The sequence below is a fragment of the Geotrypetes seraphini genome, chromosome 5, assembly GCF_902459505.1.
Source record: "Geotrypetes seraphini chromosome 5, aGeoSer1.1, whole genome shotgun sequence".
NCBI lineage: Eukaryota > Metazoa > Chordata > Amphibia > Gymnophiona > Dermophiidae > Geotrypetes > Geotrypetes seraphini.
Window position 1 is genome coordinate 36,049,208 of NC_047088.1, and position 72,089 is coordinate 36,121,296.

At 41.8% G+C, this 72,089-nt stretch overlaps 1 protein-coding gene across 2 annotated transcripts; it reads right to left on the reverse strand.

Moving 5' to 3' along the window:
• Window positions 1-20,491: 20,491 nt before the first annotated feature.
• SLITRK2 (SLIT and NTRK like family member 2) lies at window positions 20,492-44,635 on the reverse strand. 2 transcript variants are annotated; one of them, XM_033944089.1, is made up of 2 exons: window positions 44,467-44,635; window positions 20,492-25,681 (listed from the first exon to the last, which is right to left on the reverse strand). In XM_033944089.1, exon 2 carries the CDS (start codon window positions 25,636-25,638, stop codon window positions 23,089-23,091), a length of 2,550 nt encoding a protein of 849 aa, XP_033799980.1. In that variant the 5' UTR covers window positions 25,639-25,681; window positions 44,467-44,635; the 3' UTR covers window positions 20,492-23,088. The 2 variants fall into 2 exon arrangements, with proteins under 2 accessions (XP_033799980.1, XP_033799981.1); XM_033944090.1 differs by lacking the exon at window positions 44,467-44,635 and adding an exon at window positions 44,002-44,047.
• Window positions 44,636-72,089: the final 27,454 nt, after the last annotated feature.

The window sequence follows — 72,089 nt, forward strand, 5'->3', positions numbered from 1 at the left end:
CTGGAGCGGTGAGCGGTGGCTACTCTAACGATCCCCGCCTGCGTTTATTGCTCTTGATGTCACCGTGATGTAGAGACCCGCAACTAGGACTGCGCATGCACCTACAGTATTCTCTCCGCTCTCTCTCTTCCTCCCCCCCCCGAGTCAGATGTTGGCTGCGGCGGCTGTCGGCGGCTGCAGGCCGCGGCAGCCAACCCGGAAAGCATTTTAACATAAGTAGGAAGGAAGGTATGAGGAATGTATGGGGGGGAGGAAAATACTGCACAGGGAAGTGGGGTGGGAGGGAAATGCGGCAACACACGAAAATGGAGGGGCAGAAAAGGGGTTGATGGACAGGGGAAGAGGTGCTGATGAACAGGGAGGGGGGGCAGAAAAATGAAGAAAGGCCTACTGCTGGACAGATGATGGACAGGGGGAGGTAAAACAAAGGGAGAAGGGCTTCTGCTGGATAAGGTGAGCAGTGATGGGATGGTGGAGGACACAGGGGAGGTAAAAGGAAGGGAGAATGTACAGGGGGAGCAGGCAAGGGGTGGAAGTGGACAGCCAAGGAAAAAAAAAAAAAGACAGACAGAAATACAGAAAGCGGCTAAGGAGAGAGAAAAAAAAATAAAGACAGACACACACACATTCTAGCACCCGTTAATGTAACGGGCTATAAGACTAGTATATATATATAAATATGAAGCTGGCTGAAGGATAGATGAATCCTAGGGCAGTATGTCCTAAGTGAATATGCCGCTACCCCCTCTTGCTGACAGAGGTGAAATCAATAACATGTAATGCCTAAGCCATCGTTCTTGCTAGTGAAAATTATTTATGAAGTATGATTAACCAGAAACCATGTGACTTGAATAAAACTAAACTAAACTAAACCTTAGGTTTGTATACCGCACCATCTCCACAAGCGTAGAGCTCGGCACGGTTTACAGAATTAGGACAGAAAGGAACTCCAATGAAGGGTTATAGGATAGGAACTAAGAGGGTATAGAGGGGTCAGGGTACCAGAGAGGGGGAGGTGTTACATCTTTGAAAAAAGCCAAGTTTTCAGGTGTTTGCGGAAAAGTTGGAGGGAGCTTGACTTTCTGAGCGGGGATGTAAGATTGTTCCACAGTTCTGTGGTTCTAAAGTGGAGGGATGTTCCTAGTTTTCCTGCACGGAATATACCTTTTGTAGAAGGGAATGATAGTTTTAATTTTTGGGAGGATCTGGCGGAATTAGGGTTTGAGGAATTCCAAAAGAGTGGAATAACGGGAGGAAGGATGCCGTGTAGGATCTTGAAAGCTAAGCAGGCACATTTAAAGAGGACCCTGGAGGGTACTGGAAGCCAGTGAAGCTTGTACAGGAGTGGTGAGACATGGTCGAATTTGCTTTTTGCGAAAATTAGTTTAGCTGTGGCAATAGAACTAATAGAATATTGCTGAAGAGTTTGTAATTGGAAGATGTACCAACTACGTATGTTTAATAATGAATTAATTGATGATGGCATTATCCCAATAAAATGGCCAGTCACTTGTATTTTGGTGAGCCTTTCTGGATGCTGTCCTACCTGTTGAAGGATGACAGAAACACTCCCAAGGCCTTGAATATTTAAACTACACTTTTGTGTCTTGTAGTATTTTTCCATGAACTCCTCTAGAGATAGAATAAGAGCCGGGGGGTATGAAACCTGTTCAAGTAGTTATTTAGATCAAACACATACATTGATAATGTGACTGACCCATAGGCAGCAGAACACTTTTTTGTTTTTTGGTGGAGAGGGCAAAAACTCCACCCTAGCCCCAGCCCCAGCAGGATCCTGCAGCACAACTCCTCCACCTACTTTCCCCAGTCACTGCAATTTTTAAAATTTTCAGTCAGCTGCCACATAGCACCAAAGAGCAGGCCTGCCCCGGAGGTCTTCATTCTACACAGACTCTGCATGGCAGCTGCCTGTAGATTTAAAATTACAGCGACCAGGAGGAGGTGGGTAGGGGAGTAGAGCCATAAATGACTCTTCTGACTGCCAATTTATGGGAAGGCCATGATCCCTGTGGTCTCCCCTATTTTGGTGCCTATGGACTGGCTAATCAAACACCCATTATTATAAATCAGACTCTCACAGAATCAGTTATAGTAATTCCAATATTATTATAATTACAATTACAATGGACCTTCAGAGATGATAGAAGTTTAGAAATTCCTTTTCAATTTATCCTCATAATTTCCACCTAGGTTGTCATTAGGACATTCCATATAATAATGATATCCTTCTGTGATGCAAAAAGTATCAAAAACTCAAATTCAACAATCCTCATTAGATTGTACTTATATTTTATAGTGAGCCAAAAATATATGCTCGGATACTTTTACTCCCCGACATGAATTCATGTTTTGCCTCAAGTTGTGCCCAGAAAAGATCTTCTGTAAAAGTAAAAAATAAAAATTCAAAACTTCAGCCCCTTTAATCAAATACAGAATACCTTCAATTATTCACAAATCTTTATGTGCAAACATTATCCCTGGGGTATGGGGTATGTGCTTGGAGGAGTGAGGGATGTGATCAAGTCTGGGGGATGTGTTTGACGGTAGAGCGGAGGGATCAAGTGAGTGAGAGGATGTGTTTGGGGTGATGTGGTTACATTTGAGAGAGAGAATAGCACTGATCCTTTAGGCCAGGGGTAGGGAACTCCGGTCCTTGAGAGCCTTATTCCAGTCGGGTTTTCAGGATTTCCCCAATGAAAATACATTGAAAGCAGTGCATGCAAATATATCTCATGCATATTCATTGGGGAAATCCTGAAAACCCAACTGGAATACGGCTCTCAAGGACTGGAGTTCCCTACCCCTGCTTTAGGCTCTAGTCTAGGAGCATCAGACTGTCGAATGCACTCAGCACGGTAAAATAATCCCAATTTTTGGCTGGAATTATTTTACCATTATTTTGTGCCTATACAGCATGACTTGTAATTTGCACCTGGTACACACCGCAAATTGTGTTCTTGTTTTTACTTAGTAATGAACCACTGCATATGCATTTGAATATTTGCATATGATTACTGTGTAACCTGTGGTGACCTAGATATCACCACGGTAGGGTAGATTGTACTTATATTTTATAGTCAGTGAAAAATTTATGCTCAAAGACTTTTACTCCCTGACATGAATTCGTTTCGCTTCACGTTGTGTCCAGAAAAGGTCTCCTGAAAAAGTATAAAAATAAAAATTCAAAACTTCACACAAAAAATATGAAAATGTGGAAGCGTTTTGAAGAACCCACGTACATTCCCTTCTGGTGGTCAATACAGTAATGATGCATTGCAGAGCACATTGCACTGACTTAAAAACAGGTATTACACTTATAATATGGTGCCACTGTGATAATTCTCTTATTACCTACAAAAAAATATTTGCGAGTTGACATGCATGATAAGTTGGTTCAGTTCCCACATTTGGCTTCCACTCAAGCTGACTGGAAATGCTACCTAACAACATTCCCAGCCCCTCCAGAGATTTGGGCAAAGGGCAAGAATTAAGAACATAAGAGTTGTCATGCTAGGACAGACTGAAGGTCCATCAAGCGCAGCATCCTGTTTCCAAAAGTGGCCAACCTAGGTCACAAGTACCTGGCAACAGTGGCGTAGTAAGAGTGAGCGGTGCCAGAGGCATTGGTGACATTCTCCACCCTCTTCCCTGCCCCCCTGCCGCGCGCATGTCCTCTTAAGGTTTCAAGGTTCAAGGTTTATTAAAAATTTGTTATACCGCTTAATCCAAAATCCAAAGCAGTGTACAATGAAATAATTTAGTCAGCACACAATAATACAAAACAAAAGATTAAAAACAAAATATTTCACATTACTGGGGATTAATTAGTAAAAACTAAAAACACATACATCGGACGTACAAAAGTAAAAACAAGAGAAAAAAAAAAGGGAAGAACTAGAATTTATAAAGGAAAGAACAAATAAGGAAAAAACAATGGGGAGGAGGGTTTACTGAAAACAAAATAAAAAATTTGCCCTTTTTACATCACTTCCTAGGCATAGGTCCCGGAAGTGACATCAGAGAGACCGATGATGCAGGCAGCAACCTCGCACTGAGGAAGCAAAAAAGGTATGGGGGAAGGCAAGATGTGCACACGGCAAGGAGAGGGGTGGGGGCAGAGAGGAGGAGGAGGGGTGCTGCATCCTTAGCAAGATGGCGCCCGGGACAGACCACCCCCCACCCTCTCTTACTATGCCACTGCCTGGCAAGACCTCAAGGCGTAAAACAGATTTTGTGCTGCTAGGAATAAGCAACACATTTTCCCAAATCCATCTTAATGATGGCTTATGGACTTGTTTTTTTTATCCTGCTAAGCCTAACTTCTTTCACCACATTCTGCGGCAATAAATTCCAGAGTTTAATTACACATTGACCCTCTTTTACTAAGGTGTGCTAAACAATTTGCTCATGCTAAACGCTAATGCATGCATGTTAGGCTACAGATGCGTTAGCGTTTAGCGCATGCTAATTCAATTAGCACACGCTAATCGGTTAGCGCACCTTAGTAAAAGAGGGGGTTTGAGTGAGGAAATAATTTCTCTGTTTTATTTTAATATTACTTAGTAGCTTCATCGCATGCTCCCTAGTCCTAGTTGTTCTGTAATGTTTAATACTTTGTGAGCAAAATCAAATGCACACATCAAAATCCAGAGACTGCTGCAAACTGTGAAATCTGGTAAAGTAGATGTGTGTAGAGGATGATAAAAATAATGGAGAAAAACAGCCGTATGTTTTATCCTGTGTTAAATGCTAATGAAACCAGTGCAGGGACTCAAGAACATTAAGTGAGCCAGGGCTGTAAAAATCCTGCGTTAACTGCTTAGCATTAAAAGGGGGAAAGTAGGCATAACATGAGCGGGTCATTGAAGACAACTAGTGCCTGGATCTGGACCTGTGTGAGCTGTCACAACCATCCATAGTGCTACTGCAAATGCCACCTCCAGATGAGGCAGTAGATTCAGTAGAGTTATCGGCAATCTGATAGCGCTGCTCCTCCTCCGTTCAGCCTTCCCATTTATTCCACCCACCAATGATCAGGTTCACCAGAACTCCACCCCCCCTCCCGACATTCCAACCCCTCTTCTAAGCTCCTTCAAATAAAGATGTCCTCTCCTGAGATTCCAGTGCAATCTCCTCTGGTACTCCATTCCCTAACCCACTCAGTTTTTCAATGAAAGGCGCTACTTTCTCATTTGTTGCGTCTACCAAGATTCTTGGAGTAGTGCTTGACATTGATAACTCCTTATCTTTCCACCCTCATATCTCAAACGTGGTCTCCTCTTCTTTCCTTCCTCGCTGTGTCCATTCACTTTTTCATATAGGCTTCCCTCCGCGTTTTGTTACATTCTTTGCTTTCCTCTAAACTTGATTATTGTAGTTCCATTCTTATTGGTCTTCACAATTATCAGCTCCACCAAATACAGTTAGTACAAAATGCCACGGTAAAAACTCCTTTACCACCACTCGAAATCTGATCACGTAACCCCCACTCTTGAAAACTGAACATATTCTCCCAGTTGCTTATTTCATTCCTTTCAGATTCAGTCATCTGGTCTCCCTTCTTTCTTGTTTAGTCTTTTGGTTCAATGTTCCCCATAGAGATCCTTGCATTCCTCCTAGCAGCATCTGTTAATTGTTCCTTCCTTCCAATTGTTATTTCTTGACCTTCACAGAAATTCATCCTTCTCAGTTTTGGCCCTGACCTTATGGAACTCTTTCCCTTTATATCTCCATCCTGAAAGTTCTTTTTCAAGATTCAAAGCCTATTATTTTGCACTAGCTTTTAACGACTAGTTGTTTTTTGCCCCGATGGAATACCTACTACCACGATGGAACCTTCAAAGTTATGTAATTGACCCATATTAGTTTGCTTCCCAAGCATTTCTGTTAGTCTTGTATCAGTTTTGTCTTTGCAATTTTTGTTTGTTTGTGCCCCCTCAAGCTTTTATTAAAATTTGATTCAGTTGCTTATCCAATTTCTAAGCGAAATACTAAATTAAAATATAATAGGGGAACCACATAGATTTAAAATTGCATTTTTATATTTGCAGTATATCAAATAAACTGGAATGAATGGCAATGAAATATGATCCCCATTCATCTAGCAAGACCCTCCACCCAGGCAGACTCTCCCAATTAAAATCCGTCACCCTAGCCAACCCTATCTCAACTCCTGATCCCCCTGCCCCCCTTCCCCCCCTCCACCCAGAGAAGTCCCAGGAACCTCCCAGGCATGCTGTTCATGGTGGGCTAGTGGCTCAAGCAAGAGTGGACCCCTCTACTCCCACCCAGCTTGGTTTCAGCTACAAAATAGCACCGTTGCTTCACAATTCTATAACATGAACATTTATTGGCTGCCCATTCTTACCCCCACTTTTACTAAGGTGTGCTATGCTTTTTAGCAAGTGATAAATATTAGCGTGCGCTAATCACGCACTAAGAGGGCCTTAGTATCTCTAGCCTATTTTACAATAGTGACAAAAATTGATTACCTCAGAATTATATAATTGCACATACCAATATCTATTCTTTTCTAAAAATATGACCAATAGTTTGAATTATTATTTTGCAATTTACTGTACAGTAAGAGAGGAGCTGGAGAAGCAACAGAAGGGATCAAAACAAGATAGGAACACTTTAAGGGATAGTTCTCCCAGGAGAGAACATGCAATTCCAGAGATGCAGTGATTCAGCAGTTGTTAGGGGGGATGAGTGCAGAAACTATGGCAGGTGAGCGTCCCTGGAAGCAAAAACAGTATAAATTAGAGCCCAGAAGCATAACAGAGGAACAGGATTTCCCTTCTGCTACTGGCTAAACCTGAAGGATCTAGAAGAGGCTTTGGAAGTAGAACTTAGGTGACCTGCCCCAAGACAAGTGAGATGAAGAGACTATTCTTAAAACAAGATACTGAAAAAAAAAGCTCTTCAATAGGCAAACCTGGAACAAATTCTGAAATAGATGGAGTAGGTGGAGGCTGATACAAACAACAAGAGTTGCTAATATTTTTGTGAGTTTGGTTTCTTAGGGCATCTCATGAGCACATGACAAATTGATAATTTTTTTTTTTTGTGGTTTTATATTTCTGGTTTTGAGAAGTACACGCTAATGGCAACATGCACATATAATAATTAATAACAAAAAAAGCCATTTTTACAGCTGCAGTAAAAGTGGACTTAGCGCATGGGAAAAACCCAAGTAAGAGTACGCTAAGGCCATTTTTTTTACCCTTATATTCTCTAAACCAGTGAGGAAATAATTCAGGCTGATAAAATATTCCTTTCTTTTTTTTATACAGTCAGCCTGCAGGCATTACATGAATTTCCAGTGGTTTTGAGCTATTCTTGATTTTCACAATACTCTGACACTTCTTTGTAAGTCCAGAGGGTATATGTTTTCCCAAAGCAGATTTATTACAGATTACAGTGCATTACTAATGTTTTCAAGAATAATAATGAAGTTTCTTGTCAAAAGTCCTCTGTCCTTAAGAGGAATGAAATGGTGCTAAATCAGGTTCAATTACTTTACAGGTTCAACAGTTCAATAAAAAATTTAATGGGATAAATAAGGAGCTGTCTGACTTCAGTATGAAGAGGAGAGGGCACATTCTGAGAGGAACTCAAACACCCAGCAACAAGGCTAAATCACTAGAGTCAGGACCCAACCATGCACCTTGGCACCCACTCAGATTGCTGAATGCGGGGACACAAGAAAGGTTGGGTGGTAGCTATTTCTGGTTCCCAGTTTTGCAACAGAATGTTTCCCATCCTGCCAATATCTGATGAATTAACTCCAAAGGGGCAGGTAAGGGCCGGGATCATGGCAGCTATTCACCTAGCAACTGAGTCCTTGCATCTACATTCTTATTGACTTTTTCCCCAACTCAGCACCACAATGGTTGCCTTTGGTCCACGAGAATGGATGATTAGAGTTGACCTTAGTCACAGCTTGGTAAAACATGGTTGGCAATGTCAAGATCACAGTGCATGCAATGTTTTCAGTCATATTGAATAAGGACAACAAGAAAATAGCCTTCCTGCCCCCCACTGAAAAAAAGACAATGTATGGAATGAATCGAGGCAAAATGATGGGCAAGTTTTAGCTCTTATGGCTCAGGAAAAGTCTACTTTCCACAAGTTAACTCTTGTGCAAGAGATGTACACACTTGCTTTTTACAGACCAGAGTGGTAACTCCCAAATAAATTACACTTCATGGAAACCAAAGAGCAATTTGCACTGCCAACAGTAAAAGGAGGCAGCTTTTATGACCTACTGCAGGATATTTTTCCTTCATTAGAGATAAACCATAGTAATTTCAAAATTTCCTTGTGTATTTAATTTATACTACAGTCATGAATCATCCATTTATAACAAATAATCTCTTAAGAACATTGTATGTGTTTAGTTCTTGGACTAAGGAGGAGCGAAGGAGTCTGGAGAGGATGGAAGATCATCCAAGAGGAAAACAGTGATGGAATTCAAAACAATGTGGGATAAACTTACAGGATCTCTAATTAGAAAACAAAGGATGTACACATCAAAGAACTAAAGCTGGTACTGGACAGACTTGCACGGTCTGTTCCCATATGTAGTGATCTGGTGTAGGATGGGCTGGGGGACATCAATGGGAACTCCACTAAGTTGGAACATGAGGATGTTACTGGCCAGACTTTATGGTAGATATCCTGCAAACAATGGGATGGTTAGATAGGCTGGAGTGAGCTTGGACGGCAACTTCAGCATTTGGAACCTAGGACAATACCAGGTGGACTTTACAGTCTATGACCCAGAAATATCAAAGAGACAAGTTAATTTAATCATGCTCTTTTTCATTTCCCCTTCAGTAAAGGGATGTAAGTTTAAAAGATATCACGAACGTCTTACCAGGCCGCCCATTTAGAAGGCATTTGAAGACTTATTTGTTCTCTAGATTTCTGGATAATTAATTTCTTCAGTTTTATTTGTGACTTAGGCTAATTTTTTGTAAACCGGATAGATCCTCACGGTTATGTGGTCTATAAGTTGATTTTATGTTATTTTTTTTTTTTTTTAATGTTATGGGCAGACTGAATGGACCGTTCAGGTCTTTATCTGCCGTCATTTACTATGTTACTATAATGGTGACTTTATGGAAGCTGATCTATTTTTGTTACTAACACTAAATTTCAAATTACTTTCTTAAAGCTAAAACTTCTCAGGGCTCCTTTTACTAAGCTGTGCTAGTGGTTTTAGCGCATGCTGCATTGCCGCGCACGCTATACGTTAATACCAGCATTGAGCTGGCATTAGTTCTAGGTGCAAAGCGCAGAGTTAGCGCGCACGCTAAAAGCGCTAGTGCACCATAGTAAAAGGAGCCCCCAGTTTCAAAACAGACGAATATCTCAAAATGGCCAAAAAAAGTTCAATCTGCCAAAAATGTCTAAATTTAGATCAGAAGGCAAAATTTGAACGTTTTACACTAGAGCTCATCCAAATAGTAAGGAGGGTATGTTGTGGAAGTGTTTTGGGTGGGACTAAAGTACACAAAAAATTAAGATACTTTTGAGTGATAATGGAATGGGAAGAAACATCAAAGGCTAAAAAAAGAACATTTTTATCTGGATTTGTTTCAATCTCATCCAGAATACAAAAAAACTGCCCTGACTGAGCAGCTGACCACTAGAGGGATGAAAGCAATAAGAACATAAGAATTGCCTAAGGTCCATCAAGCCCAGTATCCTGTTTCCAACAGTGGCCAACCCAGTTTCCAAGTACCTAAAACTAGATCCCAAGTAATAAAGCAAATTTTATGCTGCTTATCCTAAGATTAAGCAGTGGATTTCCCCAGGTTATCTCAATAATGGCCTATGGATTTCCCTTTTAGGAATTTATCTAAATCTTTTTTTAAACTTCACTAACTAATTTCAACACATTCTCCAGCAACAAATTCCAGAGTTTAATTACACATTGTGTGAAGAAATATTTTCTCTGGTTTGTTTTAAATCTACTACTTAGGAGCTTCATCGATTGCCCCCCTAGTCCAAGTAGGTTTGGAAAGAGTAAACAAGTGAATCACATCTATCCTTTCCACTCCACTCAGTATTTTATAGACCTCTTATCTTATCACCCTTGAGCCATCTCTTCTCCAAGCCAAAGAATCCTACCCGCTTTAGCGTTTCCTCATAGGGAACTCATCCCATCCCTTTTATCATCATTTTGGTTGTCCTTCTCTGAACCTTTTCTGCTATATCTTTTTTTGAGATATGGTTTTTAATTGATTTTTGATGGTGCTGTTCAAGTAACAGCACCTATTTGACCAATTGTAGTCTACTAGAACAAAATTAATGTTATAATAAAGTGCATTTTCAGTTACTCATCTGTAGAGGCCACATAGGTTCAACCATGGGCAGTGCTGGATCCTTCAGTGCTCTATCAGAATAATGGTGTTGATCTTTTTGTAACCCCCAACAGTTGCCAGAACAGGGGCTCTGGGTTTTTTTGTTTTTTTTCTGACAGACAGGCTAGGAGGCGGCATCTATTGGATGGAAAACTGGACTGAACTTACCTAAATACCCAGTTCAGGGGGGACGGTCATAAGAATAGCCACACTGAGTCATACTGATTGCCTGCTTCCAACAGCGGCCAATCCAGTTCACAAGCACCTGGCAGAATCCCAAATAGTATCAAAATTCGATGCTCCTGATTAGAGAATGACATGGTGAAAAAATTGGTCCCCGTCACCGCCCCGTCCCCGTCTCACCATCCCCGTCACCGCCCCGTCCCCGTCTCACCATCCCCGTCACCGCCCCGTCCCCGTCTCACCATCCTCTTCACCGCCCCATCACCGCCACTGCCACCCCATTCACCGCCCCGTCACCGCCACTGCAATCCCATTCACTTTTCTTTATTTACGTATAAAGGAAACATTCTTTAAAACTTTAAAACTTAGTTAAATATTAGTTAATAACTATACAAAAACAAAACACGCAGAGAAAAAATTAATTAATAAAAATTCTCAAAACTGACACATTTTGATCACTAAATTTAAAATAGTTATTTTTTATACAGTTTTTCAATCACTAATCTTCCACCACCCCTGGGGCTAGCAATGCAAAAACAAAAACGACATGTACTTTAAATGCTGCCGTGATTAGCATAGTGACCGCGGCTACGGCTGCAAGTCTCCCCTCCCCCCAGCGATCACGGCAGGAGGGCACCCAACCCCTCCTGTAGACCCCCCCAACGGCCCTCCCGACAATCGCAGCAGGAGGGTACCCAACCCCTCCTGCTGGACCCCCCCCCAACGAACCCTCCCACCCCGGAACCCCCTTAGTCTTACTTTCCAAGTTGGACCGGACGGCTCCTCACACGTATGGCCAGCAGGCTTGCCTCCGTCCAAATGAGGCGGGCCCGCCCCTACCCTGCCCAACCCACAGGATCCTAGGGCCTGATTGGTCTAGGCACCTAAAGCCACTCCCGCTATAGGAGGGGCCTTAGGTGCTTGGGCCAATCAGGCCCTAGGATCCTGTGGGTTAGGCAGGGGAGGGGAGGGGCGGGCCCGCCTCATTTGGACGGAGGCAGGCCTGCTGGCCAGACGAGCGAGGAACTGTCCGGTCCAACTTGGAAAGTAAGACTAAGGGGGTTCCGGGGTGGGAGGGTTCGTTGGGGGGGTCCAGCAGGAGGGGTTGGGTACCCTCCTGCCGGCGATCTTAGGGGAGGCCATTGGGAGGCAGGGGAGGGGAGGGGCGGGCCCGCCTCATTTGGACGGAGGCAGGCCTGCTGGCCAGACGAGCGAGGAGCTGTCCGGTCCAACTTGGAAAGTAAGACCAAGGGGGTTCCGGGGTGGGAGGGTTCGTTGGGGGGGGGGGGTCCAGCAGGAGGGGTTGGGTACCCTCCTGCCGGCGATCTTAGGGGAGGCCATTGGGAGGACCGGCAGGAGGGGTTGGGTACCCTTCTGCTGCGATTGGCAGGAAGGGTTGATCTGACAAATGAGGAGCACGGTGAAACACAGGTAAATAGCGGTTCCTAGAAGGGGGTACATTGGCCCGCGGGGACAAACCTGTTCACCGTTTCCGTGGTCGGTGAATGGCCTTGTCCCCGTCACCGCAGCGACTGCTAGTTTTCTTCCCCGTTTTCGGCGGTGACCCGCGGCTTAAATGCGGTGGCCGCGGGTAAACCGTCACCGTGTCATTCTCTACTCCTGATCCCAGAGATAAGTACTTGCTTTCCCCATGTTGTTTTGATTTCTGACCCTCAGCCAGAGTACCTTTATGCCAGGGGACAAGAATTTAACAGAACCTCTGGGTATTCCTTCTACATTTACCCCTCTTTTACTAAGGTGCGTTACCTGATATTAGTCTATGGATGTGTTAGCGTGTGCTAATTTGATTAGCTAATCGGTTAGCACACCTTAGTAAAAGAGGGCCTTAATATACTTACTACCTCCAAGCAACAGCATCTTCTTTACTGAGAGAAATAGGACTAGGACTAAAACAGTCACTGACTCAGTGGGAACCAGTCTCAGATCCTACCAAGCTGCTGGACTCTTTTCCAAAAGCAGGAGGTACAGGAACCCTGTGTTCCAAGACTGCCGGATTGGAATTGACAGAGTAGGACAAGAAGTGCTACTAAACCCAGCTAGAAGAGAGGAAAGGCAATGCCTCTAACCTCCCCCGATATTCCTCTGGATGGAATTTGCTTTGGCTTTGAGAGCTGCATATCATAAAGGAGAATTAAGGAGAAGATTCCTGAGGAAAATACCTGTTAATATTCATTATACTTAAATTTACTAGCAAATAGGACATGCAAATAGTTTGATGAAGCCATTATCCCAGTTATAGAACATTTCACAGTTTTGAGCATATTAAACTATGTGGAGTCTTTGTTACTCCTAACTGTGCTCTCAAGCCAGTCTAAAAATACATTGAGATGAAATGAAAGGTTTGAGCGGGATGTGCTGACAGGGAGAGTTGTGTGGCATTTGTTTTGCGAAGGTGTCATTTGCGGGTGGGAGGTGAGGTGGAAGCTAGGAAGTAGCTTGCTGGGAAAAGGGAAGTTTCTCGCCATCCCTGCCCTTTGGGATGGAAGCAGGTGCAGCGTTTTCGAAGCTGTAGCTGGTGTTGGGTGGCCTAGAGTGGTTTTATTGGGTTTGAGTGGTTGGGATAGGTTTTGCCTTGATTTCTTTTGTAGGTGGGTTCATAGAGAGGGGGATAGGATGGTTGTAGCTAGAGTGTAGCAGGAAGATGGGGGTATGAAGTCCTGGATGTGGCTAAGGAAGGGGAATAAGGAGATGTGTCAATGATAATATGGTGTTTGCTCATGGGTACCACCACCACCATGAGTGGGGGTTGGATCCTGCGACACCACAAATAACCAAGATCTGGATGTTTTACAATGGGTGATTATTTTGTTAATCGAAGGCTAGTTCAGTTTAAACTAGCTGTTTTGAGAAGGTGTGTGTGGGGGAGGGAAGGATAAAAGGGAAAGGGAAATTGAATACTGCCTTTTTGTGGCTTTGGCATTTCAAAGCTTATATTCAAAGTGGTGGGCACTGGAGGATTAAGGGACTTGCTCAGAGTCACAAGGAACAGCACCAGAATTTGATCTCACAATCTCTGGGTGCAGAGGCAGCAGCTCAACCAATGAGCCCCAACTCTTCCTCTAGGATAATCTTACTGTGGGGATTGATCATTGAAAGGGTTAAAACATTGATGTTAATTGTAATAAAACTGTGGTTAATGTTATGTTCAAATGTTTTTATTTCAACAAATAACAAATAAAACAAATAGCATAGTCAGGAAATAATATTGAATACACTCCCCCTCCCTCCCTTCCCTCCCTCCCCACCCCAAGAGTCCAATGCCACAAAAAAAAATTGAGAGTGAAAAGTAAATCTATTGATTCAAGAGTCTACTTCGAGCATATGGTGTGAGATCCTGCCAGAAATATTCCCAGGTCTGACGAAATCCACGACCCGACCCATATTCAAAGTCTCCCACCGATCTTCGCTCCAGCGTAGCATGAGTTATCATCAAGGCTCTCCATTGAGCATTAGAAGGAGGATCTTGGGATAACCAGTTAGTAAGAATTGCTTTCTTACCCATCAAAAGCACTCTAGAGATAAAAGCTGTCATTCCTTTAGGTTTAGGAGTGGCTATATTATAATATCCGAATAGAGCTCTCGGTTGCGGAAGCCATCGCCTTCTCCAAAGCATCGTAGTATAATGACCAAGATATGTCCAAAACTGTTGAATTTTGGGGCAGGTCCAAAACATATGTCCCAATGAAGCATGAGCCAGTGCACATTTCGGACAAGAATGAGATGTAGTTATCCCCATCCGGGCTGCTCGTTCTGGTGAAATATAAAGTCTCAAAACAATTTTCAACTGCATTTCCCAGTGGATGATATTAGGAGACACCTTCTGGATATTCTTCAGTACCCGCTGAAGCTGGTGGGCCATTATCGTGCATTGCAAATCTTCAGCCCAAGTTGCCGCTAAAATGTCCAAATTAGGGCCGGATTGACCATCTCGAATCCCCACTATGTGAAACCGTAGAGGAATACTCTGTTGTGCAGAAAGGCTAAAAAGTTCCGAAAGAGCCTCCCTTTTATCTTCCGTAAGATGAATCTTTGGGAGAGACTGAACATAATGTCGGATTTGGTAATATGCAAACAGATCCTTTGGCTGTAATTCAAATGACTGTTGCAATTCTATAAAAGTTGCTAGTTTCCCCTCCTCTGAAAACAAGTGAAATAAATATTGAAGACCCCGAGCACTCCATCTCTGAAATGCAGAATTTTGCATTCCAGGTTGAAAGGCTCCATTGCCCTGGATGGGTAAATATAAGGAAACCCCAGAAGACAATTTTGCAGATTTACAAATCCACTTCCATGCACGCCGAGCTGGCGTAAATATTGGATAATGAGACACCAAAGAACGCATTTGTGGATCCGCCACATGTAAGAAATAACTCACATGAAATGGAGCCAACAAAGACAACTCCAGTGACGTTGCAGAAAAATCAGATGTCCCCTTAAACCAATCATTAATGTGTCTCATCTGGCATGCCATAGAGTACCAACGCACATTCAATAAACCATAACCCCCCCTATCCTTAGGTAAACACATCCTAAGGAATGACATTCGGGATCGTTTACCAGCCCAAAGGAAGCGTCGTAAACCTTTAGTTAATCGAGCATTATGTGTATAGGATAAAAGCAGAGGCAGGACCTGAAAACGATATAACCATTTGGGAAATATCACCATATTGAAAAGAGCTACCCTTCCCGCTACTGAGAGAGGAAAAGTGAACCAGTTTTGTAAACTATGTAAGGTGTCATGTAACAATGAGGAAATATTACTATCATAAAGAGTCCTAAGATCTCTAGGGATCCAAACACCCAGGTAACGAATCGAGGACATTGCCCATGTAAAAGGAAAGTGTCCCCTCCAAGATTGCTGCAGTGTCACTGGACTAGCTAATGCAACAGACTTCTGGTAATTCAAAGTAAAACCTGAGTAAAATCTATATTCATTAAGCGCCTGCAAAAGTTTTTCAACAGAATGATGTGGGTTAGTGAGCATAAATAAAATGTCATCTGCATAGGCTAACACTTTTAAAGAGTGATCCCCAAAATCTACCCCTACAATATCAGAGTCCAGAGACACTGTGCGAAGAAATGGTTCTAAATAAAGCAAAAATAATAAAGGGGATAAGGGACACCCCTGACGGGTACCCCTTTCAATTAATATAGGTTCAGTAATAATGTCATTTACAAGTATTCTCGCCTTCGGTGTTGAGTATAACGTACGTACCGCTGATGCATACCAACCCGAAATTCCAATAAAGTTCAACACTTCAAATAGAAACGACCAATCAACTTGATCAAATGCCTGCGCAGCATCCAAACTAAGTAATATCATCGGGGTATCATGAAATTGTGTATGAGCCAACGATAAGAGCGCCTTGCGAACATTAAGTACCGCCTGTCTGCCCTTTACAAAGCCCACCTGTGTTGAAGCAATGATGTTCGGTAGAAGAATTGCTAATCTTTCGGCTAATATTTTAGAGAGAATTTTAATATCCACATTTAATAAAGAAATAGGACGATAGGACTCAGGAGCCGTATTGTCTTTACCAGGCTTCAAAATCAAAGTAATCAAAGCCTCATTCGCTTCAACAGGAAAATGTTCATCCTGTATTACCTGAGAATAATAATTCCTAAGAAAAGGACTTAACTGTTCTGATAATAGCTTATAAAATTCTGCTGTGAAGCCATCCGGCCCAGGAGCCGAAAAATTCCTTTGATGTTTAATAGCTTGTAGCAATTCTTTAGAAGTAATGTCTGTATTTAGGAACTCAACATCTGGCTCTGAAAGTGGTAATAATCCAGAGCCAGATAAGTAATCCCGAATGAGGGGAGTAGCTCCTGAGTCCTGGCAACCATATATCTTCTGAAAATGAGTTGTAAAAATCTGTGCAATGTGTGCTGTAGAATGCTGAATATTCCCCGCAACATCCCTCAATCCCATTATATAACGATGTCCCCGAGCTTGTTTTGTCAATCGGGCTAGTAATTTCCCTGCGCGATTACCATATCGATGGTAGCGATATTTTTGATATAGAAGCATTTTAACTGTACGTTCATGTATATAAGAATTAAGGGTCACCTCCACCGATATCAAATGTTCCCTAGATGAACGTGTAGGATGTTGTATATAATGTCGTTTAGCATTAACTAATTCCTTCTCCAACTTAATGATACCCCGAGATAATCGACGATTCCTTGCTATAACATAAGCTATGCAATCTCCTCTAAGCACAGCCTTAGCAGTATTCCAAAACAGCGTCGGATTATTACAATGTTGATCATTAAAGGACAGGAATTCTTTCCATTTAGAAATTATATAAGTTTTAAAATGATCATCCGAAAATAAATAACTAGGGAAACGCCAACGTACAGATCCCCGAATACCAAATCCCGTGTTCACATCAATCCAGATTATCGCATGATCAGAAATTATTGTCGGGCCAATGACCGCTGCATCCACATTTAAAAATGCTCTACTCGTGGTAAGAATATAATCTATTCTAGATTGTGTATTATGTGCCCTGGAGCGATGAGTATAATCCCGTTCTGTAGTATGTAAAAGTCTCCAGGGATCAACTAAATCCAAGGTGGCACAAAGGAAAGGTATACCTCTAGTTTGAGACAAGCTCGAGTTTTGTCCTGGCCCAGACCTGTCACAACTCGGGTCTAAAACTTGATTAAAATCACCTGCTAAATATACCGGATCTGTAAGTCGCTCTAAAAGCAATGCTATGATTCCCTCAAAAAAGGAATGATCATAAGTATTGGGTGCATATATGTTCAAAAGAAAGAAAGAATATGTTCCTACCGTCATTTGTAATAGTACATATCTACCTTGTGGGTCCATATCAACCATTCTCGCTGTGTATGGTAAAGACTTACGGATTAATATCGCTACCCCCGCTCGCTTTTGTGTAGAAGAGGCTGCATATACTGCATCTACCCAGGATCTCCTTAATTTCTGATGTTCTACCTCCGTCAAGCGGGTTTCCTGCAGACAAGCAATATCAACTTTATGTCGTTTTAATTGTGTTAAAATTTTTGTTCTTTTTATAGGGGAGGTAATACCAGATACATTCCATGAGGCTATTCTCAAATTATTAGCTATTAAGTTCAAACAAAACTAATAATAGCGAAAAATATATCATGTGGAAAAAGAGACCAACCCAGGTTCCCAGCCATACCCAGGACAGCCATAATACACTCAGAATCTGCCTAAGTGTCTTCATTACATTAAATGATTTATCTGACAAGAATCTTACAATAACTTCAAGATGTTCACCCTCTTGCGTCCAATAGCTCTTACTCATTAACAATAACAATACAATAATAATAGCAATATAATAACAATACAATAGCAGTGGACTCCCCCCCAATCGATCCCCTCCCACCCCACCTTCCCATTCTAGCCTAACCCCCCATCGCATAGCTTTGTGGTCACAACTAAAGGTCCGTCCTAAGGCGGTCCCAGAGGTGTGAAAGATCACAAAACAATGCCACTCCAGGCCCTGAGGCGCTACTAGTACAAGAATATTATATCTATATTACTAGCCTATAAACAACCTATAAGCAACAGCTTATCCATAACATAAAGCAATAATATCTGATCCCTTGAACAGTAATAATTTAACATATATAGGAATACAAGCTCAAACCAAGATAGCCAACAATAGTATTCCTGAGCTCCCACAATGAAAGCTTAAAATCCATAATGCAGTAAATCAAAAAAAATCTGTGTAATCATATTTCAGTCTCTCAGTCATGATAGATCCAACTGAGTAAGTATATGGGTGTTCACATAAAGAGCAGCTTCCGCGGCTATTTCAAAAACATGCCATTGTCCCTGATGAAATATGCGCAATATTGATGGATATAAAAAAAGAAAGCGAACTTTTTTCTCCGCTAATGAAGCACAAATTGGATAAAATTGCTTTCTGCGCTCTGACAGGGCTGATGAATAATCTTGAAAGATGCGCACCTCAGAATCTTCAAACTTTAAATCCTCTCGAAGTTGTTTATACTTGCGCAAAATTTCAACTTTATGGTTATAATTCAATAGTTTAGCAATAACCATCCGAGGCCGCGCTTCCCGGGCCTGTTCCTTACCCAGCCGATGCGCCCGTTCTATACGAATAGGACCCAAGCTCTCTGGCATAGAAAAGGTATTCATCATCCATGCTTCAAGCGCCCGTAACAACTTTGGACCTGAGACTGATTCAGGAATACCTAAAAAACGTAGATTAGATCTGCGAGAGCGATTTTCCAAATCCTCCAGCCGCTCTGCCTGTTTCTTTGTAAGAGCTTGCAATTCCTGTAAAGTAGTTTCTTGAGACCTCTGTGAATCATCCAAATTTGACACTCTAGATTCTAAAGCAGTTGTTCGGCTTGTAGTGTCAGATAAAATATTTTCAAGTTTTAAAAGCTGCTCTGACAATTTGTCAAGACTCGGCTGCATAGCCACCGTTACCGCCTGTGTGAGAGCTGTCAGTGCCTCCGGCGCTAATTGATGAACTGCCATCGAGGTTGACGGCGCCATTTTCTCTCCTCCGTGCTGCGGGCGTTCACGCTCTTTTTTCCCCGTTCTCGTCGCCATCGGGGGAATTGGCGAGGACAGAAATCTGTCCATCCGATTTCAGCGTAAAAACGCTTTAAAGTCCGCTCGCTCGACGTTCCTCCCACAGCCAGCAACGGGGCAACTTGCGACTCAGGGCCCAGGAGCTAAGGCAGCTAACGTCTGCCTCAGCTCAGTGCATCACGTGACCCCCCTGTGGTTAATGTTAATGTAATATTTTGGGTCTGATTGGTAGTTTGGTTGAAAGGTGCAAGGTGTGCTGTTAATGCAAATGTTATAATGAAATCTATCTATTCTCTCTCACGCTTAGACTACTGCGATCTACTTCTAATAGGTCTCCCATGGAACCAACTCTCCCTACTGCAACCCAATCTCTCCCTACCATTTCTCCCTACTGCAACCCAATCTCTCCCTACTGCAACCCAATCTCTCCCTACCATCTCTCCCTACTGCAACCATCTCTCCCTACTGTACAAAACTCTGTTGCATGACTTATCTTCTGCCAACCTCGTTACACTCACCTCACTCCTCTCCTCAGATCACTTTACTGGCTCCCTATCTGTCTTCACATACACTTCAGACTCCTATTACTAACCTACACGTGTGTTCATTCTGCAGCCCCTCAGTATCTCTCTCCTCTCTTTTCTCTCCTTATAAGCCTCCCCAAGAACTCCGTTCCTCAGACAAATTGATTTATTTGTACCCTTCTCCTTCACTTCCAGTTCCAGACTTAGTTCCTTACAGCTCACTTCTCAAAATGCCTGGAATAAACTACCTGAATGCCCCAAACTTTCCCTTATTTAAAAGTAGCTGAAAACTACCTTTTTGAGACAGCCTTCAACTCATTGCCCTACTCCCCTCTGCCCTCTGCTCATCACCCTAGTCATCAGTTTAAACATCCCCTCCGACTGTAACCTCTACCCTGGCATCCTGTTTGTCTATCTTGATTGCTTAGATTGTAAGCTCACTCGAGCAGGGACTGTCTCCTTTGTGACTCAGTACAGCGCTGTGTATGTCTGGTAGCATGCTAGAAATAATTAATAGTAGTAGCAGTAGCTATGTAATACCTTCTGTATAAAAGTGCAAAGGATTAACAGCTGAAAACAGGCTGAAAATATATAATACAATCACATTTTCACATGGGTAATAAATGTAAAATAAAGACCTAAAAATATATGAATGTCTTGATTGAACTATTCACTTAAATCAAGATCAATTTATCATTTTTTTATTAACTTATATACAAAGAGGTACAGTATTTGTCACAGGATAAATACATCTTTTTTACTCTTGCGTTGTTCAACATTTCTATATAACAATGTGACTGAAATGTTAAACTAAATGTGATTTTAAATACCACAGCAAATCTTGGGGTTTTTTTTATAGTCACAAGCAGAAATACCAACAGAGGAAAACCCTCAAAATACCTTTTTTTGATGGTGGTAGAGATCTCATGAAAATAACTGTGTGTCGTATATCTTAAAAGGGAATACAAGTTGAAAAATAATTCAAATATATTTAAATGAGAGCTTTCTTGAAACAATATAAGCACTGGTAGAATCTAAGCCTACATTCTAATATTACCAGTATCTTACAATATAAGTGCTTAACCCAGTCCATACAAAAATAAATCATATTTTCTTAAAAAGAAATTCTAAGTCTGACACTTGTTTGAATTCTTAATTTGAAAGATCAGAGTTTAAACTCATTAAACTATCATAGAATGAAGATACATATAAGTTGAACAATTTCAAAATATTACTTTAGTTCCTGCAATAAAAGGTTAAACTGAATAACAGCTGTTTCTAAATATGCAAAAAAATAAAAATAAAAAAGTCAGGTAGTCTAAATTTATATAAGTTGAAAATATCAAAACTGTTTATAACTTACTTTTACCACTTGCCTTAATGCTCAATACAATCAGCTTTATACAGTGTGATAGCCCTACTGGGGTACTTTCAGAAACTTCATTGCTTTTAATTTTACATTTCTGCCTTGAAGTAAAGTCCAAATGTTTGCCTACAATGTAAGATTAAACCTGATTGAACAAACAACATCCCAATTTACATCATCCAAATGATAGTCTCTTCACATATTTGTTTTGTGTATGTCACCGTCCTGCATTCATTACAGAATCAAATCCAAAGTAACCTTCAATTATACACAGTGCATTAAGGGTTAAACACATGCCTACATATTAATTCCCATTCCTTTGGTAAGGTATTTTGAGTAGGTTTGATTCCGTTTAGGAATTTTTGAGTATATTTCCCGATTCAAAATATAAGAAGTTACAAATGGGGCCTCATAATTTATAGTAAAGCTTTAAATATTGGTCAGCAGAGTCCACTTCAGTCTCTGAATGATAAAGGATTATTATGAGCAGTAACCCATTTATGAAAAGGAAACAGTGTGCTTCATTCAGACTCCATCAATTGCTTCACCGAGGATCTGAAAAGCTTGGCCTACTTTGCATGCAGGTCACCATCCCAGTTGCATAAGGATTGACAATAGACAAACCCAAAACTGGTTTATTGTAAATAAGAGTTGTTTGTTTTAAATCAAGCAATTATGTTTGAATCCCCCCCAAAAAATTATTTACTACTTAAAGAGGGTCTACAAAAATGCACATACTTTAATACAAATAGCTGCAATAATTCACAGGAAAAATAAACATATCCTTGAGACTGGTGTGGTAACAAAACAAGTGAATGGCTCAATGTTTATGAATATAATGATCTCAGTAATCCCTTTTTATGGTGATGGAATAATTAAGGTTCTGTAGTGCTGAACAATCTTTTTTGTTGCATACTGTACATGTATATTATTGTAATGCTGGTTTCTATTTTCTCTCTCTCTCTCTCTCTCTCTCTCTCTCTCTATATATATATATATATAGCCACCAAATTCCAGGCAGAACTAATTTTAATTGTGGATCAATCAACTTTTTGCTTTTAAAAAGTTTCAATTTCTGTACACTTCTTTAAATATATAAAAATATATAATTTAATACACAAAAATATATTATGAGTTGTGTAATTTCTTTTTTTAATTAGGAAAATAATTTTAAAACATTGAGTATTACTATCATACTAGAGTTGCAATATACTGAATTAGGCATTAACATTAACTGTTCAATTTGCTATATGATACTGTTATATATATAGATAGATAGATAGATAGATATTTTTAATTTATTAGCTGTTACTCCTGTTCAGAGAGCTGATAAGCTCAAGGAAATTTGCTAAATCTCCTCTGTTAATTTCAATGTACAGCTTTAAAGAAACCCAGAGGGCAAACAAACTTACAGTTGAGACTATAAAGTCCTAATACTAGACTTTTCAAACAGAGCTTAATTCCTACAAAGAAAAGATGATTTATCATGATGTAATGCAACTGACACATATATATATATTTTTTAAATTTTTTGAAAATTTTAAATACCTTAAAATATGCTCACTTTATCAAAGCTAAAAGCAACAGTTAAGTAATTTACTTAAAGTGCAAAGGCACTTTAACACAAAAAGTGATGCCATGTGGCTACACTTAGGAATTGATTTGAAACAGCAGTATATTGTTATTTACAAAAATATATATATATACTGTATAGTCCAAAAAGATTTTTGGAGATCTTCTGCATAAACTACTAGACAAAACATTCAGCATTAACAAAAAAAACAGTGATTACTGGTAGAAACATTCAGTTTCTCACGTGGTTTCTACAAATAAGAGGGATGCAAAAATAACTTACTAAGAAATGTACACTCCAATTACTCTTTACGTTCTCATTTTAGCTAAAAAAAAAAAACAAAACAAAAAAGTGAAAATGTTGAGAATGCACCTTAGCATTTGTTGGTCTGAAGCCAATCAAGTTTGAAACAATTCCTTAAATAGGGTTTTTTTTTGTTTGTTTGTTTTTTAAATTGTTCCTCACAGCTGACTTATTGCAGTTTGTTTTTCCAGAACTTCGAGGTAGTCTGGCTCAGATTGCAGCTTTCCGTGAAGCAGAGGGTGCTCAGGTTTTGATTGATCTGCAAAGAATTTTCTGGGTGTACCATATAAAACAGTTCTATTTATCATGTCCTGGTTTTGACGTCGGGACTCGTAGGAAGGCGTGTATTGTCTTTTGGGCAAAGTGCAAAAGTTATAATGAACTACACCTCCGCTTGGAAGCTCCTTCACTCTCTCTGTTAAGTTCTGATACAGAAGTTCTGATTTTCGCGGTGTGGATTGTTTTTCCAAAAGCTCTGTTGTGCTTATTGAATATGCAATAGTTGCTGGTTCATCTTTTTTATGCTCAAGATTGCTGTAACTAAACTCTTGAAGATTTCGGTAATATGCAACTGGATCCCCCTCCTTCTGCATGTAAATGGGATTTTGACACATCTGGCCCACTGGAGGAGGAATATAATTATAAACATGTCCTTCTGTTTTATCATTTATTTCTGTGTTATACGGTCCATACTGTAGTTGAAATGACCCCAAATCCAGGTTGTTGGAACTACTGCTTGGCACACTTTGCACTCCCTTTCGTCGTTTTAGCACAAAAACAAATAAACCAGCTCCAAAGCAGACAGATAGGATAAATACAACTAGCAAACCTAAAATCAAGACTGAGAGTGGTACCTCTGTATGTATTTCTGGATAGGAACTTGGAGATACACTTAGAGAATATGGTGTGTTTGTGTTGTAATTCATGGATAAAACAGTAGCATTTGACAAATTAGGATTCTCTGGACAGATATCATCCTTCTTAAGGAATCTCAAATGTTCCCCTGCATATTTAGATGGCGACTCACATGTTAGCTCATGCACCACTACAGTGGAACTTGATTGTTCTATCCAGTTCTTGAGGCCTATTATATCACAAGTACAATCCCAAGGGTTTTCTTGGAGGTCTATTTGAATGAAAGCAGTTAGCTGGTCAAGAACTCCTCTCACAGGTAGATATGAAAAATGGTTGTTTCTCAAGTTAAGTCTTGTGAGGACAGTGCCCCCAAACACATTATCAGGTAATGATCTCAGTAAGTTATTGTTTAGGAATAAAAGCTGAAGGTTACTCAAGATATTGAATGTATGTGGCAAAATATCCTTAATTACATTGTACTCTAAATATAGATACTGCAAACTATAGAGTCCATCAAACATAGAAGGATAGAGAATTTCAAGATAATTTCCATTGAGATAAAGTCTTCGCAAACTAGTTAGGTTCAGAAAGGCACCTTCTTGTATTACTGCAATTCTATTATTTCCCAAGTGTAGCAAATCCAGAGAACTGTAACCTTGGAAATCATTTTTATAAACAGTTTGTAGATAGTTACTTGTGAGATAAAGTTTCTTTGGAGTGGTAGGTTTAGGATGAAGATCTGAGATATTACTGATCTTTCTGTCTTGACAGTTTACATTTAGCCCATTGTCCGAGGTTTGGGAAGTGCAGGCACAAACATTTGGACAGGTGACAGGAATAGGGGACTTAGTTTGGTAAACCATAATTGGACCAAATATTTGCCTGTCTTTAGACACTGTAACTCGGGGTGTGGGACGGTTTCTTGTTTTGGGTGCCCGACTGGCTTTAGGAGCTCTGGTAGGTATCATAACCGGATCTAATGTAGGTGATAATCTCTGAACACGTGGATCCGAATAGGAAGGATGCATTCCCCTCTGGTTTGAGTCACTGGCGCTTTTCCTAGGACAAAGGTCTTGCCTGGTTAGCTGAGTCACATCTTTCCCATGCAGCCTAAATGGAGTCTCGCAGACAATTTCTCCAACAAAAACGGTAATGGTATCAAGCCACGCTTTCAAAGGAAGTAAATCACAAGTGCAATTCCATGGGTTCTCTTCTAGTTGAATTTCCATTATGCCTCCAATATGCTCAAGGACCCCAGCAAAAGGCAGCATTTTCAGCCTGTTGCCTCTCAGATCCAGATGTGTTAAAAGCACAAAACGAAACACATTATTAGGAAGAGACAGCAGTAGGTTGTCATTAAGAATTAGTACTTTCAACTTGTTCAATTTACTAAAAGCACCAGCTTCAACTGCACTAATGTAATTGTAGTCTGCCTGAAGGTACTCAAGACTTTCTAGACCCATGAACGTGTCCTCCTTTAAAATTTCTAATTTATTGTTATTTAGATGCAGCCTCTTGAGAGTTCTGAGGCCATTGAAGGCACCTGTTCTGATCTCCTGCAGCTCGTTGTTGCCCAGATGAAGAGTCACTGCATTGGAATAATTCACAAACTCATTTGGATAAAGCCGAGTCAATAAGTTGCCATTAAGGAAAAGCTGGTATATTCTAGACGAGGGTGGTAGGAGCAAGCTAACGGTTGTAAATCCTTTGTTTTCACAATTAATGTTTAGCACATTTTCCTTCTCATCACAGAAACAACGAACCTTGCAAATATCTTTGGATGTCTTGCGACTTTCTGTTTTGAAGATTCCAGACACTGTTAACACACTTAGCAACAGGACGCAGTTCAGCATCTTTATTTGCTGAAGTTCAAAGTTTCGGCAGCTACAGACAAGCCTTAAAATGTGAGAAAAGGAAAGAGAAAATAAAAGTTTAATCAAAAAAGTGTTCACTTAAAATATATATTTTTAATTCTTCATTTAAAAACTGACTTGCCTTATGAATTAACTGCAAAGAATTGTAATGTATAGGGCCTTTCCTCCCCCCCCATATGCTTCAGTCTTTGAGTTTTGTACCACCCTGCATATTCTTTTACATGAATGCTTGCCAATAATTAGTACTTAAGTGCAAAGACAGATAAGCTTTATTTTAAACATCAAAGCCTTAATAATATGCAATGTTTCTGAATTTCTAAATTCACTGACAATAGAATGACAATTTTCAAAATGTTCCAGAAGACTAACAAAGAGGCTGTTCCTTTCTCATGGTCCATCCCCCCTCTGATGCATCTACCTGATGCAGAGGAACAGCGCTGAGGAGGCCTTGGGTAGCATTAGACAATCACTGCCATGCTGGCAACCTCCTTGAATTCTTACAGGTGAGAGGGGTTTCAAAACTATGTAGGGAGGACATCCCAGCCCATAGGGGCCTCAAGAAGAAGCTGATTTTAAAATGAAGGGAAGGTGGCTGGATGGAAGGTGAGTAAATTGGGAGAGGGGCAAGGAGGTGAGGTATTGTGGGACCCCCCTCCTTAAGTTCTGCCCTGGGCCCCAGCATATCTAACACCAGCCCTGAGTGGTAGGTACCTAAAGTGGGGCATGTAATTTTTCAGGTTAATCACTTTTTTAAAAATTGATAAATGTTTCTCATTTTTTAAAGGCAATAAAAAGTGGGAGTGGAACTGTACACATCATCCAGAGATAAACTGATAAGTGTTTATTAAGACCAATAAAAGAGTCTCTGTTATGTATTGATACAGTCCGTGTTTCGGCACTGAACCTGCCTCAGGGGTACAAATGGTATCCAGTAGATGGTGGTCTTATAAAGCTGATGATTTGTGAGCTCGTCACAGCTTTCCAAACTCAATTGCGAAATCATATATCCCCTTAGTCTGTTATTGAGAAAGACATGGGGGAAGCCACTGCTTGCCCTGGATTGGTAGCATGGAATGTTGCTACTCTTTGGGGTTCTGGAATCTTGCTATTCTTTTGAGATGCTGGAATGATGCTACTCCTTGGGTTTTGGCCAGGTACTAGTGACCTGGATTGGCCATAGTGAGAATGGGCTACTGGACTTGATGGACCATTGATCTGAACAAGTAAGGCTATTATGTTCTTATGAGCGCCAGAACATTTATCTCACTGGCCTACAGTAGAAACCTCTACTGTGGCTTTGTAAAAGCCAATGTAAGATAAGTGCCTAAATCGGTGATTTAGGTGCCTAACTTTAGGTGTCTCTTATAGAATATGGCCCTTTGTGTACATATGTCATTTACCCTCCCCCATACAAAACCGCACAAGAGATTTTTAGCACTGGCTTTTTTTTTGTGGGGGTGGAGGGGGTGTTAAATGCTCTGCTCTAATGGTCATAAGAGTTCCTAAGAGTGGCAGAGCAGCTAAAAACCTCTTGCATGGTTTTGTAAAAGAGGGGGGAGGGGAGGTGTTAATGAATTTTGAAAGAGAGAATAACCTATGTAATACAAAATTATCCTTGAAACACAAACAAACAAAAATTGGCCCTTGATACTCCACAAAATCAAAGAGCAACCAAAAACAAAAATGCTGTGGAGAAGATGTTCAAGATGTAGGCTCTATTGAAGATACAGTCATAAAATCCACATAATAAAATGTCTAGGACCCACAAGATGGGAACTATGGACCCAACACAGAGCTCTCGAGCAGGATTGTTCCACGTTCTTTGACTTAGGACTCTTAGGGACCCCTGAGGAAGACAGGGTCGTCAAAACACGGACTGTGTTGGGTCCATAGTTCCCATCTTATGGGTCCTAGACATTTCATTATATGGATTTTATGAATATATCTTCAATAATGCCTGCAACTTGGACATCTTCTCCACAGCGTTTTTGGTGCAAAATTATCCTTGTATCCTCTTTTTAAATGGCTTACTGAAAACTGTTCCACAAATTATTTAAACATTTCCCAGTTTAGGTTAAACCTCACCATACTAACGTCTTACCTACATTATAGAACAGATTTTGAAAAGGATTTAGCTGGCTAGATGCAAACACTTGAAAACTGAGAGGTTAATACATCCATCTGTGCTCATTAGGTGGCTCGTTGAGGCACTGAAAATGTACTTAGTCACATACCTGGACTTTGTGGTTAGGGAAGAGAGATATTTAATTAACTGATACAAAATCTGGCATTATACAATTATCGTTTCCTTGGGTAGCATAGTGTAATTCATGAATAAATTTAGTAATCAACATTTATTTGTTTATACACTTCTTTTCCACTGTATTTTCCACTCTATAAGACGTACTTTTTCTTCCCCAAAAAAGTGGGTGGAAAAAAGGGTGTGTCTTATGGAGCGAATACCCCCCCCCTTCCCCACCTGGCACTGCTCCGTGAATGCCTTTAAAGCTGCAGGGAATGAAAGGATAAGAAAGTGTATAGCAGAGGGCAGTGTGACTTAATTCATACCTAGAAGAGGAGGAGTCAAAGTGAATGCATCCACACCAGCTCTCCTTATAGGAAGGGGAAGGGAAAAGAGGGAGCATATGTAGTGCTGGTGCTGCAAGTTTTACCTGCAGGAAGAGGAAGGGCATGGCAGCAAGTATTTCCAACTGCAGGAGGAGGTACAGGTAGAGCTATAGTAGGGAAAGGGAACGGCAAGTTTTTTTTTCCTTCTATATGAGACGGTACAACACTCTTTAGCGGTGAGAGGGTGGCTGGATGCGCGCGCACACCCATGAAGAAACCTCTGGAGAAATCCTGTGTGTGTGATGAGGAAAGACACAGCACATGCTGTAGCTACTGTGGCTGGGGCACGCGGTGAGAGGGGCTGGGTGGTGCATGTCTGGAGAGTAGATAAGCATGCGAATGGGTCCTTACTGGCCTCCTAGCGCTGTTGCATGTGGGCAGGGAGGGTTGTGCGAGTCCTAGCAGCGGCCCATGCGTGATTGGTAGTTTCATTTTGCTGTCTCCTGTTTTTTTCTGTTTGATTTTTCACACAGTGAGATTTTGAGTTTGTACCTATACATTTTCTAAGTACCAATATTTTGGACCGCCGGAGGAACTAAAATAAGGTACGGGGGAAGTTTGGGGTGGGTACAGGGTGCCCTGCCTGCCTGCTTGCTTGCCTTGGGGTGGGGGCCCTGCCTGCCTGTCACTAGGCCTTCCTGCCTGTCACTAGGCCTCCCTGCCTGCTTGTCACTAGGACTGCCTGCCTGTCTCTAGGCCAGTAGGCCTGCCTGCCTTGTCCCTACCCGCCCTGTTCCGGCCTACTACTAGAACACCGGGGGGGAGACAAGGTACAGAGCCTGGCAGGGAGGGGGGGACTGGGTGCAGAGCCTGGCAAGGAGTGTGGGGTTGGGTGTAGAGCCTGGCAGGGAGAATTTAGTTCAGAATGTTTTTTTTTTCTTGTTTTCCTCCTCTAAATCTAGGGTGCGTCTTATGGTCAGGTGCGTCTTATGGAGCGAAAAATACAGTAACTTTCCAGGCCTGGAGATCAACCCTCTCCCAGCCTCTTCGAGAGAAGGCCCCTCATAACTGCATAATTAACGATCACACCTTCCCAAATTGTTCAGTTTTCCCTACCCTGCTTCTTTGAGATGATAGGAGTGGTCAGATGGGGCAATACTGAGGGATCCAGGAAACTGAGAAGCTCACCAGATTTAAGAGGCTTCTCGTTCAGGATCTGATATTGTCAGTTGAGAAAAAAATCAAAATCTCATTTTCAAAGGTTCTAAACTGCTCAAAATATAATTTTATGAGAAGAATCTCTGTAGTCATTTGCTGTTAACTATTAGAGTGCTGTATAAGATGGATTTATCAGCCACATTTCTGCCAGGCGGGTTGTGGTTGAATTTTTTTTTTTGCAAACATAACCATCTGTAACACAGCCTGCTGTTTTACTGCCGACTGAAAATGTACCCCACACATTCTGTTTCACTTCTCAGCCGTGGTGATTCTCTGCCAGGTTGTCAACTCAGAACATTTTGTCTCTAACTTGGAACCCTGCACATAGCAGTAGCTACAGCACTAACCACATCACTGGGCAGACTGGTTGGGCCATATTGATCTTTACATGCTGTTTCTTTAGATTGTTGCTATGTCACTATGGCCCTTGCTTTAGAACCTATATTTGTGTTGGATATCTGAAAACCAGTATATATACACATTTATATTGAATGGGCATCCAAATCCCACCTATGGATATCTAAAACTGCAGTACAACCATATTGCAAGGGGTCCCGGCTTTGGGTACATTTTGGGCAGGACCAGGGAGCGACCATAATATGGATGTCTAAGCACAAAAAGATGAATGTTAATATTTAGACCCGATTATTGGCATGTCCAGGTTACAGAAAGGTGTTCCAATCAGCTGTCCACTGCAGGGATTAAGGCAAGTTACCTCTTTAATTCCCCAATGGTTGCTGTCCCTTCCGTACCCCAAATGTGAAACCAGCAAGGGATAAGGGGCTCCGTTACAGCTTCAGCAAGAATGGAAGTTCGCAATGCTAAAATGCTGAGTCGGATGTTGTTTCCAAAATGCCTCTCCACAGAACTTTAAATACACCAAGGTCATCTTCCTTTTTTTAGATCAGGTGACCTTGACACACTTCCTATCTACATCTAAGGATATATTAAAGCTACGCTTCCGTTTTCTGCTACATGATACGGCTGCCTTCCCCTACTACTTCTGTGAGCACTACGCGCACTTGTTTATTTGAGGCTGATATTCCAAGGGTTTATGCTTCTAACTTCCCCACCCCCTTTCATGAAGCCACGTTAGGCTTTTTAAATCGCTGGTCGTGGCGGTATTAGCTCCGATGTTCATAGGAATTCTATGAGTGTCGAAGCTAATACTGCCACGGCCGGCGATAAAAAAAAAAAAAAAGCTTAACGCGACTTTGTAAAAAGAGGGGTCTTTGAGAGTAAAGCATATTCACTAAGCATATTCTTCTCCTTCTATCTCCTCTTTATATTCCCAAGTTTAGTCTACTACCTGGTTCAATTTTCTTAATCAATGTAACCAATTTCAATTTCTAAATTCTTTTACTAATCCATTTACTCAATCAATGTAAGGAATTCAGTTTAGAATCTTTGTAATGTTACTAGATTTAATTTTTTAATGAGACATAATTTATTATGTTTATTATGTTAAATCCTTCCCATATATCGTATCTGAAAAAAAACCCTAAAACTCCTATATAATGTATTCTAAATTAATTTTCCTATGTACTGTTTTCCTGACTTCTTCTATTCTATGTTTCTAGCCTAATTAATTTATTTTTCTCAAGTACTTTAGCAAGATTGTGAGCCTTTGGGACAGTCAGGGAACTCTAAGTACTTTTTCTTCATTTTAATTATCTTACTTAATTGCATCTCTTCTGTATCTACTGTAAACCGCTTTGAACCTCACGGTATAGGTATAAAAGAAATAAAATTATTATTATTATTATTAAAGGGAAAAAGTTATCAGTGTGGGCTCCTGTTAAGAGGTCCCTTTTTGCTGTTAACACCACTTATTAGTAATTAGGGGAGTCTTTTATTAAGGCACGCCAGCCGATTTAGTGCGCTCTAAATGCTAATGCGCCCATTATATTCCATGGATGCGTTAGCATTTAGCGCGTACTAAATCAGCTAGCATGCCTTAGTAAAAGACCCCCTAAGTCTCATTGCGTCAAATGGGATCTGTGCTAAAATAGATGAGTGATAAAGCAGCACCTCTTAAGAGAAGTACATGTCAATAACATTCCTATTTAAGCACCTTAATTTTCCTGCCTTGGATATTTATTAGGATTGGGTGCCTAAATATAGGCATGACATTTCACTGAACTCCTAAATTCAGGAGCCTAAACAGTGGGTAGCAACAAGGGTTCATTAAAAGTGGGGAAAAAATTAGACGCATGAAATTGATTTTCAGCCCCAAACACCTTTATTAGGCTCCTACTGCTAGGCAAAGGCACAGGGGGCCAAATTCTATAAACGGCGTCCCGACTGTAGGCAATGGTAGGTGTCCTACCGATGTCTAATCAGCCAATCGGGCCACTCGTTTATTTTAAAAAACCACCCGAGGCAGGTTGCCTACGCCATATCTGTTGCTGCTGAGGGAGATGCATCTCTCCTGCCTTGGATTTTGTCGGGAGGGTTTGCCATTGCGGCAGAAGAAATTGGGCATTCCTTCTACCACAAACATTCGGTGGGAGGCTTCAGAGGATCTGGCATGAAGGAGTGGATATCCCTCCTGCTGGCCAACTTCACGGGGTGGGGATGAGTGGGGACAGGTTCCCTGCGGTGACCGCTAAACTGATCACATCAGGGAGATTCCCTTGTCGCGATCAGCTCAGCAGCCGCATCTATTTGAAATGCAGATCAGCATATTGCTGGCCTACATTTCAGGCACCTATCACGGCCCTAGGGAGCTGCCTAGGGCCTCCTAAGGCCGCTTCTGGGTGAAACCATGCCAACGCCTAGCCTTGGGCAAGCTTATATTTCTATAAGGGTGGTAGATGCGTGCAACAGTCTCTCGGAAGAGGTGGTAGAAACAGAGACTGTGTCTGAATTCAAGAGGGCCCGGGATAGGCACATGGGATCTCTCAGAGAGAGAGAGATAATGGTTACTGTGGATGGGCAGACTAGATGAGCCATTTGGCCTTTATCTGCCGTCATGTTTCTATGTTTAGCATCCTTACGTATCTCCCTCAGACACCTATGGTATAGGCAGCCTGTCTCAGTGTGTTTTTTTATGTTTTTAAATGTGCATCCTAATTGGCTGGTTAGATAGTGGAAGGATGCCTACCGTCACCTAGAATTAGTACGCTGTTTATAGGCCCCTTTTACAAAGCTGTGGTTGCAAGTCCCAGAGCAGCAAATTCAACACAGTCCACAGCAGGGGTGTCAAAGTCTCTCCTCGAGGGCCGCAATCCAGCTGGGTTTTCAGGATTTCTCCAATGAATATGCATGAGATCGATTAGCATACAATGAAAGCAGTGCATTCAAATAGATCTCATGCATATTCGTTGGGGAAATCCTGAAAACCCAACTGGATTGCGACCCTCAAGGAGGGACTGACACCCCTGGTCCACAGGAACTGAATGGGCTGTGTTGCATTTGCCGTGTGAGAATCACTACTGCGGCTTCGTAAAAGGGGCCCTAAATTTACTATTTTCTGGTAAAGTTTTAAGATTGCTAAAATTAAATGTGTACAGAAATGATCATATCATATGCCACATTACGGTACATTACTTCTTCAACTTGTTTGACCTATTTTGTTGTTTCATTTTATCTATTTGATTTATTATGATTTACTAAATTTTAATAACTTATCTTCCTCCTTTTTATGAAGCCGCGTTAGGGTGTTTTATTGCAGGCCACGGCAATAAATGCTCCGATGCTCATAGGAATTCTATGAGTGTCAGAAGTTTTACAATCACGGCTGGCATTAAAAAACCCTAATGCGGCTTCATGAAGGGGGGGGGAGGCGGTAATTTTGCTGTTTTTATATCTCATAAAATTTTCTAATAACCCATCTTTGAACCTAAGAAACAATGATACTTTTCAGTTTCCAGTTATTAGGATCATTAATAGAAAGCATTACCAACTAATATTAACCAGCAATCAAATTTTAAATGTTTCAAAAAAGACCTAAAGACCTATCTTTTTCAAGAATTTGTTACAAATGATTCCTAAATATTGTAATATACTTGTTTTTTTTTTAATTTGAATCAGCATAATTACTCATGTAAACCGCTGTAAACTTCATGGAGGTATTGACAGTATACAAATAAAGATTGTATTGCATCTACTATATTTTTTATATACTGTATTCAACATAACCCCCCCCCCCCTTTACAAAACTATAGTGCGACTTTTAGCGTCTGCTGCTGTGGTAACAGCTCCGACGCTCACAGGAATTCTACCTGCTACCACGTGCATGTTAAGTCTATGGACGTGTTAGCATTCAGTGCGTGCTAATTCGATTAGCGCATGCTAATCGGTTAGCGCACCTTCGGGGCTGTTACCGCAGCGCAGCTTCGTAAAACAGGCTCTAAGCTTCACTAAATAATAGCCTGCAGTATCAGTAGCATGGGCCTTTCCCATGTACTGAGGCTAATTTTAGCATTTCCTATTTCTCCCATTAATGGCCACAGACTAACTTTTCAACTATCGCATGGTCATTAGCACAGAACCCTTACCAACGTCTACTTACTAGGCAGTAAGGCCCGGTTTCTCTATAGGGCCCTGATATTGACAGCCATCTAAAAAGCGATGGCACCCTATAGAGAATCGTGCCTCCGTGAAAGACAGGTGCCAGAAATGTAGGCCAGGGTTTATCGGGCCTACATGTACGGCACCTATCTATGCTGTGAATCACGCTTACATATGCACTTAAGGCCACCTAAAGCCACTTCCGGCGTTAGCTATGCCCATAGTGGCATTCAGCGGCCAAAAGCACCTAGATAGGATTTTTTTGGTGTGTATTATTTAGGCACTGGTAGGTGCTTTAACGGTGGTGATTTTTGCCATTTTAAATGGCGTTTGTTACTTAACTTGGGTACCGGTAGGCTGCATACCAGCATCTAAATATAGAATTTCCCCCTAAGCGCTCCCACACTAAACACAAGCCAATCAGCATACAGCGATGCAGCCGATCTAAACAATTAGCACTGGGCATGCCTACTCTCTACCCCCAAACAAACCGCCAGCACTATAAAATATTCTCTCTGCCTGAGCGTGCTCCACGGTAGTAAGGACAGAGCAGTGTAAGGAGCTGTAGTAAGGACAGAGCAGTGCTTACTACAGCTCATTAAAAGGGTCCTATGTTTTCTTCTTGCTCAACCTAAATGCAACTGTCAACACAGTCATCCTCACCCTAAAAACAGAAGTAAGATAGTTTTCTCTTTTTTGGGCTTTCTATGTTAGCAGGGTTTTCTTTGTAGGAGCCTGTTAAAGTGAAAATGAGTCGTTGGGATGCCATCGGTATTATACAAGTGAAAACCTCCCCTTTCAGGTTGTTCATTAAGCATTCGCTAAACTTCTTTTGTGAAAATGTTTGATTCTAGTCATTGTAATTTAACCCACATAAGGCTAGATTCTGTATATGATGCCAAAAATGGATTCATTTACACTGCCGGTGAAGGTGAACCACTGCTGCTCTGAGGAAGAATTCTGCGTTTGATTTTGCTCTTGTTTATGCGTGTGGTCCATTGTTGGATTACAATTAAACTGAATTTCGTTATTGGTCATCATTAGGATTTCTGATGCAGGCATATGTTTTGCCGAAACACAGCCATGTCAAGGGTTTTTTTTTTTTTTTTTTACATCATGACATGAACTGAGTCACTTGATATCATGACCTTATATTGACAGTAAATACATCCTCAACGGCACCATGGGATATTCTTTGTCCCTTTATTGCTCCTCTTTTTTTGGTTTGTTTGCCGACAAATATGCACCAATAAAATCTCAGACTAAGTGCTATTCTATACGCGGCACTCAAAGTTGAGCGCCGTTTATAGAACAGCATTTGGTGCCAGGATCAGCGCCCAATTTTAGGTGCGAGGACCTGCGCCAAGTAAAACCTAGTGCAAATTTACACGCTAAACTTACACGCAGATCGTCCTTATTCTATAACACTGCATGTAGATTCCAGGAATGTCCTGATCTACCCATGTCCCTCGCAAGGCTCTGCCCCCTTTTCAGAGGTAGGTGTATATTGTACATATGGATCTCGGTGCCTATAAATGTGCACATAAAATTTAATTGATGCTAATAAGCTCTTATAATTCATTAGTGCTGCTAATTTTGCACACAGTCGTTAGTGCCATATATAGAATTAGGCCCATATTTCCCTCTGCCTGCTTCATTTTTGGTTTCTCAGTTATATTTTTGTCCATCTCATTCTGAGATGGATAAAAATATAACTTTTTTAACAGAATGATGTTTGGAATAGAGGAATTCTGGACAGAAATAATAGATTTTTGAAATGGAAGAATTCTGGTCCGCCAACTTTTCCCCCATTGTTCCTACACAACCCTCAAGATTGTCTTCCTTCGTTGTATCCTGAATTGTGCTGTTGTTTTGCTTGACCTCACCTGGTGGTATGTAATGAAAGGCATTTCCTACCATTTCAGTAAAGAAATATTTCCTCTGAGCTGTCCCTTTTTAATGTCAAAGAATGGTCCCTTGTGCATGGGTTTTCTTGCATGGAAAACTCTTCTAGATTTTTACTGTCTGTCAGATTCTTGACCATTTCAATCCTGGTCCCTCTTTCTTATTTTCCAGAGCGTTTTCTTCAGTTCATAAGAACATAAGCAATGCCTCTGCTGGGTCAGACCTGAGGTCCATCGTGCCCAGCAATCCGCTCACGCGGCGGCTCAACAGGTCCAGGACCTGCGCAGTAATCCTCTATCTATACCCCTCTATCCCCTTTTCCAGCAGGAAATTGTCCAATCCTTTCTTAAACCTCAGTACCGTACTCTGCCCTATTACGTACTCTGGAAGCGCATTCCAGGTGTCCACCACATGTTGGGTAAAGAAGAACTTCCTAGCATTCATTTTGAATCTGTCCCCTTTCAACTTTTCCGAGTGCCCTCTTGTTCTTTTATTTTGCGAAAGTTTGAGTGCCTCTGTCTAGGTACTTCGTAACTGCAAAATTATGAATAATATTATCATTGGTGTGGAAAATAGTGGTGATTTTAGCTATCTTTTTGCACTTTTTGTTTGTAGTTTTCCAGCGTTTTATTTTAACTTGAGGGAGGAGATTCATTCAGAATCTTCATGCCCTAAAAGGTTATCCTACTATCGAAAGGGCCAAAAAGCCAAATGCCAACATTTGCTTGATTCTCACTTGATATCATATATTTGACAGTATATTTGCATATCTGTCTTTTCATTGAACCACACTGAAATACTGTTTTTTTTTAAAGCATAAATAAAGATATCTGTGTGTATATTGGATACCTAGTAACACACAAAGTGTGGTTAATTTTGCATTAGTTTCAAACTTATAAGCCTGGCTACTGCTGAAGTCACTTCTCACAACCTCTGCAATGAACTGAAATCTTTAATACAAAATAAATTGGAACCTTATAAAGGAATGTGATGGTAGCAATTCAAACTTCATCACTTCACCTCTCCCCCAATTAAATCATTCATAATCATAGTTCCTTTAATTTCCTGGATTATGCACTTAACAACTCCCTTCCTCTGCTGTTTTGCATTTCTCATTTCTCTCATTTTCCTGCTCATGGCTAAGTCTAAATTCCTCCTCTTAATAATTTTCATAGAAGAAGTGTTGCTGATGTGCAAATAGTGGGTTTTTCTGCCTTGTTCTGGAACTCTATGCCTGTGGAATGTTTAGTACTTCTCTTTGTGGACTGCTGATCTTTCATGACTGTAAACTAGGTCGAAAGTGTAGTGAGATTATATTGTTTGGTTTTTCGAGGGGCATTGTGTTGTGTTTGTAAGTCTAAATTCCCCCCACACACTCACTTATTCAGTAGGTAGGCTGGCTATAATCCAATTAAAACAAACTTGATTCACACAAAAAAACTGCAACAAACAATGTTTGTAATACTAAAAAGTTAGGGGGATTTATCACCTACATCTCAACATCTCCTTCATAATGAAGTATTCTCCTGCCTCAAAGTCATTTCATGCAGGACTAAAAGCCAGTTGCTCTAAAATCACCATTCAAATCCTGTAGGTCACTGTGGTGCTGGTAAATTGTCCAATTTGAAAATGGCAATCGATGTTCAAAAACTTTGTATGCAAATGAGTTTTGCAGAGGTCCACCGTAACCCCATCCGATCAAGTCACAGGAGAAAGTAACTGACACATGTGCAGAATAGCAGGGATGCATGAGTGTCTATCATAGGCATGCCTTTTTGTAATGCATCATTGTTGCACGTCATAAGAGGGGAGGGGCAAAGAACTAATAAACCATGCAAAAGTGAAAATGCAATATGCTTTTTTCTACACTGCTTCAATGGGACATATCACGATCCACGTGAATGGCCGAGAATACAAAATTGACCAAACCATAAAAATACTGGGAGTTACACTAGACAAACACCTAACCCTGGAAAAGCATACAGATCTACTGTTCAAAAAAAGTATATCAGTCCTATGGAAGCTCCGCACCATTAAAAAATTCTTTGACGAATCATCTTTCCGATTACTGGTTCAAGCATCCATCTTGAGTATGCTGGATTACTGCAACATTATATATCTAGGAGCCTATAAAAAGACACTTAACAAGCTGGGATTAATTCAGAACACTGCGGTCCGGCTAATCTTTGGCTTAAAAAAATGGGAACATGTCACCCCATATTTCCAGATGCTCCACTGGTTGCCGGTGGAATCCAGAATTCAAGTTTGCCTGCATCAGCTACAAAGCGGTCTTTGGGATGCTACCAATTTACCTCGCCTCTCAATTCATCCTCAATATCTCTAACAAGAGCTCCCGCAGAATAAATCTCTTTAATTATCCTCCCCTGAAATCATGCCATTACAGGAAGTTCCTTAACAGAATGTTATCATTCCAGGCAACCAAACTGAACACATGGCTCGTAAAACCCATACTCGAGGCCGCCTCTTATGCTGACTTCAGAAAATCTCCAAAGACCCATCTATTTAACAAATTATAATCCCAATTCATGTCCAACTTTCCTCTTCTCAATCCCCTTCTCTCTAGATTACTCGTGCTCTTCCCTTCAGTAATTGTATTCTAACCCAGATCGTTTTTCCCTGTATCAATCTTCGACTATTCACATCTTTAGATTCAAAACAACTTTGTTCTCTTCCATTTGTAATTTGTATCCCAGTTCAAACTGTTTTTTCTACGCACTTCACATACTCACTGTATGTATCTTGTTGTAAACCGCTTTGAATTTATGGTATAGCGGTATATAAGAAATAAAATTATTATTATTATATGCAATTGGCAGCCCCAGGACACCTTTAATACACATGCACGAGACACACTCTTTACACATGCTTATTTTATATGGTCTCCAACCCCATAAAAAGTATTTTTGTGAACATCCACATGCAATCAGCAGTCCAAACCTGCTGATTTACGCATTTAACACATGCATTCCAATGCTACCAGCTAATTTTGGATCTTTAAAGGCCAGCGCTTCATTTTATGCATCATCCGGGCATCGGCTGGAGTGCTTATTTTAATATAGATGAGTTCGTTGTAATCCATTTATATACGATTATTGGAGGCTGCTATAAACCATGGAAAAGACCACAATTAGCCATTTTGGGCATTAATAGCTGAAATACTTCAATGCTAAACCAGTTAAAATTAGTTTGGCATCAATCGTTAAAGTCACGGTCAGTTTTGAGCATATGGGCCTTAATTCTAACATTTTGTACTAAACCCAATTCAAGACACAGAATGTCAATCTTCTATCCAGTAATAAACTTCAGCACAGTAAAAGCTATATCTATATATGCACACCTTTATTTCATACTTTGATTAGCACCAGGTACATGGGAAAATAAGCTACTTCAGATTTCAAACAGGCTTCACTTAAATACAGCATATCTGAGAAAATTGTTTAAGGTTTAACAGTGTTGACACAGATTTCACTTCTTAGCAACAAAACCATTGTTCTTCAGCTAAAAAGCCTGCTGGTGAAGAGCAAATCAATGCAAACTACTGAAATAAGGTTAATAAGAGATGATTTTGCCAATGTCTAAGCATGCAGTGTCTCTTTAAAGCTGAAAAGAGTGATCTTTAATAAATCATTAATCCGGGGGGGTGGGGTGGGGAGGGGGCGGGGATCTGTCAATCCACAAGAAAGCATTTGAGTTTTCAAGATGGTACTGTAAAGCCCTGTCATGGAGAAAGCTGGTCTTCATAGATTCAGGGCTGTTGCAAAGATATTAGGCACTCCTAGGTAATCCTTTTAGACTTATGCCCCCCTCCAAAATTTTGATAATTAGACTGAAAAATCATGATCATCCTAACAGCAGGACTCTCACAATAAACCTATAAAAAAGCATATTTAAACACTACGCTTTTAAATATTGCACTGCCATGTTTGTATGTCTGTGCTGACCCTACAAATAAAATGTGGGCTCATGGGTCTGATTTTATGGCTGTCAGTGTGTATTATTTCACTATGGCTGCTGCTGTTCTATGATGCTCCTCAGAAGCTGCTGCTCTAGGCAGCTGCCTAGTCTTGCCCATTGGTTGGGTTGACCCTGCATAGACTGTAGTATCTATCGTTTAAATCAAAAAAGATATTGCATCACATAAACTACACCGTATTCTTCTACAAATCGCCTCACATCTGTACAGTGGATCACATATTACAATATCTGTTTTGATGGTCCAATAACAGGCTTATCAACCAGCAAAGATTTTATTCTCCAGCATAAAAATTAGTGTCTACAAGTTGCTCTATGATTGAATACGTCGGTGTCTCACAAACCTTTTTTTAGCTCCAACACACTAAATGGAGCAAATGTTTTTTTGTGGCACATTGTAATTGAAATTATACCTCTGTGAATGTTCGCTGGTGTGAGCAGCATCTTCCACCTGCTTCTTGCACCACCCTCGGTTCCTTTCTGATGTCATGTCCAGCTCCTGTGACAGGAAGTGATGTCAGAAGGATGCGAGTAGCAGGTGGAAGATGTTCCTTACGCTGGTGAACATTTACAGAGGTAAACTGGGAGGAAGGGGGGGAAGTGGAGAGGAGGAGAGGCACCAGCGGTGACAGACTCTTGTGTACACAACATGCACATTGTCTATTGCAGTAAAATATTTTATTTTATGAATTATATCTTATGAAGAGAATTTTAAAAATAAATTCTAGAATCTCTTGGGCTCACCCAAAATCTCTTTGTGAGACACTGGAATAGGCAGCTACTACCCTTGCCTTTTTTTTTTTACCATGGTATACCTACTTTGGCCCATATATTTTCAGCAAATACCACTATCTTTCAGGAAGATTTAGAACATTTTAACATTCAAAAAAGCTTACAATATTTCCAATTATATGAGGGGCCGCTGAAAAGTTCTCAGCCCAACCAACAAAGTTGGGGCAGTCTCCATCGAGGGCTACACACTTAGGCCCTCTTTTACAAAGGAGCGCTAAGCGTTTTAGCGCGCATTTAGCATGTGCTAAATCAACACGTGCACTAACCGCTAACGTGTCCATAGGATAACATGCATGTGTTAGCATTTAGCGTGTGTTAATATTTAGCGATAGCACACCTTTGTAAGAGAGGGGGTTAGTCCAGCGATTTTCCACTTTTTATGTTCCATCAGAAAAATATGGGGCGTGGCACCTGTCCTCTTCTCCGCCCCAACACACTTCCCTGTAGCTCTGTAAAGTTCCTAGCAGCGGTAACCTCTAACCTGCCGTTGCACCTGGTCAGCTCTTTCTCTGATGTCACTTCCTGGACCCGCACCTAGGAAGTGACATCAGAGAGAGCCCACACAGGCGTGTCAACAGGTTGGGCATTGCTGCTCGCATCAGGAACGTTACAGCGGTATGGGGGAAGGGGTGTAGGCGACAATGGGGGGAGCGTGGAAGAAGCATGTAGGGGTGGGGTGGAGTAGAGGGCGGGGAGGGGTGCTACCACCCCGGGCACCTCTCACCCCCGCTAGGCCACTGCCTAGAGCTAATAATCTTCTGTATCTACATTCATTAATTCACCAGTAACTTAATTGAAAAGAAACACACTTCTTTTCTTCCAGAGTTTAGCACATTGGTGTAGTTTGCCTACTTACATTTGGGAGCGAGATGGATGTGGGGTGGCAAAGGGCAAGGATGTCATACTAGGGGAGAGTGTGGCGCAGTGGTTATAGCGACAGCCTCGGGCCCTGAGGTTGTGGGTTCAAACCCACGCTGCTCCTTGTGACCCTGGGCAAGTCACTCAATCCCCCCGTTGCCCCAGGGACATTAGATTGTGAGCCCACCGGGACAGAAAGGGAAAAATGCTTGAGTACCTGAATAAATTCATGTAAACTGTCCTGAGCTCCCCTGGGAGAACGGTATAGAAAACTGAATAAATGAACAGTGTGAAAAGTTTCTGTCTCTGGTAACCAGAGCTGGTATTGTGACATCATAATGCCTCATTCCACCAATGCCTAAGAGCCAACCTCATCAGTGATGTCACAATGGCTTCATTGTCCTTTACTTGGCTCACTTCTGCTACACTTCGATTTCTAGAGTGGTGCAGTGGTTAAAGCTACAGCCTCAGCACCCTGAGGTTTGGGGTTCAAACCCACGCTGCTCCTTGTGACGCTGGGCAAATCCCTTAATCCCCCCATTGCCCCAAGTGCATTAGATAGATTGTGAGCCCACTAGGACAGATGGGAAAAAATGCTTGTGTACCTGAATAAATGCATGTAAACCGTTCTGAGCTCCCCGGGAGAACGGTATAGAAAATTGAATAAATAATAATTAAAAAAAAACAAATACTAACAGCAGGGGTGAAAACACCAATTCAGCATTAACACCTGCTTCATTTGGTGGCCCCAGTGGAATGCCATTGTATCTTGCCTCTTACAAAGTATGCCTACGTGGCTTCAAATCTGAAATAACTTTATCTGAGACCATAAGAAATATTACCTACTACCAAATATCTCGAAGGAACTAACGTTGCCCAAGTCAGTGTAGCAATGTCCACGTAACACAAGTGCATGTCTATTAACAAGATTAGAGCCTACATCTTATGCTGAGTTGAGATGTTCCTTATTGAAATTCTATTTGGCTGACTAATAATAAGGGTTCTATAAACTGCCTCAGACATTAGCAAGTTACTACTGATGGGAACAGTTCCAAATAGGATCCATTTGATCCTTTGTTTCATTGCTTTAAGGTTCCAAGAGCGATATCAACCTTATCCAGCTCACACTGTGCCTAGGAAAGCAACCTCTACACTACTGACCTAGAAACTTGGTACTAAGTCAGTCATAACCTACAAATGCCTGCATACTACCAATCATATAAATAATACGCTCTGGTCCCGATATGTATTTTAGCTTCTGAGCTACATGAAATAAGGATGTTAGAGCTTAAGCATGATTAAACAGGTCAGAGATGCTCAAAATTCATTACTTATAGACATCAGTTGACTTGTCTTTTACTAAGGCTCGATAACATGTATCTTTAGAGACTGAGTGCATGTATGATTATTTTTTGGGCTATGTTTTGTAAGCAAGGGATTTTAGCTGCCTGTAGAAAAATCCGTTAAACAGTATGCATGTGTGTTTTTTTAAAAATAAATTTAATTAGTGCCAAGTAAGAAGGTTTTCCTTAGGGCTAGCTGTAATATCCAGTTGGTAAACTGCAAATCTAGCAAACTGTGAGGTCATGTTTTAACAGCCTCCTCTTACACCCCTCCCCATTCAGTGCATTTTGCACCATTACCCAAACCTTCATTCAAACTGAATTTGTTAAGTTGCACAGAACAGGGGTCTTTCCACTATGTGATTTATCTTGCAAAGCTACCAAATTACAGTATTATTCGATATGAAAAAGTCAATTTAGAAACTCATCCTGTCCTACCATTAAGAGTACTGTTGGAAAAAAAACCAACAAAACACCCTGAAGATCCTTATTGAAGATCCTAAACAAAGCTCTACATTTTACTCTGTACCTCTTCTAATCATTTTGGGGAACTTTTCTAATGAAATATTGTATTTCAGTTACAATACATTTTAGCTATAATATCTAATAAAATGGTAATCCATGCGTGTGGTTTTTACAAAGGGGTGCTGAAAAGTTCTCAGCCCAACCAAGAAGAGAATGACATATGGTTCAATCAATGATCTGAAAGAATGTAAAAAAAAAAAAAACAACAACAACAAGAAAACATAGAATTTTGTTTCTGCAAATTGGCACTTAACAAAATAAGATGACACTCTTTTCAGCTATGGTGGCAAAATAACGCTCAGAATTTAGGAAGTTGGCTAGTTGGGCTGAGAACGTTTCAGCACCCCCCCCCCCCCCCCCCCCCCCGGTTCACAATTGTTTAAATTTGGATGAAGCACTCTCTTTGTCATCTTGAAAACGAATGCATTCTATCCCTAGTCTATAGCTAGAAATGGAAACGACCATAAAATGCCAGTGCACCATACTTCCTATGAGACCGGTCTATATGCACCAGCAAATTCCTGCAGTCAAGTCGTTTCACTGCACCCAGCTCAAGTCCTTCTATAGGCAACGCAATACTTCCCTCACTGGCCATTGTCTCTGAAAGCTGCATTTGTAAACTTACCAAAGAAACCACTAGGTCACTGGTTTTCACCTCTGATGAGATCCCGCTTATTTTCGCTTCGGATTTACCTCATTCATCGTATCACAGGCACTCTCCCCCCTGCCCCCGTGAGCAGAGTGACTCAGAGCTAATTCCTTTTTCCTCCCCTATCATTGTTCTAAAACCCCTCTGCTGCTGCCTTGCCGGATCTGGCTGAAAGCTGCAGCTTCTTTCTCCCCGGACCCCCCCCCTCCCTCCCCCCCCCTTTTTCTTTAATCTCTCCCCACTTCCCCTCCTCTCCTTCCCTCCTTTTACATTTGCTCCTTCCTTCAGGGCGAGGTGATGCTGTAACCGGCTAATTGCTTTAGGGTGCCCCAGCCTCTCGAGTCTTTTAAAGCCATTCCTCAGCCACCTTCCCGTACTTTTTTTTTCCTAACCCAGGCCAGCCGGCTCCTTGCAAGTGACCCAGTGCTGCAGCGTACTCACACATCAGGAGAACACGAGGCTTCCCTCCGCCGCGAGCATCCAGCAGCTTGGCATCTTTTAACACAGGTGGCAACAACAATAACAACAACAAGAAAAAAAAGTCTCCTCGGACTATTTCTTGTCAGAAAGAAAGTCCGGCGCGGAAGGGGGGGGGGGAAGAGATAGCGCGAGCCCGCGGCGCAGCTCTTCGGCGGCGGAGGAGCTCCCGCGGACCGTCTTCGCCTTTCCCCGTCTGCTCGGCTGTGAGGGGAGTTTGGCTGGGAAAGGCTTTCACAGACTCTCTTGGACTGAGCGGGGCTGACGTCACGCCTCGGGACTGGGTTGCTGGGGGAGCTAGGGGAAGCACGCGCAGCTCCTCTTTCCCGCACGGGCTTTTCAAAGTCTAATTCGCTGGGTCTCGAGCGAGGAGGACAGAGAGTCTGCGGGGTCTCACGAGCCCTGAATGTTTTGATGTAGTTCAAGCAGGCAGCTATAGAACCCCCCCCTCTCCCCTCCCCCACATGCTCTAATACCACTGGTGGAAATTCCCAGTATCTTTCCGAGATGCTTAAGGGAACAGTAAGTTTGCTACCGTATTATGTATGTTTATGTGTGTGGAGTTAATTATTTTTTTTTTCTGCACTGTTGTCCTGTGAAGGTGTGACATCTATAAGCTCTAGTAAAGAGTATCTCGCTGAAAACTTCCCCCAGAAATGAATAGGTCTTTAATGTTGGTGAATAAAAGATGTTGATCACATGCATGTTTGTGCTTTTAGATGTTCATTTTGTTGGGGGAGGGGGTGAAGGAGAAAATGCATGCACAGTGCATGTTGCAGGAGCATGCCAACATTTTGTAGTGAAGAGCAGGTGCAACGATATTAATATTTTCCTAGTTCAAATGTATGATCTGTTACCCGAAAGAATGCAAGACTGCCCCCCCCCCCCACACTGCTTTTTTTTCTGGGAAACCATCCCCCCACCTCATTCCACATACAGTTCTAAAAACACAATTTGGCATATGCAGGCGAGCTAAGCAATGGCTACTTAAGAGTCCCTGTCTGTGTGACCTTTATGTAGCACATATGTGAAATGATAATTAATTAGAGGGGGTGCACAATATGAACAGTTCATATGGATCAGTGGTCTGAAACACGCGGCCCGGGGGCCACATGCGGCCCGCCAGGTACTATTTTGAGGCCCTCGGTATGTTTATCATAATCACAAAAGTAAAATAAAGCAGGTTCTTGATCATATGTCTCTTAAGCTATAAATTACAATATTATTATTAAGACTTAGCCAAAAGGAAAGATTTATAAACTATAAAGAGTTTTATGTCATGCAAAATTGTCATTTCTTTAATAAGACATTAACTATTTTTTCTGAGGCCCTCCAAGTACCTAGAAACCCAAAATGTGGCCCTGCAAAGGGTTTGAGTTTGAGACCACTGATATGGATGCAAAACCAACATAATGCTCTCCATTCTCTAGTAGAAATGAGCTGGGGGGGGGGGAGGGGGGTGGAAGGGTGGAGAGAAAAAAAAAGTTCTGTACTTTATATATTCAAAGAAACCCATTAAAAATCACGTGATCATAATATTACTTATAAAGTAAAGGCCTCGTGATGGCAACTGTGTGCACTACTATGACATTAAAAAGATTATAACCCTAATTTTAGGTGGAAGGCTTTGTTTTTCAGCACACTGCATCTTATTTGCAAAATGCAACTCGCAATAAAAAGACAAACGTGAAGGTAAACACAATCTGAGTTTTCTGGTCCCGGTGGACTCCCCCCCTTCTTCTTTCATTCTTAATGAACAGGTGTCCGCTTTGTTACATTTAGAGGGTGGGAAAAAAAAAAAGGAAATGACATCTTAACTGAAAAGATGAAACCCTGCCTACTTACAGCGCTTTAAGCTAATGCTAATGGCGAAGTTGGAGATCTGTGAATTGCTGTGCTGTGAATAAGATCCCAGTTACTCTTGGTGACAGGGGGAAGCTCTCTAACGAATGACTACATTCAAGAGATGACAGGAGGCGGGGTATCTCTGCCATGAAGTATATTTTTCCCTTAAATGTTCCAGAATTTTATTACTTCTCAAAGGGGTCCCCCCTCCCCCCCGGTTTGCCTCATTTTAAATCAGTTGTTCCCTATTTGCTTTGTGCTTACAGTAATTATCTTTGGGGGGGGGGGAAAGGTGCTACTTGTTTGCAGTGATCTTATATATTAGATTTAAGGTACTTTTGATGTGCAGTCCCAAATCGGTTCGGAGGGAGCTTTGTGTGGAACAGTATTGCGATGCATTCATGCGTTGCTTCTGCACCTGGAAACGCAGGTAGACCATATGTCATTCCTCCATTTCCCCCAAGATTCCTCCCTCTTCTTCTCCACTAACCTCTTTTTTCTGCTTGGTCGCCCCGATGCAGATCTGTTAAGTGGATAACCATTTCTCCGCAGCTACAGTGGCATGGAAAGATCTTAACATCAAGTCGAGAACTGGAAACAATTGAAGAACGAGGAGGAGCGGAACAAGCAGAGGAGGGAAGTATTACTAAGACAGGGCTAATTCTCACTCAGGTTTTTTTTTTTTTTTTTTGGGGGGGGGGGTTTGCTGAGAAAAAAATAGCACAGCCACTAGATCTGAGAGAGTAAACCGTGTTATCTAAACCAGAAACAAAAAGCAGTTTGCAGCTGTTTTCCAGCCTCTAGTGGCTTAATTGAATGTAGCACCATCTTGCATGAAATAATTTTTTTTTTTAGATTAAGATTTAGGAGCTGATGCAGCAGTCCATGAGATAGTAGGCTCATTTATGTGCAACTGTGTTGCCCATGCAGTTGATGCAACAAGATTGCACATTTTTGGGTTTTTTTTACTAAACTGCAGTAAAATTTGCAGTTACTGCAGCTTAACCTGGGACTTTAGCAGCTAGTAACCGTAAACTTAATACAGCACAAATTGGGAATGTTCCCAATATTTTCTATTACAGGTCATATATTAACATTCCCTTTAATACAGTGGTCTCAAACTCAAACCCTTTGCGGGGCCACATTTTGGATTTGTAGGTACTTGGAGGGCCGCAGAAAAAAATAGTTAATGTCTTATTAAAGAAATGACAATTTTGCATGAGGTTAAACTCTATCTATATATATAAAATCAGAGGTATGTATGTGTGTGTGTGTGTATGAGCCGCGATCACGCAAAAACGGCTTGACCGATTTGAACGAAACTTGGTATGCAGATCCCTCACTACCTGGGGTGATATGTTCTGGGGGTCTCGCGGCCCACCTGCACACGTGGGCGGAGCTACAAACATAAAATCAGATTTCACCCATTCATGTCAATGGAAAAAATGTAAAAAGCTGCCATTCTCACAGTAATTCAAAAACGGCTTGACCGATTTGAACGAAACTTGGTATGCAGATCCCTCACTACCTGGGGTGATATGTGCTGGGGGTCTCGCGGCCCACAACTCTATGTTGCTTGCTCAAGGGTGGGTTCACCCAAGATTTTATATGTTCTTGCTCCTGGAGGTGAAACTAAAAATGTTGTTTATAATCAAGTTTTGCGTTAGTTGTATTGTATTCATTTTGTCAAATATTTCACATTATAATTTGAATATATGTGTGTGTGTGTATGTATGTATGTTCCAGCATAACTCTTCAATGCATGGACAGATTTCAACCAAACTTGACATACACATTACTTACTATCTGAGGACAAACACTGTGGGGGTGGGAAGGGGGGATATGTAAAAATGATTGAAAATGACAGATTTTAGTATCTACCCCATAGTGTTTTCAGGCTCACAGATGAATACTCAGCATAACTCTGAAACGCATGGAGAGATTTCAACCAAACTTGGTACACATATGACTTACTATCTGGGAAAAAATATTGTGCAGGTGGGACGGGGTAAAATACTGTGGGGGTGGGAAGGGGGTGATATGTTAAAATTATCAAAAGCGACAGATATTAATGTCCAACCCATAGTTTTCGGGCTCGCAGAGATGAATACCGACACTCCCGATGCCGTTTAAGTCTAAGTTCAGCCCCATAGAGAGGGACATTCCTTTGGGACATGTGGAGGGTAGGGGGTTGGGACATGGGGGTGGGGCATATGGGACATGTGGGGGGGTAACGTGGGGGGTGGGACATGTGGGACATAGGGGGGTGGAACATGTAGGGGGTTGGACATTTTGGGATAAATAAATATCCGGGCAACGCCAGGTAATCAGCTAGTAGTTTATAAAACTTTCCTTTAACAGTTTTACCTTATGCAAAATTGTCATTTCTTTAATAAGACATTAACTATTTTTTCTGCGGCCCTCCAAGTACTTTATTTTTTTCTGCAACACTCACATTTAAAGATTAATATCTTTTCTTTCTCAAAACTGGCACATTTACATTACTAAATTGAAAATAAAATCATTTTCCTACCTTTGTTTTGTAATTTCATCAGTCTCTGGTTGCACTTTATTCTTCTGACTGTGCATCCAATATTTCTTCTCTTCTTTCAGCCTCCTGTATGCTTCCTCTCCTCCAGACCTCATTCCCTCCCCCAACTTTTTCTTTCTTTTTCTATGTCTGTCTTTCTCTGATTCCTTGTCCCATTTTTTGCTTTGTTTCTGGCTCCTTGTCCCTCCCCTTCTTTCTTTTTTCCTTCTGGCTCCCTGTCCCCCTCCCTTCTTTCTTTTTTCCTTCTGGCTCCCTGCCCCCCCCCTCTTTCTTTCTTCCTTCTTGCCCTCCCCATGCCACCGCCGCCGGGGAATAGGCTGCTGCTGTTGCTGCTGGCGCCATCGGGAACAGGCCGAGATCTCCACGAGGCCGACAAACTCTCGCTGCCTGACGACAATTCTAAAGTCGGAAAGGACGTTCCGGGCAGCCAGGCAGCGATTGGCTAGCCAGAACGTCCTCTCGACGTCAGAATTGAGGTCGGGCGGCGAAAGAAGCAGGGAGATCATAGAGTATGGTGCCGGCGGTGAGAAGGGAAGGGAAGCAGTTGGGCACCCCTGCTCTAGATAAGCCGCGAGCCGCACTCTGTGAAGAACAGTGGAGGGTGACCAGTTGCGCGGACCGCCCCCCCTTGGTACGCCACTGAAGCAGCAGCGTGTCTGGCCGGCTCATTCCATTCAAAGCCGCGGGTGGTGGCTCCTTGCGAGATCCGCGCCTCCGTCTGAAGCCTCTCTGATGTTGTGATGTCAGAGAGGCTTCCGATGCAGGAGCGAATAGCGCAAGGAGCCACCAACCCGCGGCTTTGAACGGAACGAACCGGCCAGACCCGCTGCTGCTCCAAAAGGAAGGAATTATCCAGTCCAGACCGCGGGCCACAAATAAAACTTGGAATGCCACATGTGGCTTGCGGGCCGCGTGTTTGAGACCGCTGCTTTAATACCTGTCGCTTACCCCTGTTTAATGCATAAGTATTTAATACCCCCTCTTTAGAAGGCCATAAGTACCCTGCATTAACTCTGCGTTAGCATGCAGTAAGTACAGTGCATTATGTACCAAATGTCTTCTACGCCCACTCTCCACCCATGCCGCGCTCCATGATACAAAAAGTACTTTAATGTAATGTAATGTAATGTAATTTATTTCTTATATACCGCTACATCCGTTAGGTTCTAAGCGGTTTGAAGAAAATATACATTAAGATTATAAATGAGAAGTAAGAAGGTACTTAAAAATTCCCTTACTGTCCCGAAGGCTCACAATCTAACTAAAGTACCTGGAAATTAATAAAGAAGAGAAAATAAAGATGGTTGAAAAAAGAAAAATTCTATGTGAATTTATAGGATGGAAATTAAACTGACAGTGAAGAACTGTATGAAAAATACATATGGAATGCAGTTAGAGAGGGTAGGTTACAATCTATTATGGTATGTGTTTAATTGGACGGTGTTAAGGTGGGTAATTTGGGGGAAGGTTATCTGAAGGTAAGTGAATCTTCTGGAGGTAAAAGAGGAGGGGTTAAGATAATGTGTGGTTTACTGCACAATAATTGCTAAATTACCTTTTCCTTTAAGGTGGTGCTGAGAAAGTAGGCCCTGATTTGGTAAATGGCATCTAACTTGCAGGAAGGAGTGGCCTATAGGTTAGAGCTACAGCCTCAGCACCCTGAGGTTGTGGGTTCAAATCCCACAGTGCTCCTTGTGACCCTGGGCAGGTCACTCAATCCTCCATTGCCCCAGCTATGTTAGATAGCTCTCCCTGCCCTCCCTGACAGATACCGATCCCCTCCAGGACACCTCCAAACCAACCAAATTAAAAAAAGAGCCGCCGAGCCCTACACCCCTTTCCTTTCCTATATCTCACACCCAAGGAGTCCAGCATTTTCCCTCTCCCTCTTCTTCTAAGATGCCTGGCATATACCCTTTTCTTCTATACCTCCTCCAATCTGTCCAGCATCTCTCCTTCCTTTCACTGTTCCTCCCAGTTCTCCAGAATCGCCCCTTCCATACCCCCTAGTTTGTCCAGTGTCTCCCCCTCTTCCCTTGCATATGCCACCCTACTCCCTACGTCCATCCTTGTCTCCATCCAATGCTGCAACTGTAAACTATAGCCATATGTGAAAATGAGCCTCTGAGCTCCACATATGCTCTTTACCTGCTAGATCCTGCCTCTTTCAATGCAAACTTCCTGATGGAGGAGTGGGATGCAACAGCTTTAAGTGTGCCTGACTTAAAGACACCACTGCTGTGCAGCTGCTGATAATGTTTTTAAACATTGTTCTTTCAGCTGCAGTCTTGCCAACCATGCTTTTGTCCCTTCCTATCCTAGATGGATGCATCTATCCTTCCCTTCCATATTCTCTCCCCATCAAGGTGTCTAGCATCTTCTTTTGAGGCTACCACCCTACTTCCTACCTCTGTTCTTGGCCACCATCCAAGACTGCAACCAAGTGCAGTGGTAGGCCTCTAAGATCTGCTTATGTTCTTCATTTGGTGGGACTTGATCCCTTTGACATAAACTTCCTGTTGGAACAGTTAACATACAAGCAGGCCTTGAGCATGCAGATCTCAAAGGCCTGCTGTCATGCTGACACTGATAGTGGCTTTAAAGTGCTGCTTCTGTCTTGCCTGCCATGCCAGTACCATGCTACCAATCATGAGGAGCCCACCCTAGGCAGATTCATAGTCTGCCTAGGGTAGGATTACCAGATTTTCGGGAACGGAAATCTGGACTCCATGGCCCCGCCCCCAGGCCTGCCCCGTTCTGCCCGAGTCACGCCCCATTCTACCCTTGGCCCCGCCCCCTCAACTTGGTCACTTGTCGGGTGGGCATCTGTGCATCTGCTGGTGTGATGCGATGACCTTGTTGCATCTGCGCATGTGCAGGTGCCATCCCGACATTGTTGCTAGCTGGAAGTTTTCAAAACCCGGATCAAGTGCCAGGTTTTGAAAAGCCGTCTGGGGAAATCTGGATGTCTGTTAACCCTAGCCTATTGGGAGAGCCAGCCCTGCAGTGAATAGTCTTTTAGTTCATACATGTACCCCCCTCTTTAACAAAGGTGTGCTAAGCTTTTTAGCACATGCTAGATATTAGCAATCGCTAAACGCTAACACATGCATGTTATCCTATGGACGTGTTAGCGGTTAGCACATGCGTAGATTTAGTGCGCGCTAAATCCACGCTAAAACGCTTAGTGTGCCTTTGTAAAAGAGGGAAATTGACATATGGTATTATCATTGCGCTGTTTACCAGGAAAATACCCCCGCTTAGGGCTCCTTTTACAAAGACGCAGTGGCGACTGATGCCGCGGTAATCGTTCCGCTGCCCATAGGAATTTAATGGGTGTTGGAGTTTGTGCGGCAGCCATTGCCGTGGCTTTGCAAAAGGGGCTTAGTAAGGGGGGAAAAACATCTCTTCATGGATTTTTGATTTAATGACAGTTCTGACATTTTAATGTTAAGCATCTCACATCTCTGTTATGTTTTCGGATTGTGCTCAGCTTTCTTAAGCAAGTGAGAGTGGAATTTAAGCTCCTTTGTGGCTTTCTGGGGAAAATAGCACATGGATCTCTTTAAAGTTTAATTATGCAGAAGCCAAAGTTTCCACTGAAAATGTAGAACAAATTGAAGAACTTCCTATATAAGCTCCCACTAAGCATATAAATTGTCTCATTTATGATTTGGAAATAGGAAGCTTAAATCTTTTGCAAATTTCACTCATTATAAGGCAGCTTTGGAAAGCTAGCATCTAGGGAAAAATTAGGTTTCATTTTGAAGTGCACATCAGCATGCACACACACACAAAAAAATGGCATACCTGCATTTCCCAGGGCTCTGTTCTGGGACATGTGCTTTTTAATATGTTTTCTTCGTACGATATGGTGCTTTTTGGAACTGTTATGATCCAAGTCTCCAATTTCTGCAGCTAAGAATAGATTACTTCTTGTAGTGACTGAGATTGCTATACAAATGATCACAAAAAAACTGGAAGAATTGTGATAGGCTGAATCACACCTTTGGGTGGGAATCCCTGTGCTTATGTTATCGATACGAACGTATGAATTCGGAAATAAAGGCTTATGGTAAAAACTTCAATGATATTTGGGGCCCATTAGGAAATTTTGTATCCACTAATTAATTAATAGTCTAAGCCTTACATTTTATTGAGTTTTATACACATCCGGAGTGGGAGGGAGGGGAAGGGGGGAATATGTCTATATTATTATTTATTAATAAGTGCTGTTATTTGATATTAATTGTTGTATTTCTGTATGTACTTGTGTATGTTTTAAAATGAATAAAGATTTATTAAAAAAAAAAAAAAAGTTTTCTTCTACCCTTAACTCATCTTCTTCAGTCTCTTGGGTTCACCTTCTTCATCTGTGTAGAAGATATAAAGCTTCATATCCCATTAGACTCCCATTCACCATCCTATTTCTCATAGAATCTGGCCCTTAGTGCATTATAATGTCCATTAGGGCACACAAAGCGTTAATAAATGCATGGCAAAGTGAGAATAGCCTTTTTTTTTTGCTGTCCTAACTTTATCCTAGAACTTAACTTACTGAAATTCACCATGAAACTGCTAAGCCCCAGCTTCTCCATGACTCTGCCGCCGTATTATTCCAGCTCTAACCAGATAATGGCACGGAAGTCTGTGCTGTTCAGTGTGCGGTTGGAACTACAGCCTCGGCACCTTGAGGTTGTAGATTCAAATCCCATGCTGCTTCTTGTGACCCTGGGCAAGTCACTTAGAGCTAGATTCACGAACCTGCCCGATCCGGGTCAAATCTGGGCAGGTCTGATGAATTCAGGAAACCCTAAGGACCATTACGTGCTGCATATCACCCAGATGATCTTTAACAGATTTTATTAAGGTCTATATTTCATTAGTTTACAACTTAAGCAAAAGTTTCTCCAACTAAAACGTAATAATGTAGATTTTGTTTTTATAAATCAAGCCAGAAAACTGATTTACGGTCGTTGAATTTATACTGGTACAAAGAAAAATGCATGGCATTTCTATTTACTGTTTTGGTCAAATACTTAGAAAGATTTGAATTTGTATTCTTCCAAAGTTGTTGCACGGTTGATCCATAACATAATCCAATGACTTGCCTGCTTTGACATTTAGGACCATGCCTGGTATGGAGCATTTTCAGTTCAGAGACGTGAAACAATCCCCTTTTGTGGATACAGTGCAGATGAAGTTCATAACATTTTTCAACATGTCATTGGAAAGATAATATAAGCATTAACTTCCATCAGCAAGCTGATGACATTACACTACAAATATGTGCAATTTGGAAGGAATCCCTTTTTTTTTTCTATTTAGAAGTGGCATATGTAAAGGATTCTGGCATCATGGCCAAACTGAAATATCACTGAATGAGATGATGTCATCAAAACTATTTTTAATGCTGTTCCTTGTAGAAGTTAATTAACCCTCTGTTGCCTCAGGTACAAACTTCCGGGCCCTTTTGTGAAACAGTGGTAAATACTAACGCATGCTTGCTGCGGCCTAAAAACAGCGCTAGTGGCACACGCTCAGGAGCCAGATGCTACCAGCAGGCCTAATGTGCACTTCCCATGCACTAAAACATACATTTTATGTGCTAGCATGGGGATATGTTTGGGGGCAGAGAGCAGTCGTGCCCTGTGCTAATTGATTAGCCCTTGGGCATTGGTGCACGCTAACTGACTAGCAGAGGATTAGCACAAGAGCCTTTAGCATCTACTAAATTGGTGGTGTTGAGGGATCACATGCTAATTTTGCAATCTTGCACATGGCCGTCAATAGGAAATTGGCAATGGCCATTTTGGAGCCGCGCTAAAAAAATAGCTGCCAAACTTTGCATCGCACAAAAACAGAAAGACTCTACAGTACCCTCACAAAGGGGGGGGGGTCCTTTTACTAAGGCGCCCTAAAGATTAGCGCGCATTTAATGCTAAGGTGCTCATAGAATATAATGGGCGCCTTAGCATTTAGCACATGCTAATCTTTAGTGCGCGGTAAATTAATTAGCACATGCAAAATTGGTTAGTGCACATTAGTAAAAGCACCCCAATGTTTTTGATTGGACAAAGTTTGGCATATTGCTGGCATGGAAAAGATGATTTGGCTTCATAGATGCAAACTGTGGAAATACAACCTATTCTGGGCACCTCTTTACCATTCCACTTAGTTCCATTAAATGCCAAAACAATTCCCCCCCCCCCACACACCCATTTTGTGAGGGTCATATTCTATAAATGGCACATTACAACACCGAATTCCTAGGTGCCGGTCAGTAGTGTTGTTAATCAACTGCTAGGCATTACGCCTAGCATTGCCTAACTTGGCTTAGGCATCACTAAGGGCTCCTTTTACAAAGACGCGCTAGCGGTTTTAGCGCACGCACCGGATTAGTGCGCGCTATAGCATGCGCTAGCTGAAAATCTACTGCCTGCTCAAAAGGAGGCAGTAGCGGCTAGCGCGCAGAAATTTAGCGCACGCTATTCCGCGCATTAAGGCCCTAGCGTGGCTTTGTAAAAGGAGCCCTAAGCATCTTAACGTTAGGCACAGGTATATAAGGCCAGGGCTTTCATGCATCCTCCTCCACCTCCAATTCCACCTTCATTTCATTTTATTTTATTTCAATTTATAATCCGCTTTTATCCAAAGCAGAATACAACATGACGTACATAACAAAGCACATTCCATACAAAATGAGACCACAACCAGCAGTAACAAGAAAGACAAAAAGGAACTGCAATTCTACCATCATCACCATCGCAACTCAAAGTCAGACCGTGACGACCAATGTTGTTTCAGCAGTCTTCATCTGCACTGAAGCGCTGCCAACACTTTTGATTATTCTCATTGATCTAACACTCTCTTTTGATGCTCATGTCAATGCCAGGAATTCCTTCTGTTGGATATTTTTCAAAGAAATCAAAACTGATGCTCAGCAAAGCACACCAGGTAGGTGCCATGGGTACAGACTTTTGAAAGGTCGTTATATTCCATTCTGTCTCATAGGGACCAGAGCACAATACAAGCATAATAGAAAGTGCCTCATGGGCGATATTTTTGTTAAAAGTTGCTCTTTTTGTTGGGCTCTCAATGCAAGGAAATGACTTCCATGCATCTATTGGCTTATGATCCACAACTGATATGCTCTTGGCAGTTCTGCTTTTCAGGTAGGTGGTCCTGTAGAAGCTGACCAGGCTACCATTGAGCCTACTGTCTAACCAACAGGTTGAGCTGGAGGGGCTAGGACTGGGTTGCAGCTCCTAGTCCACTTTCACCACCACATACTCATTGGGCAGGTACTGGAGGCAGCTCATTTCAGTGAGGTTTGGGTCAAGGATGACCCACGTCTCACACAGATGTGGAGGCATGCTCAAGGTACAGCTCGATGCTCACCAAGCCCCAGTACTGGTCCTCGACAATGTAAACAGCTCATTTGATGAAGGACTCTAGATAGAGGAGGTCTTTTCCCTTCATGAAATCAATAGCACTGCCTAGGTCAGTATCTCTCAAACTGTGTGTTATGGTACAGCGGTGTGCCCTGAAGAGATTCCGGGTGTGCCACGAGAGATTCCAGAATTTTACTTTATTTTTAGATTCCCTTCATAAGTATACTCTAGAATACATGGCATGTATATCGTGTAAGCAATAGTCTGTCAATGTGTAAGGATAGAAGCATCATTGCTTGACGTGATTGTTCCTTGTAAAGTAATGGCAAGTAATTTTATTTTTATTTTTTATGCAGTAGCTATCCTAACTTGAGCAACAAAGCAATCAAGTCTTTGTTGTTATTTGGATTTTCTTATCTTTGCGAACTTAGGTTTTTCAGCTCTGACAGAAATTAAATCGAAATTAAAGAGAATGACTGCAGATGGTGGATGATGAAATGCGTGTTTGCCTGTCAACTTTCGAGCTGCATTTTGAGTTAATTTGCACTCAAAAACAAGCACATCCATCACATTGATTAGCAATTTTATTCTATCTACTTTAGTTTCACCGTTGTTACAATTATCCATACATAGCTTAAAGAACTTTAAATAAATAACTCTCAAATTTATTTTTTTGTTGGTTTTGCAATTTTATAATTTCATTTATAATGTGCCAGGAAAAACATTTGTTCCATTTAGGATAACATGCATGCGTTAGCATTTAGCGTTTGTTTAGCATGCACTAATATTTAGCGCATGCTAAAAACCTTAGCGCACCTTTGCAAAAGAGGGGGTTAGTGTGCCAGAGCTAAAAGTGTTTCAGAGACTCTGGCCTAGGTTCTGTTCCTAATTGAGAGAACATAGACATCTAGGTTTCCATAATGGCAGATATACATTTCTGAGCGTAGCACTTACATGTCTATTGCCAACATAAACATGTAAATATTGACACTTATACATGTGGAGGGGCATAATCGAAAGGAACGTCCAAGTTGCAAGTCGTCCAAAGTAAATAGCCTAGGACACATTTTTGAAAAATACATCCGATTTTTTTTTCGTTTTGAAAATCGTCTAACTATACGTCCTGATGATCTGATCATCCAAGCCGCTAAATCATCCATCTTTATACCACATTTTCGTCCAAGTCAAAAACGCCTAGAACAAGCTCTGTTGGATGTGGGAGGGGTCTGCAAAGTAATGGATTGAACACCCAGACATGGCACCTAAATTGTGGGGTACCTTATAGGGCACTGCTGTGAACTTCACAAAAAGGATGCCATGTCTTCATCTCACTACAGCTCCCTTATAGGGCATGGTGAACTCCCCAAACCACCTCCAGAATCCCCTAGACCCACTTATCTACCACCCCAATATCTCTTATGACTGCAGGAGTCACTTATATGCTAGTAAAAAAGGGTTTGGTGGTGTATAGGGGAGTGCACATGTTTCAATATCTATGCAGTGATTACAGGGGCTTATGGGCATGGGTCCACCTCTCTATGGGTCCATAACACACCCCCAAGATGGTTTAAGACGCCTCTGCGCAGCACAACTAGACTTTCCTATGCCAGGCTGCCAGGTGATGATGTTCTAGAGGCACAATTTTCAAGTTGTGATTAATATTTTTATGGGGGGGGGTCGATGATCACTGGGGTAGGGTGTGTGGGTCTGTATTATGTGTTTGCAGTGCTTATCTGGTCACTTTAGGTGGGTTTTTGTGACTTAGACCATGTTTTAAATGGTCTAAGTCACAATGTCTAAGTTCTGTCGATCCTGTGCTGCATAATTTTTGGTTATACATGCAGTACGATGAAGTCTAAGCCGGCCCATGTCCTGCCCAAATCCCGCCCTCGACGCTCCTCCTGAAACGCCCCATTTAGCTATGGTCGTTCAGCGGCACTATGAAGGTCTAGGTCATTTAGAAATACGTCCAAAACCCGATTTTATTATTGGCACTTGGACGTCTTTCGTTTATGATCTTCCAAGTGCCGACTTAGGCCGGTTTTTGGACGTTTTTCTCTTTCAATTATGAGCCCCATACTGTATTTTGCCTAGTTGCCGCCATTGATTTTTTTAATATTTACAGTCGCAAAATGGGTGCTACCACCACATGTAGTTAGCACATACACTTTAATTCTTGCATAGGTTTCAGAAAAGGCTCCTTGTCACCATATCCTTTTTAAAAAATTATTACCAGAGTATGACATGTCCCAACCAGGGCTCGTGTGAAACTTTCAGGGGCCCATTGATGGTAGTCAGTGAGATTATGCTAAGCCGCCTTTAGCATGAGACAAGCTTGGGGCCCCGTGTGGTACACTCATATGCCCTGTTTGCAACCCCCTAACACCAGCCCTGGCCCCAATTTGGACATCTCAATTCTGATATGTACATACTTCTAAAATCCACTTGCCTTCTATAAATTCTGTGGCCCTTGTAACACAGTTTGTAAGATACTAGCACACATTTAGACAGCCTAATTTCCAAGCATTCGTCTTATTTATTTATTTAAAAGATTTGTAAACCACTTATAATCAAAGCGATGTACAAAATCACATGCACATTATTGAAACACACCAAGATCCATAGCATAAACCCAACAATTACATTAACATTTCATAATTTACAGGTAGGAGTTCTCACTTTGCCTACTTCTTCTGCAACATCATTCCTTAAGGATAGTGCATAGCCAGAAAATATCAATATTTCATCTATATGTATTACATAAAGGTTAAGCCCCAGTTAGCAAAGGGCGGCAGAAGGAGCCGCGTTGGATGGAGTTCAACGAGAAGCGCTATAAAAGTTTAAAGACGGTTGATTAAAGTAACATCTGTTTGGATGATATGATGAAGCTCGTTCGTGAGTGAAATGGAAATGTTTCGTAGAGCCTGTTACCATCTAAACAAACTGGAACATCTTGACATGTAGTCACTCTAACTGGGAGTATTAAGCACCAACGTTAAGAATCGGTGCACCAAAGCTAAGTATATGGAAATGCCAGAAAGCTTTTGGATCCAGTAAAAGTGGCTTGATGGTAATTATTACATTACATTACATTAGAGATTTATATTCCGCCATTGCCTTGCAGTTCAAGGCGGATTACAAAAGAATTACAAGAAGAAGATATCTGGTAATTTCTAGAGGAGATAAAGAGTAGATGAGGTTGCTTTGGGGAATCGGGAAGGTATTGGGAAGTGGGAAGGAACTGGCGGTATTAAGTCGTTTGCAGGAATTTCTTGAAAAGTAGCGTCTTTATTTCTTTTCTGAATGTTTTGTAGTCTGGGGTCATAATTAGTGGATTGGAGATTTGGTTGTCGATACAGTGACTAATAATCCCCCCCCCCCAAAAAAAAATGTTAAAGTTAAGAAAATAAAATATAGTTAGAGTATGGTCAGTGTAGGGGGACCAAAGAACCAATGACAGCTCGCAAAAGGCAGTTCTGACAAAGACAAGTTCTTAAAATCAGACAGCTGCGAGCACTTGAGTTTTTTTGTATCCCCAGTAGAGCCATAATCATGTGAATATGAATAATGCAGTCCATGGTGTATAAATGGTATTTAGCATAAGAGGAAAGCAAAAGTGAACCAGAAAATAAGAACAAAAGAAAATACGAGAAAAGCATTTCTCTAATTCATCAAATTTTTTTATATAAGGGAAGTTTGTTATTGAATTAATATCGTAGGCAATAGTGTTACATAAAGGTGTCAACAAACCATTGGGTTTTCAGTTGTTTCCTAAAATTCATATGATTTTTACATCGTCTTATGATGCCAGGGAGTGAATTCCAAAGTTTTACACCCGTTATTGAAAACATGGTATCCCTCATTTTCATATAGTGAATTCTAGTTTTTGTCATTCACCACTCTCATACCACCCTCGGATTGTAATCTATGGGCTCCTTTTACAAAGGTGCGTTAGGGCCTTAATGCGCGGAATAGCGCATGCTATATTGCTGCATGCGCTAGCCGCTACCGCCTCCTTTTAAGCAGGCGGTAAATTTTTGGCTAGCGCACGCTAATCCGGTGCGTGCGCTAAAAACACTATCGCACCTTTGTTAAAGGAGTCCTATGATTAGGTTGGTAGACTTATTGAACATGAAAAATGTCCTTCCATGTGCTAAACATATTTCAAATACTATACTAGAGCTACAATTATTTTAGGTGGATCATATTAAAGCTATTTTGAAGATACCAATTTATTTTAATAAAAGATGAATTTGATGTGATTTATATAGCTATCTTTCGTGATCTACAGTAGTATTTCGAGTGTTTCCTTATCTGCATTTCAAATTACTCAAGCCTGAGAACTCTCAGGCCATAAGGTAGAGGGTAATAATTGTCATTCATAGATGGCAATTGCCTTAATTGCAATGTCTGATAAGTAACTGACCCCAGTAATTTAAAAACTGAGTATTAAGATACCAGTAATTGTAGTTATAAATTAAAAGGCTCCATTTTTTTTCCTGTGCAATACACTTGACATGGTATGCAATTTGGCAAATAAAATGTTAGTTGAACAACACAAGATTCAAACTTCCCCAGATTCATAACACCACTAGCCTCTAAGGAGGCTTTAGGAAAAGTGTGTTCCAATTTTGCTTTAGCCCAAACATTTTCTCGGTTTTATGAATGAAAATGTCCCAGTGTTTTCCCTAAGAGAGAATAGTGGAGCAGAACTGAAGCAATGTTTCCACTAGGGGAAAAGTTTAATAAATCACTCTATGCAATGACCTTATTCTTCAGGAGGGATTGATGAAGCATTGCATAGAGAATGATTGCAGATAAGAACGGTAAGGCTTGTTTATCCAATTTCGTTCCCAGCTCAGTGGCGTATACCCCAATTTCTTCAGGCTTTCTCCTCGCTTCTTTACAACTAATGATCCTAGGTGCTTACTATAGGCTTTTTTAATTGCGTTGCTTTGCTTGTCTGAACTCCACCACGCTCATAGGAACTCTATTAGTGTTGGGAGCAGCACAGAGCATTCAGCATGCCGGCCTGCGCTAAAAACCTCCCCATCAGCTGAGCGTCAGGGACTCGCGAAAGCTGTGATTCTATAACCGGTGCCCAGAACTTGGGTGCCGGTTATAGAATCACAGCTTTGGGGAATCCCTGATGCTCAGCTGATGGGAGAGGGGGAATTTCCCTGCTGCAATCAGCTGCTGCAGTCTAGGCAAAGTTAGGTGGTTGAAGTGTAGGCCAAGATTTCCCAGGCTTACATTTCAGTTGCCTGTCTTGGTGTGATTCACAGCTGGGTAGCCACTTTATATCACCTAATACCACTTTGGGGGTTGTTGGCCTAGCCTTCTTTGGTGTTCTGCGGCCTAAAGCGCCTTCCTAGCCGCGATTCCAGTTCTATTTTAACTGTCTTTAATTTAGGCATTAGGCGCATCAACCCTGCCTTTTCTGACCATTGGCAGGGCGCCTACCAATGCCTAAATTTAGGCACTTGTTATGGACTTTTCCCCACAGAGCATATTTCTTTAAGACTGTCCTCATACACCTTATAACTAAGACCACCAACCATTTTAGTAGCCTTCCTTGGGACCAATTCCATCCTGTTTATATCTTTTTGAAGGTGCAGTCTTCAGAATTGTACATGATATTCTAAAAGGGGTCTCATCAGAGTCATACAGGGGCATCAATACCTCCTTTTTTGCTACTGGCAATACCTCTCCCTATGCACCCTAGTATCCTTATAGCTTTTACTGTCACCTTTTCAACCTGTTTGATCACCTTAAGATCATCACATACTATCACCCAAGTCCCACTCCTCTTTCGTGCACAAAAATTCTTCACCCCCTAAACTGTACCATTCCCTCAGATTTTTGTAGCTCAAATGCATGACCTTGCACTTCTTAGCATTAAATTTTAGCTGCAAAATTTCAGATCATTCTTCAAGTTTTGTGTTATTCACACCATCAGGGGTATCTACTCTATTGTAGATTTTGGTATCATCTACAAAGAGGCAACTCTTACCCAATAGCCCTTCAACAATATTACTCACAAAAAATGTTAAAAAGAACAGGCCTTGAGGCACACCACTGGTAATATCTCTTTCCTCAGAGTAATCTCCATTGACCACTACCCTCTGTCGCCTTCCACTCAACCAGTTCCTAACCCAGTCAGTCACTTTGGGGCCCATCTAGAGGGCATTCGGTTTGTTTATTAGATGCCTATGTGGAAAGGCTTTGTTAAAATCTAAATACACTACATCTTACACACTCCCTCTATCCAATTCTCTGGTCTCCCAGTCAAAGAAATTGATCAGATTTGTCTGACAAGGACTGCCTCTAGTGAATCCATGTTGTCTTGGGTCCTGTAATCCACAGGATTCCAGAAATGTCATTCTATGTTTAAAAAACATTTCCATTAATTTACTTACCACTCCTCTATTCTACTCTCTGCCTCAACTCCAGGTCAAACCTCTACTTTATATTCTTTTGCTCTGGATTTAGATGCAGATCAAAGATAAATATATGGAGTTGGAGCTGGTACATTGCTACTGACTCTGACTCCACAGCATTTTTTTAACTAAAGGGCGTTAATTTAATTTAATTCTTATTTACCGCTAATAACCGTGAGGTTTCTAAGCGGTTTACAAAAATGATGCATTAAAAAGATACAATAGATAAAAATAAATAAGATAGGTACTTGAAAATTTCCCTAACTGTCCCAAAGGCTCACAATCTAACTAAAGTACCTGAAGAAACAATTAATGAAAAGTAAAGATAAAAATATAAAGAGAGAGGTAGAGATAGAGATAAATATGAATATTCCAACAAGTAATGTATAAATAACTATTTTACATCTTACAATTGAAAATATTCTAACATCATTAGTTAGATTGTGAGCCTTCGGGACAGTAAGGGAATTTCTAAGTACCTATCTTAATTTTAATTTTAATTGTTACTGTTACTGGTTACTTTACCCTGGTTAATCTGACACTGCATCTTCGCTGTAAATGTACAGTCTCTTCTCCTGTAAACCGCTCTGGTATTGGGTTTACAAAAATCAAATTATTATTATTATTATTATCAGCGAAATATCAGGATAAGTTAAGTACTTACTGCATGATTAACACATGGAAACAGACTATTGCACCAGTGTGTTAAGGGTTTTTTGCGGTGATTTCCATGTTTCCACATAGTAAACCACATGTTACCAAATTTTTCATAATTGTTCTAGCAGAGGGCATTGCATGGGAGAAATTTGGTTTAGAAGCATTGGCCAGTTTGCACATGACACTTAACTGCATGCTAACTGGCTATCTCAGAGTTAATGGCTCCTAAATCAGAAGTACTAACCCCCTGTTTTACTAAGGTGCACTATGTGTTTTAGCACGCGTTAGCGTTTAGCGTGTGGTTAGCGCATGCTGAAATGCTCAGCACACCTTAATAAAAGGAGCCCTGTTTCCTCATTAACCTGAAGCAGGTACCTTGTATTAATGTTAATGCATGATCTATAATGAAAAAAAATACTAGGAATGCCTCTTCTTGATGTGTTAGTTTTGCACTTTTTGTGTGTTAAAATTTTACATTATAACATGGAAAACCCAAAACTTAAGGCATCTTTGTAGATGGGCACCTAAATTTACAAAAGTTAGGAAATTAGGGACTTCAACAAGCATTGTTTACCACCATTTTTCAAGCTTATTTTTTTTCACAAATGTATTTATTTTTTGGATTGTGCTCATACCTTTTTCAGTAGAGACTAAAAGGTAAGTTACATTTACCCTCTCTTTTACTAAGGTGCGCTAAACGTTTTAGCACGCATTTAGCGCATGCTAAATCAACACATGTGCTAACCGCTAATGCATCCATAGGATAACATGCATGCATTAGCGTTTAGCACCTGATTAGCGTATGCTAATATTTATCGCATGCTAGAAAGCATAGCGCACCTTAGGCCCTCTTTTACTAAGGTGCGCTAACCAATTAGCAAGTGCTAATCGATTTAGCGCGTGCTAAATGATAACGCATCTATAGAGTAATATGCATGTGTTAGCGTTTAGTGCATGCTAAATCGATTAGCATGCGCTTATCGGTTAGCGCACTTTAGTAAAAGAGGGGGTAAGGTGCACTTACCAATTAGCACGCGCTAAATGCTAACGCGTCCATAGACTAACATGCACACATTAGCATTTAGCGTGCACTAATTCGATTAGCGTGCACTAATTGGTTAGCACACCTTAGTAAAAGAGGGCCTTAGGTATTTCCTTGTCTGTTGAGGGCTCACAATTTAAGGGGTGACCTTGTATTGTTTTTAGCAATTGGTTTCCTGCTCACTGAGACCACTTTTTTATTTCAAATAATTTTATTGTATTTTAGAAACTGTAAGACAGTAAAGCATGCAGTACAGCCATATGAGAATCAATTACAAAAAAAAGAGAGAGAAAAAAAAACCACATTTAAAAATGTACCAAGTGATGTAGGCTGCTATATGCATAGTAAAAGATAAATCACAATAGTCAGAGGGACCAACTATTGAACCATTATATAAACAGAGAACTAGAACTTTCCAGAGACAAAGATCAGTAAATCAAAAAGTTTCTCAGTGAGGAGGAGAATTTCATCAAAGTCTACAGACATTCAGGTCCAGATTCTATAAGCGGTGCCTACATTGGTGGCACCTAGCCAAATTCCACCCACAAGTTCCATTGCAAAGGGAGTTGTAGTAGTCAAAGTAGCTAGCGATGAGGACACCCATCCAGTCCCTAGGCCTGAGTCCCTTTCTCTTCAATTATGACATTCAGTTCCTTTACTATACTAATACCATGTCTCTGGATTTTGCTAACCTTAATCTCCGCTTAATTCTAAACATATGACCTTGAATCCCTCTAAGTATGAAGCACTCTGGATCACCAGTCAATCTACTGCCTCACCATTTTCCCCATTCTCCTTAATGATCAGATTTCCCTTTAATGTCCTCTCTACAGCTCTCTTTACAATGGATCCATAAGTCTGAGCTCAAACAACTGAAGCTGATAGAAAATGCTGCCATTAGACTTCTCCACAATGCCATGTCATTTGGTTGATTGGACTGGCTCACAGGTCTGGTGAAGTACATCCTACTCCACTGCCTTCTCTCATTATTTCATTCTCTCTGCTTTTTTCCTTTTTTAAAATTCAACTGCACACTGCTTTGATAATGTATTGATTTGCAGTATATCAAAATTGGAAGACAGTAATCACCCATATATACTAACCTTTTGGCATATTTTATATCAGAATGATGTGGATATTTCATTTGAGGCAGATTGCTAAATGTGGCAGACTAGGTAACATTTCATTTATTTGCACATTAACATAAAAATCAATAGATGCAAGGATTAAAAAAGAATCATGCTGCATTTGTATTGCACCATCTCTACAAATACCTCGCAATACCATGCTTAGGCCAAGGTCCATGCTCGGTTAGTAGGATAAAACCTCTTTCCCCCTCTTTTACTAAGGTGTGTTATGCTTTTTAGCGTGCACTAAGTATTAGCATGCGCTAAACACGTGCTAAACGCTAACTCATGCATGTTATCCTATGGACACATTAGCATTTAGCGCACAGGTTGATTTATCGTGCGATAAATGCGCGCTAAAACGGTTAGCGCACCTTAATAAAAGAGGACCTTTGTAGCCTGTCTCAACCCACAAAGAACAGGATTTGCACAGCAATAAAGGCTTTCCTGAGAGACCTATTTATAAAGCTATGTACAATACTTCCACTCATCCTTATGTCTCCATGGACTTCAGTTTCTACAACACACATTCTACTCCTCAAAGACCATCTGACCACAACAGACCATTTCCAGTGCAATAAAGAAATCATTATCAGCTTAAAAAAAATCCCCTTCACATTATCCATTTTACATGAGCTGCCTACAAAATCATTTCACCTATGGTCATGCCTTCCTCCTCCACATGTCAGCACCTTCACTAGCTTATTGACAGCCTTTCTTCCCCAGCCCTCAATATGGCAACCCACTCAGCTTGTCCTTATAAGTACTCCACTCTTGTATTTAATAACAGTCATCCCTGAAGAATATAAGAACATAAGCAATGCCTCTGCTGGGTCAGACCTGAGGTCCATCGTGCCCAGCAGTCCACTCACGTGGCGGCCCAACGGGTCCAGGACCTGAGTAGTAATCCTCTATCTATACCCCTCTATCCCCTTTTCCAGCAGGAAATTGTCCAATCCTTTCTTGAACCCCAATACCGTACTCTGCCCTATTACGCCCTCTGGAAGCGCATTCCAGGTGTCCACCACACATTGGGTAAAGAAGAACTTCCTAGCATTTTTTTTTTTTTTTTATCTATCCCCTTTCAACTTTTCCGAATGCCCTCTTGTTCTTTTATTTTTTGAAAGTTTGAAGAATCTGTCCCTCTCTACTCTCTCTATGCCCTTCATGATCTTGTAAGTCTCTATCATATCCCCTCTAAGTCTCCTCTTCTCCATGGAAAAGAGACCCAGCTTCTCCAATCTCTCAGCGTATGAAAGGTTTTCCATCCCCTTTATCAGACGCGTCGCTCTCCTCTGAACCCTCTCGAGTAACGCCATGTCCTTCTTAAGGTACGGCCTTGTTTATTTAAGCTGAGCCCTTCTTTCACTTTTCCCAAATGAACAACAGTCCCCTTCTGCACATCCTGTGGGTGATGGCAGGCAAATCATCACAGTGTGAGCCTAGGACACAGCCATCTGCATAAGCAGCTGCTCAAAGGTGAAGCAGCAGCCACCAGGCCTCCACCATCAGCCTTTGCTGTCTGTTGTCCACTTTTCTCGGTGCCTTCCGTGAGTGAAGGAGGTGCAAGCTGCCTAAAACATTTCTGTTATACAATGTCAAATGAATTCTGCAGCAGTCAACAAGGCTGTAGAGATGCAACAAATTGGGAACTGTGGCAAAATATTTTTTTTTTAATCTCTATTCATATCTGTGAGAATAATCCTTATTAAACATAACTCAAAATAGTTTTAGCAATGTCAAGCGCAGAACCACTTCCATAATGAGATCTGAAAGCATAAATTCTGTATTCAATTCCATACTCTAACAGCTATAATCTTCCTACTGTAACTAATGGTTGAGCATGTACAATTAATTAGCAGAGCAGAATTTACTTGATTTTTCCAATGAGACCACACAAATATTTCTGTATTATTTTTCTCCATATGATCAATTTCTTTTGACTGGGTGACCAGAGAATGGATAGAGGGAGTGCGCTAGCAAAGCCTTTGACAGTGTTCCACACAGACATCTAATAAATAAACTGGGTGCCCTCGGAATGGACCCCAAAGTGATGGGCTGGGTCAGAAACTGGTTGAGTGGAAGATGACAGAGGGTAGTGGTCAATGGAGATCACTCTGAGGATACGGATGTTACCAATAGTGTGCTAGAGAGTTGCGTGGGGACAGAAATCCCACCCGTCCCCACCCGTCCCCGCCCATCCTCGCCTGTCCCCACGAGTAATCCCCTATGTCCCTGCCCGTCCCTATAAACTTCAGAAATAGTTATTTCAGTTAATTATGCTACTGAATTAAAGGCTCTGGTAGAAACCCATTTAAAAATAAGCAAAAAGACTTTATTAATTTAGAAATATTAATTGGGAAGAATACATACTTTGTAAACGGGATTCTATCAGAGCCTCTAATATTTATAAATTTTTATCAACACAACTAATATACTACTTTATCCTGAAGCAAAAAAAAAAAAAAAAGAATTTTTTTTCCTACCTTTGTTGGCTGGTTTCTGCTTTCCTCATGTTCTCATTCAATTCCTTCCATCCACTGTCTCTCTTCTCTCTGCATCTTCCATTTGCTCTGTTACTGTGCCTCTCCCTTTCTCCCCCCTTCCAAATTGGTCTGGCACCCATCTTCTTCCCTCCGATCCCCCCATAGTCTAACATCTCTGTCTTCTTCCCTGCCAGCGTCTTCTTCCCACTCTCTCTTCCCCATTTCCTTTCAGCGTCCTTCTCCCCTCCATCTTCCCCATGTCCTGTCAGCATCCTTCTCCCCCCTGTCTTCCCCATGTCCTTTCAGCATTCTTCTCCCCCCCTGCTGTCCTCCCCATGTCCTTTCAGCATCCTTCTCCACCCCTTTGTCTTCCCCATGTCCTTTCAGCGTCCTTCTCCCCCCTCTGTCTTCCCCATGTCCTTTCAGCATCCTTCTCCCCCCTGTTTCCCCCCCCATGTCCTTTCAGGGTCCTTCTCCCCCTCTGTCTTCCCCATGTGCTTTCAGCGTCCTTCTCCCCCCCTCCTGTCCTCCCCATGTCCTTTCAGCGTCCTTCTCCCCCTGTCTTCCCCCCATGTCCTTTCAGGGTCCTTCTCCCTCCTCTGTCTTCCCCATGTGCTTTCAGAATCCTCCCCCCCTCCCGTCCTCCCTATGTCCTTTCAGTGTCCTTCTCCACCCCTTTGTCTTCCCCAGTGCTTTCAGTGTCCTTCTCCCCCCTCAATTTTACCCATTTCCCTTAAGCGTCTTTTCTTCTCCACTCCACCTTTCCTTCCTTTCTCCCTCCCTGCCCCTTACCTTTGTGGCGCTTCCCCACCTGACCGACAACAGAACAGGCCCGGTCGGACAAATCTCCCTGCCCTGTAGCTGCGGATCTAAATTACCTTCTTACAGCAGCTGGAGTATTGAAGGTGCTGTAAGAAGATAATTTAGATTCGCGGCTACAGGGCAGGGAGGTTTGTCGGCCGGGCCTGTTGTTGGTCGATCGGGGGACCTGACCGGCTGTGCACACTCACTCCCCTCCCCACAGCTGCACCCGGGGCAGACCTCCCCCCCTCTTTGGAAGCCACTGCCTTCTCCTTACCTGCCCTGCCACACACAGCCGACTGGAAGTATTCACGATGTCAGCGTTGACGTCGGAGGAAGGGAGGGCTTTGCTTAAGCCCTCTCTCCGACGTCAGCGCCGACATCGGGGAAGACTTCCGATTGGCTTTGTGTGCTGCAGCAGGGCAGGAAGAAAATGGAAGAAGAGGCCTCGCAGACGGCAGGTAGGAACGGCACTGAACCCCGCGGGATCCCCAAGAGCACGAGGGGTGTCCCTACGGGATCCCCGTGACCCTTGGGGGTGACCCCATGGGATCCCTGTGACCCGAAGGGGGAACCCGCGGGTCCCGTGGGATTCCCGTCGTCCCCGTTCCTGTGCAGCTCTCTATAGTGTGCCTCAAGGTTCTGTTCTTGGGCCTGTTCATTTTAACATTTTTATAAACAACTAGTTTTTAAGCCCGTTACATTAACGGGTGCTAGAATAGATGTCTGTCTGTATGTCTTTCTTTCTATCTGTCTGTCTCTCTCCTTGAATGCTGTCTATTTTCTTTATCTCTTCCTCCTTGGCCGATGTTTTTCTATCTGGGTTTTTTTTCTCTCTCTGTCGTTGGAGTCTGTCTGTCTGTCTTTTTTTTTTCTCTCTCTCTCTCTATGGACGCTATCTGTCTGTCTGTCTCTTTCTATCTGTCTCCTTGGCCCCCCTGTCTATCTGTCATTCTTTCTTTTTCTCTCTCTCCTTGGCCACTGGATGGTGTTGTTTTTTTTTTTTGCCTCTCTCTCCTTGGCTGCTGGCTATGTGTCTTTTTTCTGTCTGTCTTTCTGGCCCCCTGTTTGTCTCTTTTTCAGTCCGTCTCTCTCCCTTGCCCCCTTCTATATTCCTGGCCCCCTGTCTTTCTTTCTGTATGTCTCTTTGTGTTTATGAAAACCTCCTACTCAAAACCCACATAGATATACAGTATATAAAAGAAATTAGGTTATGGGAAAGTCTCATCCGGTTTCCCCGGGTCCAGAGGCGATGGGTACCCGCTGGCAGCTCCTTTCCCTTCCCACGCCTGACGTCGGCCGCATGGACCGAGCAGCCCGGGCCCCGACCATCCGCTTCCCCTCCCCCTCCCCAGCTGGAAATCACCTTCAGAGGCGTCCTCCGAGTCCAGACGGTAGAAGGGGCGGAATTGAACCCTCCGTTCGTCGCTCCCCCTCCCTCCCCAGCCTCGCTCGCTCCTCCATCCATGCTGTGGAACAGCCTTCCATTCGCCGAGAAGGAGTCGAGGCAGAAAAAAAAAAAAAGCCGCTGAGATGGGGATCCAGGGCGCCCGGGTAATGGCGTAGGCCACACGCACCTCTTCCCCCTCCTGCCAGCTCCAGGGCTCTCTCCAGCAAAGGTTATTTTTAAGTGTAAAGGTGCCGCGGCGGCTCCTCTCACAATCGCCGCCAGCGTCGGAAGCCTTTAACTTAAAAATAAACTGTAGTGCAGTTTTTCCTGGAAGTCTGTGCGAGCAAGAATTCCAGTGCTTTCCAATTTGTCTGGTGGCCACTGGAAAGCTAAGCGCGCATGCGAACTCTGCCGACCACGGACCTACAGATCAGGGATCAGGGAACACGCCGGTAAGGTTGCGCATGCGTGCTTAGCATTTTATTATAGTAGATACTGCTGAAGGACTGTCAGATAAGATTTACCTCTTTGTGGATGATACCAAATTCTGCAATAGAGCAGACATTCCAGATGGTGTGAATAACATGAATAAAGACCTAGCGAAGCTTGAAGAATGGTCTGAAAATTGGCAGCTAAAATTTAATGCTAAGAAATGCAAGGTCATGCTTTTGGGCAGCAAAAACCCAAAGGAATTTATATGCATGACCAAAGACCAAGAGTTGGGTGTGATTGTATGTGATGATCTTAAGGTGGCCAAACAGGTTGAAAAGGTGATGGCAAAAGCTAGAAGGATGCTAGGGTGCATAGGAAGAGATATGGCCAGTAGGAAAACGGAGGTTATTGATACCTCTGTATAAGATTCTGGTGAGACCTCATTTAGAATATTATGTACAATTTTGGAGACCGCACCTTCAAAAAGATATAAACAGGATGGAGTCGATCCATAGGAAGGCTACTAAAATGGTACATGGTCTTCATCATAAGGTGCATGGGGACAGACTTAAAGATCTCAATATGTATACTTTGGAGGAAAGGTGGAAAAGGGGAGTGTGTGGCACAGTGGTTAGAACTACAGCCTCAGCATCCTGAAGTTGTGAGTTCAAATCCTGTTCTGCTCCATGTGACCCTGGGCAAGTCATTTAATCCCCCATTGCCCAAGGTACAGTAGATAGAGTGTGAGCTCACCAGGACTTAATAGGGAAAAATGCTTGAGTACCTGAATGTAAACCACTTGGAATATAAGTGGTATATAAATGCTTAAATAAATAAATGATAGAGCCGTTTAAATACCTACGTGGCATAAACTCACATGAGTCGAGTCTCATTTGAAAGGATTCCAGAGCTTCCTATCAAATGAGACTCAACTCATGCAAGTTTATAAGAACATAAGAACATAAGAACATGAGCATTGCCTCTGCCGAGTCAGACCAGGGGTCCATCGCGCCCGGCAGTCCGCTCCCGCGGCGGCCCTCCAGGTCCATGACCTGAAAATGTTCCCTACCTATCCTAAAAAGTCCATACCCTATTTGCTCAGTGTCCTGTGAGGTAAACCTCTATCTGTACCCCGTTATTCTCTTCGCTTCCAGGAAGTCATCCAGTCCCTTTTTGAACCCCAGAATTGTACTCTGGCTTATCACCTCTCCGGGAAGCGCGTTCCAGGTGTCTACCACCCGTTGAGTGAAGAAGAACTTTCTTGCATTCGTTTTGAATCTGTCTCCTATCAGTTTTTCTGAGTGACCTCTTGTTTTAGTTGCCCCTGCTAGTTTAAAGAATCTAGTTTATGCCGAAGTAACAACTTTTAGATGAAGTGCTTGCACGATGTTAAGCAGGGTATAATGTTTTTACATTTGAGAG

What these genes read in the sequence shown, in the direction of transcription:
- SLITRK2 (XM_033944089.1), bottom strand. Translation starts at nt 25,638, where the DNA reads ATGCTGAACTGCGTCCTGTTGCTAAGTGTGTTAACAGTGTCTGGAATC.